General features: G+C 46.5%; 1 long non-coding RNA gene across 1 annotated transcript; it reads left to right on the forward strand.

Annotated features, from left to right (window-relative positions):
• Nucleotides 1-16,501: 16,501 nt before the first annotated feature.
• LOC142803807 (uncharacterized) lies at nt 16,502-41,449 on the forward strand. Its single transcript, XR_012894305.1, has 2 exons — nt 16,502-16,947; nt 34,560-41,449. It is a non-coding gene; the product is annotated as an uncharacterized LOC142803807 (long non-coding RNA).
• The last annotated feature ends 19,499 nt before the right edge of the window (nt 41,450-60,948 follow it).

Consider the following 60,948-nt stretch of genomic DNA (forward strand, 5'->3'; position numbering starts at 1 on the left):
ACAGCTAAACAAGGCAGCAGAGTTAGCTGAGGAGTATTATACTCGCCGAAAGTTGCATAGCAGGGCAGTGCGCGTTGAAAAGGATGAAAGGAAAGAGGGCTTTTCAAGGAAACCTGATCAACGGAAACCCGTTCAGCACCGTAATTTCAAAAAGGACCCGTCTCTTACGAAGGACAGTGTAGGGGAAGGGCCAACAGAAGCGGAGAAATCGAGTGAGGTTTCTACCACACAGGCATTTGAATCGGAAAACAAACGGAAGCCGCTAATCTGCTAAAACTGCAAAAAGGAAGGACACATCGCGAGAAACTGTCAGGAAAAGTTTGCCTTCGCAGCAATCCGAGAATCAGAAAAAAACATGCGGTTGTTGGAGCCGTATCTCCAAGAAATTAGGGTGAATGAGAAAACGTGCCGAGCACTTAGAGACTCAGCGGCAACCATGGACGTTGTCCATCCTTCATTGGTGTCTCCGGATGACTTTACAGGAGAATGCGCGTGGATCAGGCAAGTCGCCGAGGAGCAGAGTGTTCGCTTACCAATCGCCACGGTTGTCATTGAAGGCCCGTTCGGTAAGCTTCGCACCGAAGCGGCTGTGTCTGCCGCGCTGAATGATCGTTTTCCTTATCTTTTCTCCAACAACTCAGAGCAGCTTCTCAAAGAGCAGGGCAAATCGTTCTTCCCCAACTTAGCGTGCATGGCTCTCACGCGATCGCAAGCGCGGAAGCTATCGCGGCAGCTTGATCTGGTTCAATGCGGTGAACTCTCAAGTGACCTTGTAGGCGGGTCGACGGAACCCCAGAAAGGAAAGTTTCCGCATGAGTCATGTGAGCAGTCACGCGAGCGGCCCGTCGCCGAACCGACCGGCGCGGTTTCCGTAGAAAGGGGAGACGACATGGCGCCATTGAGTCAGAGCGAGAGGGTTGGAACGCTCTCGCCTGTAGCGGAAAGTTGGAGCGAGCTGCCGAGAGTTGATCGAGAGACGCTCATTCGAGAGCAGCGTGAGGATCTCTCGATTGAAGCGCTAGTGGAAAGCCAGAAAAACGCGGCAAAAGTGCTGTCGAAGGAGCACTACGAGGAATCGGTGAAGAAGCTCGCTTTTGAAGTTGATAATCAGGTAATGCTGCTGCAGCCGTCCAAAAGGAACAAGCTTGATGTTGATTGGGAAGGGCCCGCCAAAGTATTATCGAAGCCTTGCGATACAAATTATGAAGTGAAATTAGGAAGGCGGCCGGACAAAATTTACAACTTGAAAGCAGTCGTAAATTTACTTTTAAGTGCTTCAGAGGAAGAGGGAGCGGAAGTTTTGAGTACTAGTGAGGTAATCGAAGGGGGATCGAAAGTAATCTGGGAGCAGATAAACCTAGAGCCTAGGTTAAGTGAAGCCCGGAAGGAGGACCCGAGAAGGATTGTTTCCGAGTTTGGAGACGTGTTTTCGGACCACCCTGGAAACACGAGGGTGATCGAACACCATATCGAGCTAAGCGGTGAGGAGTCAATCCGTAGCAAGCCGTATCGTTGTTCCCCTGTGCAACGTCGCAAGTGTGAGCCGCTCTTGGTGCCGCATAGGTATCGTCGCCTAAAAGTGGCCGGTTACTGAGGTGGAGCGTGATACTCCGACAGCGCAACTTTGACGTTCGCTATCAAAAAAAAGGGAAAGCTAAACGCTAATGCAGGTGCATTGAGCAGTGCGTTCTAGCTAGTACCTTCTCAACCTTTCGGTTTCTCGCTGGCGATTCGGGGCAAAATTTTGACCTCATCACGACCTGGGCTGAGCGCTCTCGTTCAGAGTGATCTCAAGGGGCCAACTTTATGTGGTATTCTAATCCGTTACGTTGTTGTACGTGGGGAAAAAATTGAGTTGTCATTTTAAGGGTCTTTTGTCCCACATGTGCCTCTTGATGTAGAGGGAACAAAATTCCGATAGACACGTAGATAGGTATATGTTGTACTATACTTTGTCTGGTGTTCTGTTGGGTGACCGAGGGCACTTGCTTGTGTCGTGTGTTGTCTGTTGTCGATCCGTTCTTGGCAAGTTGCAGAACCATCGACAAGTGCTGAAACCGAAGATGGTCAGAAGAGACGAGTGAAGCTGGTCGACAAGTTGTGGCGACAAGCCAGTGGAGCTGGGATCCGTCGTCAAAAATGGGACGTGTTCCCGGAACAGTCTGGAGCTGTATTCTCCCCATGGCCCTGGAGGCGAACCTAGAGGGACCTGGCGAACGAGCGCACCTGACATCCGAGCCCCGTGGAAGCAGCTCGTCTTTCCGGTGCATTATCTGGCGGCGGGGGTGCTGTTATGCCAGCGAGTCCTCGTCAAACGTCCGTGCCTCTGAAAAAGGCAATCTTTGTCAAGGCCAGCCCGCAGTCCGCCTGACGCGAACATCTCAACGGCGTGAACACGCGCGGCGCCTCTCTGGCCCACGTGCATTGAGTCAGCGGCGCACGTGACAGCGAGCCGGCGTCCTCGTGTCTGGTGGTCTGACGCATGGCGCGGCGACCCCATTGGAGGAATCTGCCCTGACGACCAGCGGCGCTTCTGATTGGACATTTTGGTTGGACCCGGTGTAAATAAAAGAAGCCCTGCGGCGCGTCGCGATCGGCGGTCCTATGAGAGAGGGTCCCCATGTCGGAGAGCCGACATGTGTGTGAGTCGGCGGTCTTAGGCGAAAAGTTGACCTATGTATTAGAGAGGAGAGCTCGGCTCTTCGAGTCTCTGTCGGCCCCAGTGCCGAAATTGTAACGCCTCTGTATATATGCTGTACATAAACCTTGTTTAACTCACCGTCGTCTCGTCCGCTCGTCTCATCAGCTCTGCGCAGAAGCAGTCGCGAGCTGAGAAACATACGCTACCAAACGGCTGGTGACCTTCCCGGCGGAGTTGAAAGCAGTGGCGCCTTCGGGGCCGTGTTGGCGTCCCCGTCTTTCGTAACAGTGGTGGCTTCGGGATCGGTCCGTCTTTCGCAACAGTGGTGGCTTCGGCGGGATCGGTCCGTCTTTCGCAACAGTGGTGGCAGCGGTGGGATTCGGAGGTGGCTTCGCAACAGCGCATAGACTCAAGTTCTTCGAGGCGCTGACAGGTTGTCGCAACGTCAGCAACGGTAGCCGGATTCTGGATCGCAAGGGCATTGAATACGGCGGGTGCAATCCCCTTAAGAAGCTGGCGCACCTTGTCTGATTCTGTCATTGGTGTGTCAACCCGGCGGCAAAGTGAAAGAACATCCTCGATGTAGGATGTGTACGACTCCCCGATGTGCTGTTTCTGAGTCACAAGATCTTTCTTTGCGAGAGCCGAACGAACAGCCGGTGTACCAAAGACATGGCGAAGTTGATCTTTGAAGGCTGACCAGTCGGGGATGTCGATGAAGTGGTTGAGGAACCACGTCTTCGCGACACCCGTGAGGTAGAATGACACGTGAGCGAGTTTGTAGGCGTTATCCCACCGGTTAGCAGCGCCGACACGTTCGAAATCGTCCAGCCATTCTTCCACATCTTCCCCGCGCATACCAGCGAAGGGATGGGGCTCACGCTGGAGGCTGTTGATGACGTGAGAAGGCGCGGCACGCGGTGGTTGAGTGGGAACGGCTGCAGCACCGGCCTCATCTTGGTGCGACATATTTCCGGACACCTGGCCAAAGCGGCGACCTGAACGTAGCTCCAGGGGGTAGAGTGGTCGAGAGGATGGCGGGGGATCTAACAGCACTCTCCACCACGTATGAAGTCTTGGTTTGGATTACCTTTTATTAGGCCCGAGGAACCGGCAGCCGACAGCTACGATGAATGAGCCAAGATGATGATGCTACGCGACAACGATGAGGATGCATGAGCCACACATGATAATGATGATAATGTACCGGTGAAGAGGATGCGTATACTAAATGCCCACAATATATATATATATATATATATATATAAATATATATATATATATATATATATATATATATATATATATATATATATATATATATATATATATATATATATAAGGAGAGGTTGGTGTCAATGCGTGGCGCCGGCTACTCCTCTTCTCTTGCACATTCGACATCGCGTATTAGGTAAAAACGCAAGTAATCACGATTGAAATTTCCACACAAAACATGAAAGTTCACTAAAATATGAAATGTAATCATGTGTCTTCGGAGCAGTCTTTTAAATTCTGCACTATAGTGCCACAAAAATTTTCACAAAATTTCACCTTCAAAATGTAAACACAAGAATATTGTAGCGAAACATACCGATTAACAGTAACGCGAATGCATTTTCTTTTTAGGGTCAAAGCTCCTCAGGCTGTGGGTGATTTCCTCCTCTGTATTAGTAGTAGTGGTGGTAGTAGTAGTAGTAGTAGTAGAAGTAGTAGTAGTAGTAGTAGTAGTAGTTGTTGTTGTTGATGTTGTTGTTGTTGTTGTTGTGTTTGTTGTTGTTGTTGTTGTTGCTGCTGTATCCACTTCTAGTTTATGAATTGCTCAATAGATGGCATTGTGTGTGTCCTTAGAAATAATTTCACTAGATGGCGTTATAGTGGTTTTCGTATAGTTCACAGACAGACAGACAGACAGACAGACAGACAGACAGACAGACAGACAGACAGACAGACAGACAGACAGACAGACAGACAGACAGACAGATGGGTGGACGGATGGACAGGCGGGCAGACAGACAGACGGTCAGGCGGAAGCACGGACGACGAACGTATGAACGCACGGAAGCATGGACGAGCGGTTGAACTGACGCTCTATTTATTTTTATTTTTTTCTCTTGTCAATGCTCATTTCCTTTGCATGCTTGATGGGCCCTTTCTCTTAACCAACATCCCACAAAACGCCCCACCGTTGTGGTCTAGCGGCTAAGGTACTCGGCTGCTGACCCACCGGTCGCGGGTTCGAATTCCGGCTGCGGCGGCTGCATTTAAGATGGAGGCGAAAATGCTGTAGGCCCGTGTGCTCAGATTTGAGTGCACGTGGTCCAGGTGGTCGAAAGCACCGGAGGCCTCCACTACGGCTTCTCTCGTAATCATAATGCCACAGGAAATCTCCATTTCTCCGCACAACGCTAATGAAGAAAAACGCTAACGGCGCAACTACGAGCGATGAGGCCAGCCGCAATGCACGAGCTTTCCCTACATGCGCACGGGACTCCACCGAACAGCCAACGCGCGCGAATAAGAAGAAAACAAGGGTGCTCTAGGCAGAGAGAGAGAGAGAGAGAGAGAAAAAAAACTTTATTAAAAAGTCAGTCAATTGTTCAGGCATGGGCCGTCGACCCTAGCTGTCGGCCGGAATCCCTTGGGACGCGGCAGCAGCAAGGGCTTGAATGATGATGTCGCGCTGGACGTTGGGATCTGGGCTGCAGAGCAGGGCCTCCCAGGATTCTACAGTGTGAGAACCATCGTTTTGACTTCGACATCTACACACCATGTGGACCTAATTCGCTACCTCATCACAAAATTTACACTGGGACTGGAAAACTGCGGGGTGCCACTTGCTGGAAAGTGCGGGGTTTGGAAAAACCCCGGTCTGTAACTTGCGCCACAAAACCTCGTTTTTCTTACTTAGTGAGTTGTCCGCTTTCGGGTATACTTGCCGATTCAGCCTAGGCAAAGGCTCACGAGGACTACCGACCTCCGTATCTTCTTGATAGCAGTGCGTCGTTCACTTTCCGCACAAGTTCACCCCTTAATAAACAGTGTAAATAGAACATCCTTGTTGTGAGGTATACATTCGTTACATTTTCTAGTGGAGGTGCTGGGTAGATGATTCCAAACACCACGAGAGAGCGAAGTCCAAGCCCTGCCCATCCCAAGCCGTGGAGCTTACGCCGGTACACCAATGGACCAGTCGCCGTATTTGAGGGGATTCTCCAGAATTTGGACCACTTCACTCTGTGCCAAGTGCATCGGTGACGGAGACAAGGAACGCCACCACCATGACTAGCCAAGTTACCATCACAGCTCATTGTCAGCCAACCCATCATACCGAATGTGTTCCATGGTGACCCGTTCGAGGACGCCGAAGACTGGTTGGATCGTTTCGAGAGGGTGGGGAACGTAAACCAATGGAACGAAGCAGGCAAGTTGCGCAACGTCTACGTCTCTTTGGAAGACGCGGCGCGAGTGTGGTGCAGCGCGAGTGCAGGAACTTTTCACGGTTGGGCCTAAAGTTTCTCTTGTAGAAGATATTTCCTCGGAAGCAGAACGATGGGAGGCTTCGAGAAAATATACGAGGTACTTGTACGTCAACTCCTTCCAGGTGTTTGATGAGCGGGAGCAATTCTTCGTCCGCGTGTTGAAATTCGGCTATCTGAGAAGTCTCGACAACACCTACGAATAGAAAGTCCTCTTCTTCTGATAGTACTGTGTCTGCAGGTGCCCGTGACAAACAGTCGGCATCGGTATGGTTCCTCCCAGATCGGTATACCACCGTTACATCAAATTCTTGCAGTCTGAGGCTTCACCTACCTAGTCGTCCGGATGGGTTCTTTAGATTGGCGAGCCAGCAAAGGGCATGGTGATCGCTGACTGCCTTGAACGGTCTACCATACAAGTATGGCCGAAAATTACTGATGGCCCATACAACGGCAAGGCATTCTTTCTCTGTGGCCGAATAATTGGTCTCCGCTTTTGTTAGAGCCCGGCTGGCGTATGCTATCACCTTTTCTTCGTCATTCTTCCCCTATATTAGAATGCATCCAAGGCCGATGTTACTGGCGTCTGTGTGTATTTCCGTGTCAGCTGTTTCATCGAAATGAGAAAGGATTGGGGGCTCTTGCAACCGTTTTCTTAATTCGTTGAAGGCGCTTCATTGCTCGGTTTCCCATTCGAAAGGTACATCTTCTCTCGTAATGATAATAGTTATAGCGCGAGAACAGAACGCGGCCCAGAGACAATTAAGAAGGACACAAAGCACACGAGCGCTCGTGTCCCTCTTGTCTTCGTGTCCCTCTTGTCTCTGTGTCGTCGTTCTGTTCTCGCGCTCTAACTATCATCATGTCATACCAACTAGCCCAAGCTGCCACACTTCTCTCGTAAGTTTCGTCAAGGGTTCGGCGATATGCGCGAACTTTCCGAAAAATCGTCTATAGTAAGCACACAGCACACAGACCTATAAATCTCCGTACTGACTTTTTGTCAGCTGGCACCAGGAACCTTGCAGCGGCGGCCGTCTTTTCGGGATCAAGGCGAACACCGTTGGTGCTGACGACGTGCCCAAAGAATCGAAGTTCTTTGAAGCCGAATTGGCACTTCTCTGGCTTGATGGTTAAATCTGCCGAACGGATTGATTCTAACACTGTTCGCAGGCGCTTGATATGCTCCTCGAATGTAGCGGCGAAGATGACCACGTCGTCATGGTACACTAAGCAACACTGCCACTTATATCCGGAAAGTACAGTGTCCATCATGCGTGGGCTTGGCGAGTGCTGACGTAGAGGGGATGGTGACCACGGTTGATGACGACGATGCAGGTCGAAGCTCTGACGTGAGCACAGGTATTCCTCGATGTCTGACGGCCTTTCGCCGTTTCGCAGACACGGTGCGTTCATCGCGAATCCCCGAAGACCAGCTTGACGGTATCGGCAAAACCGGTACAGATGGCCAGCCTCTCTACAGTGTAAGCACAGGGGCCTACGTTCCGCATATCGCCATACATCGCTTTTCCGAGGTCTTGTATCTCTCGAAAGAGGTGCGCTGTGAGTTGCCTCTACGATATGGCGCGAGCTACGTGTTGTCGGTGCGTAAATACTTGGCGTCTCGATAGGCGCACAGTGGACAGCAGGCCGCCTGAGCGCCTGCTGTCCACCGCGCGTCGTTACTGTGCGTCGTGCGTCGTGTCGGTGGTGCATCACTCTGTGGCTCCCGTATGGCCTGCCGAATTTCATCTCGGACAACATCCGCAATAGACAGCTCCGGTGAAGCGGGTGGCTGCAGCTTGCGTAGTTCCTCCCTGACAACTGACCGAATGAGCTCCCGCAGAGTGTCAAGATTATCGACAACGTTTGCCAAGAAGACTCCTGCGGCTACGTCACGATTGTATTGCCGGGATTTCTGCTGCAGCGTCGTTTCTATTGTTGTTGCTTCCGACCGAAACTCGGCAACAGTGCGCAGCGGATTGCGAACGAGTCCCGCGAACAGCTCTTGTTTTACCCCAAGCGGGTAGCGCGGTTAAATACCCCTCAGGTGTGTGAGATTACTGAAATCGCAGTTGCCGATCGATCGATTTCAGAGAAGACCCAATAGAACAATCCCCAATAGAACCCGATTTTGGAATTCATGTTGGTTATTGAATTTGGTTTCAAGGTAAGATTTTAATTTTAATGTCAGTAAAAATCAAACAAACATTCATATAAACAAAACAGCTGTCATGGCGCGATGTGTGTACTTCATCATGATTTTCCCGGATTTACGCTGCTGGTGTGGAGCACTTCTTTTCGTCTCTCGGCGTTGTTATGATTTGGTAATAATGAGACCGGATCGGTCAAAATGGAACGCGATGCGCTCATCTCCCTCCCTGCGTTAGTAAGCCGGCTGTGACCGTGTTACATGAGAGACGTGCGCGTCTATTTCTTGAGTGCCCCTAACGGCCAGCGTCAGCGAACGTGGGACGGGGCAGTGCCGGCAGCAAACCTCCCCCAGGTCAGTGGACGGTGCCTAAAGCTACCAAGCACCAATAAACATCGTGCAGGCTCTCATGCATAAATGTACAATATCCAATCGACTACCGTAACAAACATGGTTCATTTTCGCGTTATACAGGTTCCTACGACGATGACATCAAACATGTTTTTTTTAACGACCCAATAAAAACTTCTTGACGTTGCAGTGCATCACCTTTATACGTATGTTCTTCTTTTTAGGTAAAAAGGGCTTTTCTTGAAAAAAAGAATGAAAAAAAAGATGAGGGCAGATGATATCGGATGACAGTAGATATCACTCTCCAGCAATCTGCGCTGATACCAGCAAGTGGGCAACAAAGAAAAACGCACACAAATGCCAGCTCTCTAGGGCGGCGAACTCGTCAGTCAAGCTGATACATATTTCCGCAGAACACGAATATGAAGCTATTCAAAATGCTCACTGTGACTACACTTATCAGCAAACGGGCATTCGCTTCGTTTCGAACAATTCATTCATCGTTCGGCCGTTATCGCGTAGGGTGATACGAAACCGGGACATGGCACCCAAGCAGAGATGCTGGGATACGGCACAGGTGGTTTTAGTGGCTCGTTTGTATATGCAGGAAATTCGTTAACGTTCCAAGGGCCCTAAAGCAAGATTATCTTGAAGTGAGCTCACGCGATAATTACGGAATGGAGGGACGAACCGAATGGGTGTCGTTTGTAAGAAAGAAAGAAAGAACGAAATAAAGAAAGAAAGAAAGAAAGAAAGAAAGAAAGAAAGAAAGAAAGAAAGAAAGAAAGAAAGAAAGAAAGAAAGAAAGAAAGAAAGAAAGAAAGAAAGAAAGAAAGAAAGAAAGAAAGAAATGACGAGTCTTGCAGCAGGCAGGGTGCGGGCCGGCCCCTTATCAACAAAGCCATTCACAAAACGAAACCCGAAAACGTGTGTTGAGTGGATCACGCGTGGCCCGTTCCACTCGGAGTGCCGAAATAAAAGCAGAACACTTTATTTTCTGTTCGGGCCACCACGCGCGCCGCAAAAGAATGCAGCCGCCGAGAAGAAGGGCGCCGACGAAGAAGAAGACCCGAAACTAGTCTACGCCTAGCCAGTTTGGGGAGATGAGCGCACGTACGTATGGAAGCCGGATGTCGAATAGGCGGTCGTCAGCCCCAGTGGTGGTGGTGGTGGTGCGACCGACTAATCGAGCACAGTGAGCAGGCGATACATGCGCAGATACTACCGCATGACAATGACCCCATCTGAATCGCATAACATTATAAAGTAACATGAAGCCTTGACCGTAAGCAAGTTGGTGCTTGTATTGATCATACATCCTTGCTTCTGGTTACAAATTTTCGGAGTCCTTCACCTCATAACCATGTTGTGTCACGTGAAATTTCAGGTATTAATATTACTATAACGTCTTTTTTTTTTCTGGGGTGGCCATATAATGCGAACGAGTAAAAGCAGACGGAAGGTCGCCCCGCCGCGATGGTCTAGTGGCTATGGTACTCGGCTGCTGACCCGAAGGTCGCGGGATCAAATCCCGGCTGCGGCGGCTGCATTTTCGACGGAGGCGAAAATGCTGTAGGCTCGTATTCTCAGATTTGGGTGCGCGTTGAAGAACCCCAGGTGGTCGAAATTTCCGGAGCCTTCCACTACGGCGGCTCTCATAATCATATGGTGGTTCAAGTTAGGGCGTTAAACCTCACAAATCTTTCTTTAACTCTGCCACGTTGTCGGCGTTGCCGCTTTGCCACTACTTCGCGAGCTCTCGGCTTCGGGGTAGCTTCTATGCCTTTTTGCGGACGACACCGTGTTCACGTTTCGTTTTTTTTTTTTTGTTGTTGTTCTTTAATTCACGACGGAAAGGGTATTTGTGGTCTGCAATACCCTTATTCTTCGTCTTCATGGCGTACAGTGGGTATCTTGCATCGTCCGTCATTAGCGTCGTCATCACCATGAGCACGGACAACGCACACGGACAAACCTAGACCCTATGGTACTATACGGCCTCAAAAGGACTGGTAACTGTATTTCTGCTTTACTGAGACTAGAAACCGCGCGTTCTGCAGGAGCACATAGTTGTTGTTAGCTTCGTGGCTATCTATAGACCCTTTCAAGGTTTACAAACACAGCCCCTTGATGACTTGCAGTTTTGTCCACCTATGTGCTCTAATAGCATTAAAGGACCACAAGAGCTTTAAAAATAGCTCGCTGATTTTCTAAAGTTTCTTTCTCTTATTTGGCGAAATATATTCAAATAAATGTTTTTGAGCTACGTAAAAATTATAAAACAGTAGTTTGTACTTCACGCACGTTTCTTTTATGTGAAAATCGAAAGAGAGACTTTTCTTACGCTTGAAAAGAAATTGAAAACGTGCTTTTAGTTTCAACGTTAGGAGCTGGTAAATTAGGTGACCTGAAGTGTTTTTTTTTTTTTTTGGTACAACGCTTGTGACCTTGAAACGGTCTAGCGCTTAATTCGCACCACGTGAAAGAAGTGAATGTTGTGGGGGTGCTGACACCTCCTGTAAAGTTGATTGCGCCACGTGGCGCAAGTGTTTTGCGCAAAAGCCATACTTCAGGATCACAACTATTGAGCGGTAGGCAGCGTTGTGTTCGCCAGCGTTGATGTTTGAGGCCAGGACGGGAGTATTGCGAACCAAGACATATCAGGCAAAATACGAGTGGGTAGACACAGTATGCAGTGCGTGTGGAAACGGAAGAGGAAACTGCCGAACACTTGATAATGTTCTGTAAGGGGATGATGACGCAGAGTTTTACACCCTATAGTTCAGGATGATGGCGCAGAGTTTTTCAAAGCACTGGGGTTTAGGGACAGGGAGGGCAAAATAGACTTTAAGCAGGTAGAATTAACTAGAAGGAGGCTATCTGATTGGTGGCTAAAGTCAAGGCACGAGTGAAAATTAAACCTTTCACTGCAAAGTACCAGTCCTCAACCTCACTATTTAAAGGGGAAAAAAATAAATCTAGTTTTCGGTTCACTAAGCATTACGGCTTGGTGGCGTTAGCCACCACCAGATCTAAAGGGTACAGCCATAACAATCCAATCCAATTGATCGCCACTATCATCATCATGGTTAGATCGGTAGCACCGGCGGTGACCCCTGGCGGCAAGCCTAGGCGGTGGCACGACAACCATGAGCGAGTCTCTTTCTTGCGCGTGGCGTTTGGCGCGAACGGCGAGTGGTTGTCTCTCGCGGTGTGTCCCCGGTGCATGGCACCGCGAGCCGTTTGCCGGAGGCCCTTGTGGAGAGTCAAGCGTATGCTATGTTGTTGATTGTATGGTAATATTGCGTAAAGTTGTTTAGAGTGATGAGCACAATTGATGTTACAATAATTCGGCTGACGATATCGTCGATCAAAAGCAGTTATATAAATGTGTGTTGCTTGGTTCGTTCCGACCGCGTCTGCTGTGTTCGTTCTTTCAAGAGCGTGGCGCTCGCCATTTCGAGACCCCACAATGCGTATAGCTGACTAAATTCAGTGTCATTGCAAGCTGAGTTCGCTCGTCGAATCTGAAGCGATATGTGGCGCCTCGCACTAACGTAATTCGCGCGTCAGGATCTGCGTACTGCAATTCGCAACGTGTTCCCGTTTACGAGTACGACTATCTTAGCTGTACTATCTATAACTCTTACGGCTTTATCCGTGGTCGTACCAAGCTTCTCAGGTGCGCGATCTAACGCAGAGAACGACCTCAAGAGATCGCAATTCACGCTGTATTGCTCCTTCTATAAAGTGCGAACGCGTGGGCGGCAAACAAAGCAGCGACCTTCTGTAAAAAGACTCGTTGTGTCCCATATAGCGGCCGGTACACAAGCAATTGGCACGGGCGCGAAAAGCCCCGTGTATAGGAGACTGGAACGCCTATAAAAGTAATCCAGCTGTTGAGTCTGCCTCCACTATCGCAGCAGCGCGATGACGCCATTGATAAAGCGCTTCGTCCAATAAAACGCTCACTTTCTATTATTGTAGTTTTCTTTTCAACTCACTACTGAAATGAAAAATATCTGCCACCCAAGCTGTTACTGTGAAGAAACTAAGAAAAAATAAAGAATAAAGCATCCCGCTAGCTTTGGGGACGATACATATTTACAGTTATCTATGGTCCGGCATACAGATAAAAGAGGTTGATGACACATTTTTCGTATGCTCCGCAGTGTGCCGACGGGAAGAGATGTGAAGATGGGCCTCGCCCCCACCTCCAGCTAACCTTCCCCACCTTCAGATGTGTTAATAAACTCGCACGCAGAGCAGCAAGACTTGGGAGAAGTGTTGAACAAATGTTCAGTCTTTACCAGCCTGCAAAGGTACCCCGCATGGCCTACGATCCCGCCGCAAGTGCTGTTCAATTTGAAGCGAACTAAACGTTTCTCTGTTTGAAAACGCAAGTCGCTGTATACATAATATTGAGAAGGCAAAACTAACTAATATACGCATAACGCATACAATTCACGTACAGTATAAAGCAGGGAGGGGTGAAATGTGGGGGAAAGGGGAATGGTGAGGGCAAATATATATATATATATATATATATATATATATATATATATATATATATATATATATATATATATATATATATATATATATATATATATATATATATATATATATATATATATATATATATATATATATATATATATATATATATATATATATATATATATATATATATATATATATATATATATATATATATATCTGTATGCGCTAATGTTATCTACGTTCATATTGTTACGAAACATCCATTTCGTTCCACGCGTTGGTTTCACAATTATTCCCACACTGCCTTCTTAATATTGATGACAACGTTATCTATTTGGTCACTCAGATTCAGCATATGGACATGCAGCTTCTTTGCCTCCGCATACAGGTTTGGTGTTGACGTTTCCCCGTCGTCCCGAATAAGCTCAGTGGTGTTTTCACAGCATTGCTATGCCGCTGAAAGAAAGAGCACAAAAATCATTTGCAGGACACGACGTATTTCTCTCCGCATTGCGCTCGGCGGGATATGTCTCGACAGCTACCTGAACTAGTGCACAGGTGATAAGTGATGCATTGCCCATTGCTTAGAAAGAGACCAACAAAAAAGGAAAGGAAGGGAATTTAACCAGGTTTGCTACCCTACAAGGGGCGAGGAGAATTGGGAGGAAAATAATAATAAGGAAAAGGAGGCAAAGTTATACGATAGCACGCTCAGCATCGCGTGCACCGCACATGCCCAGAATTTCATAAAACTGCGAACACTCACCAAGTGTAGGGATCTACTTTGACTGACTTTGACATTGCTGAGAGATTATTAAACGCTAATCGTGCATCTGTATATGCGTCCTACTTCAGTGATCTCGTGAGCATCTGCTCTGGAAGCTTTATTCGCTTCCAGAAAAAAAAAATCACGTTAAAATACGAGGCATAGTTGTGCGCACGCCGCACATGGTGATGTCTTGTTTGCTGGCATGTGCTTGAATTTTCGCGGGAGAAACAAGAAAAAAATAAAATGCGATTCTAAGATACTGAGTCTCTCCTTGGTATCAAACTTAAGCTCTTCGAAAATGACTCGTTTAGCTTAGATTCCAACATTTAACTTGAATATACATCATACCTTCCCAAATGCCAAAATACGTGATGGTTTTATAACAATATTTAGTATTATTTTTCTGGCTTGTACATGCGACTGACTAATGCATCTATACTTGTTTGATGATATCCTAAAACATAAAACGTTGATAGATCAGTTGCTACACAAACAATCAATCCTCATCCCATAGAATACGAAAATTGCGCTCAAGAAGCACAGCCCAAGAACTCCGTACATGTAGATGGCTAACCAACAATTGTGAAGCGTCTGGTCCTGGTGTTCCCCGTCTGGTGAACCACGGCGGTTCATTAAAGTATTTCTCAGTCATTGGTTACGTCTTTCTGGAAGGCTTAACTGATGCTTGATATCCGTGTTTTCCTTTACTCATTTTTGGTGGCCCGACGGAGGGCAGAGGAATCGGCTCAATTTCTATGGTCATACCCGTTCACGGCGACGACAGTTGCTTGCTTACATCATGTACCAACTGTACCTGTACCATGTACAGGTACAGTTGGTACATGTACCATGTACCAACTGTACTGAGGTACATCATGTACCTCAGTATCATGTACCAACTGGCTGGCCCTTCAGACACCTTTCTACATAATACCCCACATTTTCCCTTCGCTTAGTCATAGAAAGTCTTGCTTCAAAAATGCAACTCTACTCTTACTTCAGTCTAATATTGGAATCCAGGTAGAACCATATTACCATTGCATTCGGGGCTAAATAATGCTTGCTGTTGTGTTTCTTCTGCTTTGTTACCAGGGTGGCATGACCTAATCAGGCGACTATACTCAGCCTGTACTCATGTGCCCCAAGGCAATATGTAACAATTTTGCCTTGAATAAGTCAAATAAGCTAAATAAACGAATACACCTAAAGCAAGTTATCTTACTTGTACAATTGTACCGCCATGGTGGTCCAGTGCCTAAGGTACTCGGCTGCTGACTCACAGGTCGCGGGATCAAATCCCGGCTGCGGCGGCCGCATTTCTGATGGAGGCGGAAATGTTGTAGCCCCGTGTGCTCAGATTTGGGTGCACGTTAAAGAATCCCAGGTGGTCAAAATTTCCGGAGCCCTCCACTATGGCGTCTCTCATATTCATATGGTGGTTTTGGGACGTTAAGCCCCACATATCAATCAAATCAATCATCAATCTTACTTGTATAACTATCGGAGCTGGTGATAGTGACAACTTCGAAATTGCGCCACGTTGAATACTTCCAGCTTCAAAGTATAGTAATCGCTAAAAATAGAAACGGGGCTAAATTTTATAGTTTCAAGGGTGTGTAGCAGTGTATTCTTTACCACAGTTTTGTTTTGTGTGCCTGGCGCTTCAAGAACTCGCCGGATTATAAACAGACAACTCGATCACCATCCCCCCTTCTCAAGACCATAGCCAGAAATTTATTTTGGGGAGGGAAGGTCTGTAATCTATGTATGATTGTGAGTCTGCTCCTACGCGTGCGTCAGCATAGATATGCATACAAATACAAAAAGAAGTTTACCCCCCAAATTCCCATCTTGCCAAGCCAGAACGCCTCCTGCCAACCTGCTACCTCCCGGGTGATGGGAACACTGAAATTTACACGTTAGGACCGCTATTGACATGAGCCCGACTTTGTTCTCTATCGTCATATACATGCGCACATTCCTCGTGTTGTATCGGTTTGTTGCGCTACAAACGCAACGCATTTCCCGGCAGTAACTGTCTTTCATTCCCGGACCCGCATGACGTGCTTTCGCATATTTTTTTTTTTTTCAAAAACACCTCTAGCTGTCTTCCACGAACCACTGGGATTCCAGGACGCCAAGCGTTCGCAAATTGTTGTAGTGCTCTTTGGGAAAACATCTTTTCTTAGTGGCCCCACTCGATCGCTTAGAACGAGAGCGCGCCGGTGCATTGCACGCCTTCCTCCCAGACAACAACGCCACAAGCAACGGCAACAACGACAAAAAAAAAAAAAGTGCGCGAACAGAACCATGTTCTCCTCGATCAGCCCATAACCGGCGGCGCGGGTGCGGCGTATCTCTCCTGGCACACAGAGTCCAGCAGGACCGTTATACACGCGCCACACGCACGCACGTACGCACGGCTGCCGCCAGCAGCGTCTCCGACCAGGAGGGGGCAATGGCTCCTGGTATGCTACTAACCCAATTCGAAGGCGAAACCGGACGCCGTGGCGGCGGCTTCTTCTTGGTCGTCGACGTCGGAGGAGACGAGAGAAGAGGAGGCTGCCCCGCTAGTCCGCGTCGTCTTCTTCTCGGTCGGCCTTCTTTCTCAAGCCGAGCCGATCTGGGACGGATGTAGTAAGGGATCTAGAAAACCGGCGGCGGGCTCCCATTTCTTGCTCCTTTTCTTATGATATAACGGCGCTTCAAGGACGGTCAAGGCTGCAGAAGGAGCCGTCGCGCTCCGCCGGTCGGACGACAGTGGTCCGCTCCCAGAACGGCGCCACGCTGGCTGGAGGCCGCTGTTCTATGCCAACGCTCGGCGAGCTAGCCGCAGTAAGAGACGCGTCGCGTAACGGGACTTGCTCGGTGCATCGCTCGGTCTCTCGCCGTTTGCCTCGAGAAGAAGAGCCGCAGTCGACGACGACTACCACACCTCCTATACGGACGACTCGCTGCCGTTTGTTAAAGTGAGACGTCGTCGTCGCCCTAGGCTGCACTTCACTCCCCTGTGTGTGGATTGCCGGATCATCATATTGGGATACGCGCTCAGGAGGTAAGGCTCTCGCATTGCGGGAGTTCCTGAACATTGGGGACGTGGCGAAGGCTTTCTGGATATATTACGCTGCATATATTATTCTTGATAAGTCGTGGATCCCATCGGCTGTGAAGTGTTTGTTATCTGAAACTTTAACGAGTATCGAAATTAACATCGTGTTTACAAGAGGACCATACGAACCCCTACTAGTATCTGAGTTGTTTGGCTTGTAATCTTGAACAACAATGTCACTTTAGACTTCAGGTTGTTTCTCCGGACGTCATGGATGTTACGCTTTTTTGATTGGGTAACTCGTGAGTTGCTAATCGACTGTGCAGGTAAAAGCGACGTTTGAGAACTCGTAATCAGGGTCAAACTATAATACAGTACGATGCCCGTCTCACGCAGTTTGCGTCAACCGTCGTCTACGTCATCGTTGTAATCATTCTTCATGGTTTGATTGATTGATATGTAGGGTTTAACGTCCCAAAACTAATCATTCTTCATAATACCGGAAACCTATCACTCCGTTCCATCTTTCAGCAATAGCGGTCCGATTCCCATCAGTGAGGTGGCATACTGTGACCGATCTTCTGTGGCTATCTGGGATTGTGTAATGGCGGAATGTGCACCGAATATTAAAACGCGTAATACATGGTAGTCTAGGCGCCACAACAAGTAAAAAATGGCACTGGTTGCGTAAGCCAACAACCTTAGCGTAGGGAACTTTATTTGTCGAAGAAAAAAAATGGAGACCTTGACGTTATTCAGTGACGTCGGTGACCTGTATTTCTAGTTGAGCATACTCTGAGCTCGATTATTTTTCATCACTGGTGATAGACAGTAGCATGAAGGACTAAACTTTGACATAACCCATAATGTGGTCAATATCTTACGTTAAGAAAAAAAATATTCAACAATCACAGACCACCTTATCATCTTCTGTTGACAATTCACGCCACAACTTAGCGCCTTCTTTGTGATGCGAACCAACCTGAAGTCCAGTAGATTAAAGGCTTGTATCTTCGGCATCCAAGTTGCAAATCAAGATCGCGAGCTGCCTATGCGTTCCCGACGTAGCATACACAGTTCCATCATGCAGCATGCAGTCGAGCACACAAATGGTAATGCCCCCTCCCCCACATACAGCTTCCTTTTTGCGGCGAAGGCTGCTGTGAGACTGCAACGAGGGTCGGATGCGCTGTAGTTATCCGCCGCCGCCACCGCCGGTTTCCGTAACCGCTATCGCACGAAATAAGAAAAAACAAACTTAGTAGACAGAAACACCACTGGCAAAACGGGATTCCAACCCGAGTTCTCTGCGTTCCAGGTTAGTATTCTACCGCAGAGCCACGCCGGCGCTTCGAACTCAACTGCAAACTTGCCTTAGGCAGGCTTGATGTCGGGAAAAGAGTCGCGTTAGTATGAGTAATAAAGCGTTTTAGAACGGCAAAGAAACAACCAAGCGTCACACAATGCGAATCGCGTTACGAGTTGGTGGTCTAGTGCTTTAACCCCTCACATAATCTTCAGGCATAATTCTTCACCGCCGTCGGCCACTGCATAAATAATTTTCACCAAATTTCTTACAAGTGTGTAGCGAATACGACGCTTCTCCGAAGAATGACGAAGGATATTATAGTGAATAGCGGCCTACGACTTGATTGTGTCATTATTATTGTTTATGGCGCAGTGGGTACCCTGCAAGTGTGCTTGTAACAGTCACCGAAAGAGCTTTTAGAAAAGGCTTTAAAAGGCCACTCTTTTAGCTTTCGCTGTCACAGTGATGTGCGCTCCACGCAGGCCTGGCAGTTTTTTTTCCGACACGCCTGTTCCAAATGTGCATCTCAAGCACGGAATTATAAATGACTCAGCCATAACCACTGCCCTAAAGATGCGCATAGTAACTCGTCAAAGTAAAATAGCATCCGCAGATCATTCTTAATCAGGTAAGAGGTAAAGTGTCATCTATATCCACAAAACTGCGATGAAAGTACAATGGCCTCGCTAAGTGAAGAACTTTACGCCGTGCATGATTAAGAATGCTGTATGAGAGACTGTGAGCGCCTCGCTCAGAAAATTTTAAAACTTATCAGTGTAAGACATCGAAACTGTAAGGACTGAATTGCGAAATTCTCGAAGGTCACAATATTAGGTTCCGCGGCCCTTGACTTCGAAGTAACTGAAAAACAAGGCACATCTACCAGCAGTGCTATGCAACCTATATTTCGATTGATGCCTAGCCGTTTGGTTCGGCTTGTTTCTACATATGCCTTGTACAGACAGGTAATTGCCGATGTAGACGTCGAATAATTTGGAGCACTGCAACAACAGTGTTTGTGCATGGCATGGTTGCTGGGGATTGAAAAAACTCACGTTGACGCTGCGTTGAAATATTATAGACCTTTCAGAGCAATTATTGAACGTTTTTACAAAGACGGACAGAATGAATTGGGGCAGGGAGGGCGGGGGCGCATGTTCTTGTCGATTATATAATAGCTGCTGCGAACGAGGCAGATGGATTGGGTCAAACGTCATTGTTTTCTAATAACAGAATGGAATCACCCGATTGTCCCGTAGCGTTCATACGATGCTACGTTGCTTTTGTATAGCAGATCCATCACCGAACGATGAAAAATTTTCCCGGTAATTCGAATTTAATTAGCCATCGTTTCCCAAACCAACGCCGTTTTTTTTTTCGTTTCCATTCATGTGCTCCTAAACGTGAAAGCGGCGGCTTAATTGTAAATGAAGCTTGTTTAAGTGAAATAATCTGCTAGTTCTTGCGGAGCGGTAGTAGTTGACGACGAAAACACTTAAATTCACAGCGTGCTCCATACTCTAACTACATAGCTAGCTATCCTATGACGTTTGCCTATTAAACTGTCGCCCTATGATCGCATATGCCATGCTGTCATATGCCAACGACGTTTTGTGACGCCATGACGAACCATGTCCAAAGGTTATACAGCGCTGGACGTTCGTGCTCCAACCTCTGCACGACACTGTCTGGCAACAGTGCGAACAGCGCAGACAACGAGACTAGAGCGTATACGAACAGGGCAACGGTGTGTCTGACCTGTTTGTACATTTCTCATTCCTTCTTCGACGCTGTCCCCCACGTTGAACGAGAAAGAACTGGACCAGTTCCGCGTGATTTATAGCGAGGGTTAGCGACCCCTTGGTGGCACAGCCTGATTATAGAAGAACAGCCGCTGGGGAGAGGACTGGTAAAGGTTAGCGGGTGGTTGATGGAGTGATATGGGGCACGGTATTAGCGAAGTACTTTTTTCTTTAGTTCTGGAGCTTTACGAGCCAAAAACACAATCTTACATGCCGTGGTTGGTGACATTGAATTCATTTTAACCTTCTGAAGTTCTTTGACGGGTACTTAACTGAAACTACGCAGATGTTTTTTTTTTTCATTCCGGCTTTCATGGATGTGTGGCAATTTGACAAAACTTTGTGGAGGAATTTGCTATCATACCTATAAACACGTATGCATACAAAGTGGCCGTTCCACTTAATGTTACTTGGTAGGACAATGCGGTGCCACCTGTTAAAGCTGTCTTCCTCGCGTAGTAATGGGTGATCCACAGACCGGGTGGTATCCGGTCCGTGGATCACCTATTGCTCGCTCAAAGCTGCAATCTATAGAATAGCCAACAGGCATGGACGGTCTACTTGCTCTAAGCCAGCCCCGTATAAACATCTCTAATTGCTATAGCGGAGAAGCTTCAGCTTTAGCTTTATAGCGAACAGCGAGGGCAACGCAGCGAGCACAAACGAAACGAAAAAGTGCGTTACGGCCTGTCCTGTTTCTTGTAGTACGTACAGGTGGCATTCGTAACGTCATCTACGTGGTTAATCTTGACACTCTAGAAATCGACAAAATTTTCATGCTGGTTCCTTTGAAATGCACGAAGTGTAAAGCAACTACGTAAAAAGTATCGGACAACGAAACGTCAAAAATAAAAACGCAAGCCTCTTTTTTTTTTCTTCTGTAGTCTTATTAAGAGCTTCTCAGGCAGAGCGGGAGCAGCATGCATACTCCCGTCTTACGCACGAGAGAACCGCTTTCGACACTTGCTAAATGGTCGAATCTGTAACCTGCGAAGTAAGGTGACAAGTTGGGATGACGCTCGTGTAACCTTCGAAAGTTCGAGTGCTCGAAATAGCACTTTAAGATAAAATAGATGCATATGAGAGCGAGTTTCTTTTTTGTGTTTTCTGTCCGAACGAATTGCGTCAAAGCCGTTGTTCACCCTACGCCCTTCCATCAGCCGTACAGATAAGTTTTTAGCTGCGATGCGCGCCGGGAAAGATGCAAATGGGCACAGATGCCGAACGCGATCAAATTGAATAGAAATTCACCTAACTTTTGTTCGACGTCTGAGAAACCACGAGAAGTCATGTTCTGGTGAGCTATCATTGTTACACCCTCCATGGTAGGGAAAAAATGTGGGCTAGGTGAAGGCGCTGTTTTAAAGGCCACGCATATTAAAGGCGATAGTCTTTCTTCGGCTACTTGAACGCATAATTTTTTGTCTGTCTTTCTGTTTGCCCGTCGGTCAAACGATCCAGCCACGCGGGCAAAGTTTAAACACTTGAACATCCAGCCATCTCAAACTGGCAGCTGCGTTCATACTTGCGAACGTTGTCGATCAAAAAGAAAATATTATGCATATCTGAGGCCCAACACTGTTGATACGTAAGTATGAGGTTGTGTGTTTAGGCGGTGTGCTTCTTTATACCAGAAAATGCCTACATACGTGATTCTACAGACCCTAGTGCGTCGACCTCGGTGAAACCGTGGCTACGGTGCACCGCTGCTGATCCGAAGGTCACGGGTTCGATTCCGGTCACTGCGGTCCCATTTCGATAGAGGTAAAATGGTAGAGGCTCGTGTACTGTGCCGTGTCAGAGCGCGTTAAAGAACACCATATGGTCAAACATTCCGAAACCCTCCCCTACGGCGTCTCTCATAAGTATATCTTGGTTTCAGGCCGTAAAACCCCGTATATTATTATTAAGCGTCCTTTTACACTGAGTCTTTATGTGTCCCCTAACAGTTAATAAGTCCTGAGTTAAAGCGAGTTCTTGGCTAAAACAGAAACCGAAGAAAGGCATATCAAATCGGAGAAACGCGTTCATAACATTTTAGAACGAAATACTCTCCCAGCAAGTTGATCGATTCACGACGAAAAACGAGGCAAATGCGACAACAAAAGGTTGTGTAGCATGCGAGAAAGCGCAAGCACTAACGGATACCTATACAACACGTAGAAGAGTATTAATGCACCCAAGCTACCGTTCCCCAAAAATCGTTCGACTACTAGAGAAGTCGCGCAATGTGCTTATAGCTAACACCTGTTGGACCAAGAAACCCTCTAGAGCTTCGGGAGCTCATTTCACCTTAACGGGTCGCGATCAACAGCGGTTTAGATTCGTTTACGGATTCAGTTATAGCTAAGTAAGGTTTTCTGTAGCTAATGTTATCTACCTTATATTTCGTAGCTGTAGGTTTCCAGCGAACTGGCCTTCCGAAATTTCATACTCTTCTCGAATCTCATAACAACTATAGCATTCGCCATTACCTAACTTAGAGGATCAGCAAGGACACACCTACTCTTTAAAACGAAATAAACTCAGAACGGAAATGAGCAATAATAAAATGCGAAGAAACCCGAATGACGGCGTTCCAGCACGCGGAAATGGGCGAAGACACATTCCTAGCGGTGCTCGACAACGACGACGCCGTATGCGATAAATAGCCTTCCGCCTCCTCTCATAAACTCGCTAGGCGCGCCCGAAAAAGAGAGGGGTGGAGGGGATGGCAGAGCTTCATGGCAGAGTGGCCACCGTCTCCAACCGGACTGAGTCGTGACTCTATGCGGCTAGATGAACGAGACGCACACGACACAGCCCACTCGCCTGGCCTTGCTCCGAAGACCTGCATCGCTCCTTTTCTCCCTGCTTCACCTGCGTTGTCTATGCATCGCTGCCTTCTCACTGAATGTGCGCCCTCTCCTCACCCTTACGGGGCGATGGTAAATGCCAGTTTATGGATCATCCTGTCCGCCTTTTGAAGCCGCCATCGGTTATGAGGTGTATAAGCGAAAGAGTAATGAGAGAACCGTCTTTCTTTCTTCTTCTTCTGCGACCTTCATTCATCGCTTCCCTCCTTCAATCTTCTCTTTGCTCCCTCCTGTCCCCCCCTCTTCTTCCTATGGTGCCGTAGCCATAATGTGGGTTATGATGGGCGTCTGGGCGGATTAGGTTTAGACCACCAGGGGTTTTTTCTAGCGTTCCTGTTAAACTAAGAAAGATGCAATGGCATTCGAGTATACGAGGAATTCATTATCGACTGAGAGACGCGAGACGTACAAATACATAGACATTATGTGGAACGAGCATTATGACATTAACTAGAACTGAGCTGACGCCACTGTATTTTTGAGTAATTTCTTTTTTTTTTCTCATTCAACTTGCGTTTCGGCTTCAAAAACGGTTCTGTTTTTATTACACGCTTAAATATAGCGGCTGGTAAAGCTAACAAAACGTCCATCGTACGACGCGCTTCGAAATCAAATCACACAGTTTGGAACATCGTACAAAAGTTGTCGGTGCCGACAATCTTGCCAACTTAGCTAGCGCGAGCTCAACCAATAAATTGCGATTGCAGCTTTAATCAAGTAGTGGGACTGCTACAAAATCAAGCAGCCGTCCATGCCTGTATATCAGCATACGCACTGGTTCCGCGTTAATCTCGTTAACGCATGTTTACGACTTGATATATGGCACACATGGAGTCAGTGGAAAAAGCCTCGAGTAACCTCAACGAGGTGGCGCACAGGGAGCTAGGCACGATGATTACGTTAGGGTTTCTGCAGGCACTGACGTGCCCTAACCCGGTCGCTATGAATAAAATTAATCCGAACTGCAGGGTATCACTTTATTGTAGCAAGTGTACTTATCAAAAAAGAAGGTAGTACTACTTACTAACTTTAAATGTCGTAAAGTGCTGCCACAACATTCACTACCAAAGTAATAACTGCAGATAGTAGACCACAGTCATTTAACTACTACTCTGAGGTAGTAAACGTCTGTAGCTTACTACCTGCAGTAAATACTTAGATGGTGAATGTTGTAACAGCACTTTACTACCTCAAAAGTTAGTACGTAGCACTTCTTTTTTTTAACTGTAGAGGTAACGGCTTTCATTGAGAACAGTGGTGGGGACAGATGCTGCACAGCGAGGGCCTCTGTGGCCTCTGTGGAGGCATGATGGACTTGGCTTTTCTGTCCTGACGTGGGAGCGGCCCGCGCCAGTCCCGGAATGAGTCCACAATACCTCGGTAAAGTTATCCATACCATACGAAAAACCCTGTTACTTCAACATTCCACGGTTAAGGACTTTTCAATGTATCTTAAATAAGTCCGAGACGACATTATCAAAGTTAATAATATTGCACAGGACATATGACCTCGTATTAGAAAAAGGTCGTTACAAGGGAACTATATGTAAGTATAAAACGTATTGTCAAGCCTTACAATGCTGAGCAAATGATTAGCGAAGGCGACTGGACAACAACAAGCGGGCAACACTTGCGAAGACAAAACGTATAGTAAAATAGGAGCCAGGCGCGAGAAATTCAATGTTAGTATCACAATGCGTCTTTTTTTATGCTTGCTTTCAGGATGACTCACCAAAAGTTCTGCTCTTTAACTTTACCTTCTCAACCACATGACACAACATCATCATCAAATTACAATTCATGAAGTGAAAATGCTTCTCAAATGGGATCCACGTGCTCCATCCTTAATCTTCTAGTTATTTCACTCTCATGGTTCGGCTGCGCGGTTACTACCTGTCCTAATCCATCATATTTCATTATAACTTCCAGCGCCTCTCCACCTATGGCAAAGCGTTGTTTTCTGCCAAGATTGTTGCAATTTACTTCAGTTTTGTGCATATTAATTTTCAGACCTAAACTGCTTTGCGTGTCCAGTTGAGTAATCATGATGTGCAATTCGTCCTCTGAGTTACTAATCAAGGCAATGTGATCAGAGAACTGCGCCCCGCCGCGGTGGTCTAGTGGCTAAGGTACTCGGCTGCTGACCCGCAGGTCGCGGGATCAAATCCCGGCTGCGGCGGCTGCATTTCCGATGGAGGCGAAAATGTCGAGGCCCGTGTGCTCAGATTTGGGTGCACGTTAAAGAACCCCAGGTGGTCGAAATTTCCGGAGACGTCCACTACGGCGTCTCTCAAAATCATATGGTGGTTTTGGGACGTTAAACCCCACAAATCAATCAATCAATCAATGATCAGAGAACTGCATGTTACCGAGATACTCACCATAAACTCTTATTCCTACCTTTTCCCAATCTAGGGCTCTGAAAACCTCCTGTAAACACGCGGTGAATAGCATTGGAGTCTGGAGAGATCGTGTCTTCCTGCCTTACACCCTTCTTTATTGAGATTCTGTCACTTTCTTTATGGAGAACTGTGGTGGTTGTGGATTCGCAGTAAATTTATTCCAGTATGTTTAGGTAGGCTTCGTCGATGCTCTGATTCTGTAGTGCCTGCATCACTGCTGATGTCTCGACTGAGTCAAATGCCTTTTCGTAATCTATAAAAGGTATGTATAGGGGTTGGTTGTATTCAGCGAATTACTCCATTACATGGTCGATAGTATCAATATGGTCAATTGTGGAGTGGTCTGGACAAAATCCTACTTGGTCCTTCAGTTTATCGAACTCTAATGTCACATTATTATTATTAGCTATTATTTTTGTAAATAGTTTGTAGAGAACGCACAGTAAGCTGATCGGCCTGTAATTTTTCAAGTTCTTGATGTCTCCTTTCTTGTTGATTAAGGTGATGCCGGCGTTCTTCCAATATCCTGGTACCCTTCCAGTCAAGAGACACTTCGTACATAAGGTTGCCACTTTTTCCAACGCAATTTCTCCGACATCTTTCAGTATGTCTGTTGTTACCTCATCCTGACCAGCGGCTTTGCCTCTTTTCATTCTTTCCAACGCTTTTCTTACTTCCACTGTCGTTGCGGGTAGGATGTCGAATTCCTGAGGGATATTGTTGCTTTTTACGGAATCATTCTGTTTGTTTCGGCTTTCGTACAGCTCTCTGTAGAATTCCTCCGGCACCTCAACTATCCTATTCATATTAGTTGTGAGCCATGACATTGCCATCCTTGTTTTTTTTTTTTTGTGCGTACATCCGATTTTTACCTATGCACAAGTATGCCTTCACAGCTTTTAGGCTTCTGTCACTTTTTGCAACACGCTCGATTTTCTCCATGTTATACATTCTGATTTCGGCTACTTCGAAACTCCACTTCGAAAACTCCACAAGCTAAATCTTGTCGCTTTCATTAGAGGCTTTCGTGGTTTGTCGTCTCATAATGAGATTTTTTGTCTCCTCTGATAATTTTCCAGTGTCCTGTCTAATGACTGTGCTTCCAATTTGCATTTCGCATTCTTTGATGATACTGCTAATATTATCGTTCATTGTGTCAACGATAACGTCGGTTACCTCGTTTAGAGCGGCGAGTCTATTTTGAAGCGAATCTATTCTGAAGCGAAACTCTCAATTGTTGTACTTTTCCTCTCACCACTAGCGCATTAATTGGCTTCTTGCGTGTAAGTTTATGTCTTCGCTTTTTAAATGTAGGTGAACACGACCTTTTACCATTCTATGGTCATTGCATCAGATCTTGCCAACTACTTCTACATCCTGTACCATGTCTGGTTGTGCACACAGAATGAAGTCTTTTTTATTTTTAGTTTCACCATTAGGAGTTCACCATGACCGCTTACGGTTAGCCCGTTTTCTGAAGAAGATATTCAAGATCCGTAAATTATTACATTCTGCGAACACTACTAACAACTCCCCTCTGGCATTTCTAGAGCCGATGCCACACTCCCCTACTGCATTGTCTCCGGCCTGTTACGTCCCTATTTTGGCATTAAATTCACCGATCAGTATAGTGTACTGTGTCTCCTATCAGAGTATACCCATAGTGTACCTCCCAGCACCCATAGTGTTCCCATAGTGTGCCTTCACCACATGACACAAAAGGACCCATAAAGATGAAGCCAATTGGTAAAATGTACTATAAGAAAACGCAACGAGCAATGGAAAGAAAAATGGTAGGTGTAACCTTAAGAGACAAGAAGACAGCAGAGTGGATTAGGTGACAAACTGGGGTTAAGGATATCATAGCTGAAATCTAGAAGAAGAAATGGACATGGGCCAGGCATGTAGCACGTAGACAGGATAACCGCTGGTCGTTAAAGGTAACTAACTGGATTCCCAGAGAAGGCAAGCGGGTTAGGGGAGACAGAAGGTTAGGGGGGGAGATGAGATTAAGAAGTTTGCGGGTATACATTGGCAGCAGCAAGCACAAGACCGGGTTAACTGGCGGAACATGGGAGAGGCCTTTGTCCTGCAGTGGACGTAGTCAGGCTGATGATGATGATGATGCTGATGCTGATGCTGATGATGATGATGATGATGATGGTGATAAGAAAAAATCAAGCATTTGATGATCTTCCTTGCCCCGCAACTATAACCGTTATCTGGCTTGCTCGCGTTAACCGTCTTAAAAAAATGGGAACCCATGCCACGCTGATAGCTCGGACGCCGTCCGTGACCTGTAAATGTCTGGATCATGATTATAACGCAAGGAAAGCTCGTATGGTATATTGTCATAGTTAGGAGGCTAATATACTCCCCAAATACTAGATTTGTTCTTAGAGTGATTGCCCGTCAGGAAATTAGAGGGGAAGAAAGGTGATTATTATAACTTCAGTCGTGAGAGTAAGCACTGTCCTGTCAGCCTCTTCAGTCCGTGTCTTTTCGGTGCGCTTCAATCAAATTTTGAAACATGAACGTAATGCAACTGGCTCAACTTGCAATTTTTTTGCAGGAAAGGAAAGGGGGGGGGGGGGCTGTACGAGACCAATATATGGACGCTTAGAGATTAGTTCCCATGTTGTGTTATTCGCACTCATCGAGCTTGCGCTCCACATTGTTTCTCTTTTTTGTTTGTTTGTTTTCGAACAAGGCGCCTTTTCATCTTTCGGCACTTCCTTTGACCCTCCCTTTGACGTGGTGGCAAATCTGCTTTTAAAGTGATTATCTGAATTTTCTTTTCCATTTTTTTATCAGAAGCCCTTCCGTATGCGCTTCAACTTTGCCAACGAACTGAGATAGCCTCACAAATTTGCGCCACATCAGTTGTTGGTTCAGCACGCTAATGCGACAGTTATTCCTCCAGAGTGTTACCTCGTGATTCTTCGTGGTGTTTTTTGTGTTCCTGCAACGACCAGCCACGGTGGCCTAGTGCTTATGCAGCTTGACCGTTGACCTGTAGGTCGCAGAATCCAATTCCGGCAGCGGCGGCCACATTTTTGATGTAGGCGAGAATTCCAGAGGCAAGCCTTAGGCGCACGTTAAGAAAACCCAGTTGTTCGAAGTTTGTGGAGCCCTCCATTGCGGCGTATCTCATAATCATAAAGCTGTTTCGGAACGTAAAACACCCACAATCATGTTCCCGCAACAAGCGCATGGTGAGCTCTTCGGCGCCATTAACCTCGGCGAGACGGCTACATATTCTGGCGAAACGCCTGGCCAACTCTTTTTTTACATTTCAAATTCAACTATTATGGACCAATTTCACATTAACCGAAGGTACACACAGATAACTTACCATAAAGACGCATGACGCAAGCGCACTATATACATGCAGGAAATATGTAAGCGACCCACAGTGTCTCAAAGAGATCCCATGTGGCCTCCCACGGCGAATACGAACTTCCCTGGACCAACACATGAAATAACACCTTCGTCTAGGATACTAAAAGCTTCTGAGGCGTCCAATCTTGACAGCGTATTGACGGAATGTCGTGGCAAGTTTAAGCTCATCCGACGTGCGCGCATGCGTCGTTTGACCTTTCACGTGACGATGCGAAGGGGGAGTGCGAGACTAGCTTTTTTCAATGAACGGCGTTCGACTTATGCGCATTATTTGCCAGCTTTTCGCTCTTGGACAGACGACTCGGCCGGCGCTGATATCACGATCTAGGTGGATTGCTTGCGACGTGGTGGCGAGCGTACCTTTCTTGGCCTAAGGCTATTTGCTCGCTTATGCATTCCGGCTAGTGGCTCCCAATGCCACGTGCATGTCTGCTGGTTCATCGTTTACCTGCGCAGTTGGTTAGTGTACGTGTCCCAGCGTTCGTCTCGTTCGGCTGGACACGCTGGTTGTGCGAGTAGGGGCAGCATGCGGTAAAACTGTTTTTTTCCCCTGTTACGACACGTGGTGCTCCACAACACGACTCTCGTGAGGCGGTGATAAACATCACATTTCAAATTATTCCATAACGAAAACGTGTCTTTCGGAAAAGTACAGATTTTTTCGAGCGATTGGTCATCTTCCAACACGGCAAAGAAAATTCGCCGTATCATGTTGAGTATGAACTCGCTACGAAGCGTAGAATTGTGGTGGAGCATCGACACGTCCGAGGAATTCCCAAGCTGATTGATTGATTTGTGGGGTTTAACGTCCCAAAACCACCGTATGATTATGAGAGACGCCGTAGTGAAGGGCTCCGGAAATTTTGACCACCTGGGGTTCTGTAACGTGCACCCAAATCTGAGTACACGGGACTACAACATTTCCGCCTTCATCGGAAAGAATTCCCAAGCTGTGAGTGATCGTCTTCCTCGTCCAACTATTACATCAGTGGATGGCATTGATGTGCATGATTGTAAGATCATTGCTTTAAAACAATGTTACTGTAGCTGAATGTAACATTCACGAGAATTGCTCAATGGGCTAGTTGGTGTGGCATACTTAGGAAGGTTAAAAAGCATATTGACGGGGACAGTGTGAAGAAGGAGCAAGGCGGGGTGTTGTTTTTTTTTTTTCTTTACGCTGCCTGCGTTTGTGTGCGCTGCAACGTTTATAGGAACAAGTAGCCCGTTTATTTGGCGGAAACAAAATAAAAGAAGGACGAATTTGAAGAAGGGCCTTTCGAATGAAACGTCACGTATTTTCATATGGTTCACGTTTTCTTAAGAGTTTATGAAACATTCTACCGGGGCATTGTAGGCATCGTATAATACTGCCACCACGGGTACCGTCAATTTGTATAATTACAACGTGAGCACTTTCTTGACTCTTCGTCTTTGATGACGTGATGCCTATGTAAATGTGGTCATCACTGAATGGTTAACATTGTGCAGTGGGGGTATCTCTTTCCTTCGTACGAACTCGGAGCAGCCTTTGGCTGATAAATTTGCAGACACGAGCTTCAGAACTTCCCTGCAGTGAAAGGAATGGTTCATGCACTGTGTTCACTATAGCGGATGCTAAGATGGTATATCAAAAACAAGATCGCTGGTGAAAACGTTAATGTTTATAACATGTCTCATGACACTTATCAGTGGACTTTTGCGGAAATATTAAAATATAAGTATACACGTAGTGAAATAACATGCCTCGTTGGTTTGAGATGCACTATGACACCCTCTTTTCAATAGGCTGCGTAAGAAATTAGTTGGTATTACCTTACCTCTAACCTTCCTGTAGAAATAACTGTCGCTTGGAATCCGTATGATGAAAACTCTATAAAACTGACTGACGAATACAAAACACTTCTTCCGTTCTGCAGACGCGTCCACTTGGCGTCACGGGAAGTTTTGCAGAGGTAATAAAAAATGGTACCGTGAATGGTACCCATACCGAAGCTACCAATTCATTCGGCATTTCACGTCGTTGTTACTTTGACGTCGCGACGTATGAAGCAGATACATCCTTCGCACAAAAAGCGAGAGATGGCCGGAGCCACGGATCTATAAAGTATTCTAAGGTTCTTCTTAGGCAAGCCAGGTACAACGATATTTCTATACCAGAAGAAGTAAGTTCAAGAAGTGAGGCACATCGCGCGAATCAGATGGGTAGTGCCCTTTTACACGAACCTATATATACGGCAGACTGAGAGAAAGAGGACTCACCTGAAAAGATTTGATCTGTTTTTGTGCCATGCGAGAGCGGTAGAAAGTTTCACTGGACGTGATCTCTCAGAAAGTCTCAGTATTGGTCCAAAGCGGCATGATCCCTTCATTAGACTGTATGAAGGATTGGCTTTTGGATACAGCGAGGCAACGGTGAATTCGTTCAACAGTAAACTGAAGCTCCGTATAGAGATGGGCGACGTAATGCAATATTAATCCGGGGAGAAGCTTTCATATCTTAAGCATGGAGAAAAAAACTTACTAAAATACTCAACTTCCCATTTTATTTTTTCGTAAAACGACATGAAAAAAATGTAAAAAGACGCCGTAGGCGGATGAATGTGAACACGGTTTGTGCAGTGTGTCATCATTCCAGTATTTAGAAAATTGTTCACGAGATCTATTTATCAACTGAACAATATTATATGGGGCCCGTATATAACTGCATCGTGGAAGCAGCCAAACTGAACTGAGCAGTTCTGGCAGTCCTTCGCTTCGATCACTTGATAGATAAATTATACCTTCGTGTCCAATATATCATCATAAATGGCGCATCATTGATGCGCCCCATTGAAGTGCATCAGAATGGGTTGATTGATTTGTGGGGTTTAACGTCCCAAAACCACTATATGATTATGAGAGACGCCGTAGTGGAGGGCTCCGGAAATTTTGACCACCTGGGGTTCTTTAACGTGCGCCCAAATCTGAGCACACGGGCCTACAACATTTCCGCCTCCATCGGAAATGCAGCCGCCGCAGCCGGGAAAGTGCATCAGAATGGGATAGACCTTTACAACTTAATGCGAAAGCATATTGCTCTTATTCGGGAAGCATCATAATAATATGGGAATCAACAGTTCCTTGGTTCGCGAAGGAAACTCAGAACCACGTTGGTTGTAGAAAAACTTTCAGGAAGAGGGGGGAAATGGCAGGGGATACTTGAATACAGCGTCTTAGAAGAAGAAGAAGAAAAATATGTCTTTCTCATTCGAGTCGAATGAGGCAGGTGCATGGGGGACACTGGTGAGGTTATTGCATTGTTCCGCAATCTACCCCCGGTACAATCCCCAATACCTCATGCGTCCTAATACCTAGGCAGGTCCAACTGTGCCTTCTATTTAACTGTCCGTCAAGCGTCCAGCTACTTCCGGGCTAGCGCTCGTGGTACGGATGCGTATTCTGAACAAAAAAATGTTGTTGCTGAGCGAGATGGCTCACGACATTGACGAATAAAAATGCGATATAGACGAAGGCGAGGAGGCAGCACCATGTTATCACCTCGTCTTTGTCTATAACTCATTTGTATTCTTGAATGCGTGTACTGCCTTTTCTATGGCGTGAGTCTCGTAATTTTGCACTGTCATTTGTAAATACATGCTGCATCACACAAAAGTAATGCCCTCGCACTGACCTGGCCCAGTATATTCAAGACTTGCAACTTGTGGCACAGTTTTGCTGCAAATTCCTGCATTTTCACGCCCACTTCTATGTTATAGCTGCGCAGGGAAAATGGATTGCACTCCGAGCTTTCGTACGTTTTGTACGCGTGGCTGCGTACATAATTAACATTCACCATCTCGTGTCCGCGCACACTTGTTGCTGCTCGAACTGATATTGCGCGGTGCACCTTTCATTCCATCTTCTGTGTCAAATACTCTCCAGTTTTTTTGTTATCTTTTTCTTCACTAGAGTAAACCACGATGTAATTACACATTATTCATTATTTGTGTCGCTTTTTTTTTACCGGCCTAGAGCTCGAACACGTGATATAGGTGGCGAACGCAAGAAACAATGAAGGCGCATAAAGGGCAGCGGGTGATTAGTTATCGCTTTTCATCTTCTTTCTCCTCGCACTGTTACCATGACAACGCCTAATGAGAAAAAATCGCTGACTGCTGTTCTAGATCATAAGAAGTCATCGTGTGGTGCAAGCGCAGCATTGTACGTGGGAAGAAAACAAAACGCTTCTCTTTTTAAATTCAGACAAGACATAAGCTAAGGGGAAGTGTACCGACACTAGCCAGCCAGGCTATGAGACCAACTTTTCTTTCTGATTCTTTTTGGGTGTGAGCGTGGAAAAACAAAGACGAAGGGCAGACAGTGTTTTTTTTTCAAGTTTTTATATAATAAGTGAAAGTGTTCAAATATGTACTGATGAGACGTCGTCGAACGAACAATGCTGCTAGAGCCAAGTTTCCTTAACTTCGATTGAAAAATATTAATTGCCTGCGTATCCGCGTGCATCGTTGCAAATTTCGTCAAAAGGCGGTGGTCATCTGCCGGCCAAGCGGTCATTTGTATTTTGCCTTGCCACAGACAGCACCTCCTCTAGGTTGAATCGGCCGCATCTGGCTGGCATCAGTAAAATAGAGGAGGCGCTGCGTGAGATATTGACGCCATCTGGCAGTGCTATCGGGAAACGTGAGATTGTGCAGAGCCCCGGACCACTGCCAGGTGGCAGCACCGTATCGTCGGCAAAGCGCCTATTTCACGCATACCATCGCGTTTTCAGTGCAGCGTACAAAACACTAGGTTCTTTAGATTTACGTATCAATGCATTTTCTATAGTAAAGGCACACACCACCTAATACTTCCGTATTGATGTTGCACCTCAGATACGCGTAATATTTGTTTTTTTTTATTGACAACGTGCTGAATCGTGTGACAGACAGACCTCTCGACCTTATTTATTGAGTGTGCTTGCCATTGTCAAGGTAGCTGCTGCTCGAAGCATTTCGGTGTACCCTGACAATGACAAGTCCTGAACATATCCCCCTGCCACCTATTAAAGGACAATTCACTTGATAATGGGCTGGCCGCGAAATGAAATGACCGCGTAGTGCATAGAACAACTCTCAGGTGAACAGTAAAAGCGGGAAACTGGCTACCAAGAGATAGGAAACGCAGTCGTTGAAAGCATAAAGTTATATGAAGGGAGGAACTTAGGAAGTTCGCAGGGATAAAATGGAATCAGCTTGCACAGGAGGCGAACTGGAGATGATTATGATGGGCCTTCATCTTGATTGAACATAAATTGGCTGCAATTATTATTATTATTATTATTATTATTATTATTATTATTATTATTATTATTATTATTATTATTATTATTATTATTCCTGAAGACGTTGTACAAATGAGGGTGATGATGTGGAGTGGTTGGAACAATACTGCATGACCGAAGCTTCAACATATAGAGACACGTTCCAAAAGCCCTACAAGGATGGGAGCAGACAGCTCTCGCTGGCACAACTTTCTTAAACACACAACTGATGCAAATAACTTCAACAATTTTTCTGCTACGTAGATTTTGTTTCGTTTCTTCTTTGTTGGGCTCTTTGTGCGTTTCCAGTTTTTGTTAAGCACATTTCTACGACTGCCCAGACGACGTCGTATCTTAGTTGGAACAACTTAAGTTATACCATCTCATGCGTACTTGTCCTTACTTTGTCGTGCATGTTCCTTTCATCTACTTGCACGGGTCCTTGTTGATTTTTCTGTGCAAATGCCCCAATTGCCTGAGTTCATACTGGTGTTGCAGTACCCTGCGAGTAAATAAGCAACCTGTGCCGCTGTGTTCTTGCAGAAGGAAGACAACGTGGACCAATAACAGTGGCACCGGCCATCAGTGGCAGGAGACAACAGCGACACCTGCAATATCGTCGTCCTTACATAAGCCTTTGACGTGTCCGGACGAATTTTCCACACGGCTGTAGCACGTTTCGTCCAGATGGGTCGGTGGGATTTTCGTCCGTCTACGTCAGGCTGCCTGCAGCAGCCGACCAACAGAAGCACTCCGGACGCCATGCGAGAGAGCAGCGTAAAGTGCTGACGTCATAACTAAAGGCTTAGAACATAAAACTTGTTGAATTTACAACCAAACGCCGAGAACCCTTGCAACATCACTAGTTTATGCGTAGAACACGCAGGTGTGTTGATAGTTGGGCGAGCTAGTAATCACACATAATTCAAAACAAAACCCTAGGCAGTGACGTAGAGGAGACCGAAACAGAGGAACACAATGACGACAAATTACCATAAAATTAACGGAGGCGTTTCAATAGGAAACATAGGTAATATCAGGTAGGCCCTTATCTCTTTATAAAACACAGAATATGTTTTCCTGCACAGCATGTGTACTTAACTTGCTTTTTGGTGCTCATATAATTCTATACTTGATAACAGATCCCAGAGTCTTTACTGAGTGAGTGAAATGACTTGCCATGTGTTTAGATGCCGCCACGCGTGCTTGAAACGATGATGCACTTAGGTGCTTTTCTTCTTTCTGATAAACCAGCAGTGCTCGTGTCGTTTCGGTCTACAAGTGTTGAAGATTGGGCGACTTGTTTCGTCGTACTTGAATAGGCATTCAAGGTGGACGATTGGACCAGTTGGTGAATATGTATACACGAGAACACAGCGAGTGCATACCGCCATACACATGTAGCACGTCGCGCCATCTCTCGCAAGCGCGGCGTAGCAACACCCCGAACTGCGAAGCTAGCAGGCGCTCCGAAAATCAAACGCGAAACTTCCCTACACGAGTCCAGCTAAAAGCATGTTTCGCGCAATTCCCGTCGTAGAAATTTGTGCCGTTTTACTGGGAAACGTCGCGCCTTCACTGTCGGTAGGTGAATCTGCAGTGCTTTCAGCCGGCGTCACCGTAACACTACAGAATCGTGCACTGGCTGGCACGACAGCCCAGAAGCCCAGGACAGAGCGATCAAACCATTAAGCATCCGGGCAAAACTGCAGCGGCCACATAAACCGGATAAAACATTTTTGATCATAAATTACCATACAGTTTCGCAACTGTACATACAGCAAGTCAGAAACATCACTTTTACATAATCAACTAGCAAACGTAAACACAATAAGTCAGAAACATCGCTTATACATAATCAAATGTTTTCATGCAAACACAAATAAAAAAGAAAAAGAATAAAGTCAAGGAGCAGAGAGAGAGATCAATAGAAAAGAAAGGCAGGGGGTTAACCAAGCTTGGCTCGGTTGGCTGCCCTACGTCAAGGAGCAAGTTTCCGAAATATTTTACGGAGCTGCCTTACTTTATTAAATTTCATTCTTCTAATCATTTATCTTCGTTAATTGTTGTATTTTTGTACGGGTCATCTCGGCTAGTGGCGGAACTCGCCGATAGCGGTTATGTGGCTCCGTGTGACTAAATCACTATAAAAAAAGTTAAGAAGAGAAAACGCATATATTCATCACAAAGCATGCCCCGCCACGGTGGTCTAGAGGATGAGGTACTCGGCTGCTGACCCACAGGTCGTGGGATCAAATCCCGGCTGTAGCGACTGCATTTCAGATGGAGGCGGAAATGTTGTAGGCCCGTGTACTCAGATTTGAGTGCACGTTAAAGAACCCCAGGTGGTCGAAGTTTCCGGAGCTCTCCACTACGGCGTCTCTCATAATCATATGATGGTGTTGGGACGTTAAACCCCACAAATCAAATCATCACAAAGCATTCAGTGATACTATAAGGACAGCTGACAGAAGTTCAGCTATAGCGATGGCGTGGTCCGCGAACTTTCTGTTCGAGCTGTTTGTTTCCTGGTTCGCAGGCTAACGTATCCATCTGAACGAGCTTGCGTGCTCCCCGCATAAATAAAGTTGTAAAGAGATATAGAAAACAACGTAAAGAGAAAGAGAGAGAAAAAAAGGAGAAAGTAGCACGGATGAACGCGGTTCAACCAACCCTGTCGAGCGATAGCCCCAACAATCGCGGAAAGCGGCATGCCGCGGCTGTTTCCCAGAGCATCGAAGCGCCACGCAACTATATGAGCTGGCGCACGGGGTGTTCCTACAATATAAGGTCCTTCGTTTCACCTGCACTTCGTGAACCGGTTCACGGAGGCACTGCACTTCGGCATTCGTTTCACGAGTTCAACGTGGCGGCAGTGGCACCGCAGTAATCGTTTCGAAAAAGTGCAGCTGTCGTGCGTGCAAGGCTAGTCCACGGATTCCCTGCACCTGCTCGTGAGACAGTGCCGAGTCCGTGCAGCGCAAGATGGCTCCAGCTGCAGCAGACGACACAGTCGATTGCATTCGTGTCTGTCTTAGCGACGTGCAACAAGTAGGACCGTGAAAATTTTCTGGTATAGACATGCCAAGCAACGTAAGCGGCACCGTCTTTTACGAATCACAACCTCCACAACCTTCGAGACAGCCGACGAGAAGCATATATAGGGCTTGCACGACATCTGCACTCGCGTATTCGTTTCCGAGTCTCGTCGCTGCTGCACTTGCTGAAACGTCACTTCCATGAACACAACACCCAGACGGCGCCACTAGTTCTGGAAGTGCAGGGTGAATCGAATGGACTTATAATGGCACCCTCGAATTCCCTCCAGCGCAAGCATGGACAGAGCGTTCGGTGTAAAAGCTGACTTCTTAACGAAGAAACGGGAAAGACTCAGTGACAACTATATAAAAAAAAACTCTAATTCAAAGTTAGCAATGTACGTGTAACATATCACTGCTGCCACAGTAAACCTTGCAGCCTTCACGCGAGCGTCCATGCGAGTCACAGTAGTTGTAGAAACACAGTTCATTGCAGTTTGAGCAAACTTGTGTTACCGTGATACGGCAACGACATTTTGAAGTGAAGTAACCCGAAAACAACCGATAACATTTCGGTAATTACTCAGCTACTTGTCTGTGGCAGTAATGCATCACTTTAATCAATTACATTTTAAATGAAGTAACGCTAATTGAAATCGGTTGATTAATTTCTGTGGCGTGGCGGTCAAGTGGTAATAGTTGAGGTCTCGCGGCGCGCCTGGCTGCCGGCTCGTGGCTCTCGCCGACCGGCAAAGAGGACTGCCCGGAAGAGGAGAACAAATCGACATGGCGTATGCGCATGTCCGTTGTCATGACGACGCACGAGGCAGGAGTGAATTGACATATGCGAGCACATTCTCTCAACTTTCCTCTAAAAGAGTGGATCAGAACGGAATGGGTCAAATACCAACAGCTACGTGCGCTCACAGATCTCGTTTCAAAACAAAACTGAGCCAGATCCATGCGCTGTATGGATCGAAATGAGTCAAACTCTGTATGCCAATAGCAGAGCGCTTCAGCGATCCCGTGATTCGGCAAACGTGGAAGCCTCCGTGTGATTTCCCGGGAAAGCCTGATTGCTCTGCCTGTTTTCTCGGGGCTTTTGCAAGTTTTTTTTTTCCTTTTCGGAGCTGGATTATCATGGATCCCGATGGAAGTGAAGATATCGGCGAGAGATCTGTCCCCAAACGTCGACGACAACGTGAACAGAAGCAATGTCGACGCCGGCGAAGCAAGAATGTGCCGCTACCGAAATGTAAACACGCAAAAAAGACTCTCAAGTGCACGCTCGTGACAGAGGCATCTGTGAAACCTTTCAAGGAGAAGTTCAATGAATGGTACAGGGTGGAACAAAAGGCGTTCGTTTTGATGCACTGTACATCATCGGCAGTAAAACGCAGGAGAGGAAAGGAAGCGGATCCTCGTCGATGCCTAGCTGTTGTTTACAAGGTACGCCTTGAAAACGGGAAAGAGATTCGTGTTTGTCGCGATATGTTTTGCGCGGTCCTTGCTGTGAGTCACAGCACAGTTGTTCGCTATATTAGGCACAAGCATGAAAGGGGCGAATCGAAGCCTGACAGGCGGGGCGGTGATCAGAAGTTCAAGCGCTACTGTGGAAAGCGATCAGCTGTTGTGCGGTTTATTCAGCGACTTCGCGCAAGAGAGTCCCATTACAATCGGAAGAAGACAAAAAGGTTATACCTTCCAGTTGAGCTGAAAAGCATCCGAAACTTGTGGAAGATTTATAACCAACAAGCACCCGATGATGCGCGGGTTAAGTATGGCTTCTTTCACCACATTTTTCGAACGAAGTTCAACCTTTCGTTCAGAACACCAAGAACGGACGTTTGCTCTGTATGTCTGAAAAATGCGTATGAAATGAAAACTTGTCAAGATGCTCCGCATTGATTGATTTGTGGGGTGTAACGTCCCAAAACCACCATATGATTATGAGAGACGCCGTAGTGGAGGGCTCCGGAAATTTCGACCACCTGGGGTTCTTTAACGTGCACCCAAATCTGAGCACACGGGCCTACAACATTTCCGCCTCCATCGGAAATGCAGCCGCCACAGCCGGGATTCGATCCCGCAACCTGCGGGTCAGCAGCCGAGTACCTTAGCCACTAGACCACCGCGGCGGGGCTCAAGATGCTCCGCAGAAACAGCGTATCATTACCGAGCAACGTATGCACAGGTTGACGTACAGGGCTTTTTACTCAATGCTACGTGAGAAGAGGGAAGACTTGAAAACTGTCTCCTTTAATTGCCAACAGAATCAAGTCCTCCCCAAAGTTCCGGACAAGGAAGGCTACTACAGCCGCCAGCTGTATCAATACCACCTATGCGTGGTGGAACACCAGGTGGATGGATCAATGCCCAAGGAAGCCGTACATTCGTACACATGGAGCGAAGATGAAAGCTCGAAAGGCAGCAACCAAGTTGCCAGTGCCGTGCATAATACACTTCGAAGCGCGAAATTTGAAGGAATAAGGGAAGTGCGGTTAGTAGCGGATGGCTGTGCTGGACAGAATAAGAACAGTACTGTGCTTTTCATGCTTCTTTGGTGGCTTCAGAATGAGGCTCCCTCAGGGATCTCAGTAGTCTCTGTTGTGTTTCCTGTCACAGGGTACAGCTTTTTACCCCCAGACAGGGTGTTTAACCGGATAGAAAAGGATGTAAGAAAACTCGAAGAAATCCTGAATCCGCAGAGCTACCAAATGATTTTTTAGGGGCGAAGCTCCTTAGGGCGTGGGCTGTGCGTCCCCTGTATGTAGCCACCTCTCATTTAGTTCTTGCAGTGTTCACTAGATGGCGGTAGCGTCCCTTGTATGTAGCCACCTCTTGTTTAGTTCTTGCAGTGTTCACTAGATGGCGGTAGCGTCCCTTGTATGTAGCCACCTCTCGTTTAGTTCTTGCAGTGTTCACTAGATGGCGGTACTTGTATTTGATGATAAAAAGATGCAAGATGTTGTAAACTAGACGGCGGCACTTGTAGTTGATGATGAAAGATGCGAGATGTTATAAAATAGGAATTATGTCACATATGGCAGGTGTCATTGGTGGAAGGCAATCGTTCGATTTAGTGCAGCGACGTACGCTAGGGGGGAGCATTGTAATAAAATCGAGTGGGCAAAATGTACGGAAGATTCATGGTTTACCAAGTTTTCCTCCAGAGCTTCGCCCACTCATCATCATTCACTTCGTGGATATGGCGGCACTTTTTTCAAATCACGGCACTGTTTTAGAGCTTGGAAAAGATTGGGACGTGTGCGACTGGAAAACCTACTGTTTTGCAGTGATGAAGTCGACGTCCAGCTTGCCATTCAAAATAACTGAAACCAAGGTCTTCTACACTCAAAGAAATGCAGCTTGCAGAAGTCCTAAAATTAGAGCAGAACCCCACTACAAGGTTTCCGTATCGAATTTTGTGCCCGTCCAAAATAGGGGAAGGTCCTTTGCACAAGCACCCGTACAATGCGCACTCTACACCCACAATGTGAACAAGATGAAACTGAAAGATGTGACAAGCCTTCTTGTGAAGCATTTTGGCAATTCATGGCAAGAAAATGAAGACCTTAGTTATTACGTAAATGTCCTCACGTGTGCCCAAGGAAATAATGATCATTCAGAAGACTGCTGCTTGTGCTGTGAGGATGACTCACCTACTCTTCATGTATAGTAATCTTGAAGCCCTGCTGCCTATGGCTTTTCTGTCAAAGCTCCATCCTACCACTCTTGAAGGTCAATTTCAATAAACTTTTTTCAAGAATGCCGCGTTGAATTCAATGTCTCAATTATATATGAGCCAAATCCAAAGTTATCAAGCTAATAATGGTGAAATCCGCTGCATATTTTTTAGTTGATTGCGGCCTGAAACTTCCCCTAGCCGTCATGTATAACATATTATAAAATAGCTTTTACAGCACTGTTTAGTTTACATAGCAAATTTTTGCCGTTTTCTCAAATTTTGTTTAGGTGGATTTGACTCGTTTCGGAAAAAAAAAAAACGCCTCACATGCACAGAGTCGTTTTCTGGGTTCGTGCATGGAACGAGTGAAGCTATAAAATTTCACGCGACACTATTGGCATGTTTTACATGTTGCACACCATAGCAATGCAGCCTTTATCACCACTAAAAAAAAGGAAGAGCAGGTCTAGAGGAGAGGATAGCATTATTATCGTAGTACTTCTAGCACATTATTCGTTGTACGGTGGGCACAACGAATTTCTTTCTTTTAGAGTGAAGATCGTACATCTGGCGAGACATTTTACAGCGCTCAGAATGAAAGGCAAATAAAGTGCATGAAAGTTATTGTTAGGCGCGATATCGGCTTTTTACTTGTTTCAGTGTAACGTTCTGCACGTTGAAATAAATTTGTTTGTTTGACACGTTTACTGACCATTCACATATCGGATTGAAACGGTTGGACACTGCCTCGTCTTCCCTACATTGAATTTTTCTCAAGTGTTTACGCTCTCAGCGCTGAATCATTTTTCTTTATTTTGTCCTTACTCTCACACATGCACCGGGTAGTCTACCACGTTTCCCCCTATGATGTACCTTTGTTTACGTCAAAACTCCCTGCTTGTCTGCAAATTACTCATACGTCGTCCACTGTTCGTACAAATGTGAACGGGACGAGTAATTGCTGGCGTTCTAGTAGCGTGTATCTTTTTTTGTTGTTGTTCATATCAATGACTTTGGCGTAGCCGGCACAAGTTATAGCCGAACTTCTTTTTTCAGACGTGACGAAAGAGATGAAGAATACCGTCTCCTCCTTTAAGGCCCACAAAACAATGACCGAACTTTTTGTGTTTTGGGAAGGATGGACTCGTGGGAGCGCCCTTGTCTTCGCGATGCTGTCCAGCACCCTCTAGACTAGTCTAGAGGTTGTTGTGCTATCCCTGCACATTACAGTTCACTGTCTTCATCTCCTCCTCTTTTTGTTCTCTTGTTCTCTTTCACGAGTGAGGGTAGCAAACCAGACGTTTTTCCCTGTTAACATGTGTCTCGCTCTGCAGCATTGCAGTCTCATCTACTCTTGCACACCCGAAACACGTAAGGATTCTCGCACCATTCATTTAGTCGCGGATCTGGCGCAACTATTCACTCCGCCGAAGCGTGCGTGCGTTTCTGCGGGCCAGCTCCTCCTCGGACGGACGAAGCCGAGCGCACAGTGATCGTGCTTCGTGGCTTCTTCCTGGTTTACCGCACCCTCGCTGCTCTCATTCCGTACGCTCTCGTCTCCACTACTTTTCTCTGGCTTTTGTTATTTCTTTCTTCTTGGTGCTCACCCGTGGAATGTGCGTGACCTTGGGAGGAGAAGAACCGCCCTTGAGACGCAGACAAAAATTAATAATAGCCAAAAAGAACAAGCAGTAAAAGATACGAAACCTCACCGCGCCGACGAAAAAAAAAAAAAAAAAAAGGTCTGACCGGTTGCGTTTCTTGCAGTGTATGAAGTGAGCAACCTCCCTCCCCTACCTACTCCATGGAGGCCGTCCGATGGCCCGATAGAGCGAAAGAGGGACGCATAGACTGATCGGGCGAATGCGCTAACGGTTTCTGGGCGTGTTTGATATGCTTCTTGTTTGCGTGAGTCGTGTTATAGTTCTTGGAACACGAACTTAGTTTATTGCATCGCGTCTCCACCCCTTCGCGCACACGTCTCGAAGCAGCTACAGCAACGTCTGTTATGCGGCCCTTTTTATGCGTGTGCTTGCACTGTAACTAAGAGTTTGTGATGTTATTTGTGCCGTTTTACGAGATTGACCTGTGTGGGGGGTGAGGAGGGGGCAGCACGCGCGACCTCCCTGCGAGCGATTGCGTGCAGACCTCTCCTGGCGGCGGCCATTCACTCCGCGGTCCTTGGGTTAGATAGATAGCAGCCGAAAGATGAGGGATAATTTGTGTTTCCTCGCTCTTTCACGTCTGGCACGTGGATGCGGAGAGTTTGCCCTGTGCTAGACATATGGTTTGTCCATCCTCGCGTCGCATTTTTCAGATGACATGTAACCATGGTACAGGATCAGTTGGCTACGTTTGCTGTTGAAAGAAAAGGCTCACCGGAGCTTGTGTTTTTTTTCGGGGCCTGGGCCATCATGTCGTGTCATCTCGTGTTATATATCTCACGTCATCACTCAGCTTCATGCAGGCGAAACCATCTGTTGCATAGCCTTGTACAGCATAGTCATGTACACTACAGCAAGGGGGCTGGAAAGGGGAATGAACGCGGGGAAGAGTATATATAGGGGATGGCAAAGAGAAGTGCGGGTGGGACGGAGAGAAAAGAAGAGGTTAGGCTAAGGCACGTCATAGCCTAATATAATACAGTATAGTGTAGTATAGCATAGCAAGAGGGCTAAGAAATAGAAGTGAGAGTAAAGAGAAGAGGAGGGAGTACCACGGCATCGTGAACGAAGGCTCTCTTTCTCACCATGAGCGCCAAGAAGGCTGCACGTTTTGAAGTCCAGCGGGTCCGTGCCCATAACGCCCGCGACGCCCAACGGCAACCGTATCATTGTTCCACAAGTTCTCAGAGTTTTCACGCCGTGTGCAACTGCACAATTATTTAAACGAAGCTCCTTATGTCATGTGTTGTGCGTACGCAATGTATATAGTAATAGTAGTTGTCGTCGTAGTAGTAGGAGGTAGCCACCTCCACCGCCGTACTAGAGGAGCGTCACGCGTGCACTCTTTTGAATTAAAGAGGAAACCCGCGCACGTTAATCATAAACAAAAAGATAGTTGTTTTTGATGAACTAGGCTACAGAGACGAGTATCGACAACCTAATCTCCAATAAAAGTTCTCTTCAATTTGAAGCTTACTGAAAAAAAAACTAGAATGAGGAAGGCGTCCTATGAGCACTATCTGACCAGAAAATATTGCACGTTGAACTCACTGGGCATAACTTCCTTAGTTTTTTAGTAACTTTTGGTGTGTCTGTTGATGTTGTGTTCTGTCACGATGTTCTGTTGGATTGTAAGCGATGTTCACTGTCTGAGAGAATAAATTTCTCTAAACACAGGTTAACGGCTCAGTGCACTCCAATAGTTGAGCACGAAGTACTCGTAATCGTGAAACATTTTTTTTACAAAACACAGGTTTAGCGAGGTTGGGCCGTAGTGCCATGAACTAGCGGCGGTGAAAGGTCGGAACTAGACACGAAGCGCAGACCGTAAGAAGGTGCGCGCGTGTCGCTCCTCTAGTCCGGCCTTGTCACCTCTCGTTTAGATCTTGGAATGTCCGCTGGATGGCGGTACTTCTATATGATGAATATATGATGAAAAGATGCCAGATGGCGGTACTTGGAGTGTTCACTAGATAGATGGACGGACGGGCAGATGCACTGACGCACAGGCGGACGGACAAACGCAGAGGCGGACACACGGATGGACGGATGCACGGACGGACTGACGGACGCTTCACCCCACTCATCATCATGCATTCCGTGGATATGCTGAGATTTTTTTTTCTTCACATGCCCTCCATTTGTTGAAGTGGTACATAAACATATTAATTGATTGATTGATTTTGTAATCAAAATGCAATAAAGGTTAGGAAACTTTCTTTTGTGTATTAGTATCATTGCGTTGTCGGCTATAGTAATGATGCTAGATGATCAGCACCTACCCATTCAGGAAAATCAACTGAGAGAATTTAAAATTGTTCTTCTTTGTTATGCTTCTTTCTCCATATTCACCTTCTTTACAATTAGACAGCAGCCATGGCGAATTCTAAGCTGCATTAGTGACACTCTTGCCTTTGCCACTTTTTAGTACCGAGGGTTCTATCTATCTATCTATCTATCTATCTATCTATCTATCTATCTATCTATCTATCTATCTATCTATCTATCTATCTATCTATCTATCTATCTATCTATCTGTCTGTCTGTCTGTCTGTCTGTCTGTCTGTCTGTCTGTCTGTCTGTCTGTCTGTCTGTCTGTCTGTCTGCGCCTTCGTCGGGTACTTCCTCTGCATGCTGATTCGGGGCTGCAAATTAGGCCAACATTTAGATATGGTTAAACATTTTAAATAAAACACAGCGCTAACGCGAAAGACGAAGAGCTAGCTCATTACGTTAGCACAGAGTTTCATTTACAACCGTGTTGGGCCTTTTCGCTTTTCAGCCTTCACGTAACGCCGCCGGGCTCCGAAGGGAAGGATTCGGGCTATTTGTCTCGTTACCTTCTCCATATCCTGACGATATTTCAAAGCAACTGCACGGAGGTTGTCTGGAAGGCACGGCGAAGCAGTCACTCGAGCCGCACGGACCTTACACCTATAGGCGTGCGCAAGTGGAGCGAAGTCTTGTCACAGCACCCCGGCAATAAAAGAGAAAATATGAAATAAAAAAGTCACAATGAGTGAATGAAGAAAAGAGAAATTGTAGCATTGAGAAAAAAGAGATAATTTTTGGTACCGTCATTGTAATTTCTTTTTTTAATGTAAAGACTATGCTGTCCTATCTGAATGGTAAAAAGAAAAAAAAAACAGTTATACTGTGTTCTTTATACTCCTCAGTACATTTTCTTTTCGTGTTCTTTTTGTTATAAATATTCATCACTGAAAATAACAAAAAAATCATACACTCAATTATTGGCCAATCCCCATGTGCGGGTACGAACCATGGTAGAAGCATCATTATCATCATCTTCTTCTCACTGCGGACTGCGCTTGTTCCACGGCTTTCCACAATTGACATTGTGTGACACCTGGTTGTAGCTTTACTGTTCTAAAACGCTTTATTGCCCATGTTGACGCAATTCCTTACTATATATTACCAGACATGAAGCCTGCATAGGGTCAGTTTGGAGCGGAATACAAAGCGCCGCGCAGCTTAGTGGTAAAACACTGGGTTGCCACGAAGAAGACCGAGATTCGAACCCCGGTACATCCGGGGTAATTTTTTTTTTCTTAATTCGCGCAACAGCAGTAACGGGCACCGGCTGCGGTGGACAACTACAGCACCATTTTTGTGATCTCAGAACAGCTGTCGCTGAAAAACAAGTGGGAAATAGTTGGCGTCATCCCCAAATGACCTAGGAGGGTAGGGTGGTAGCGCCCCCTGTCCATTTCGCTTCTCATGTGCCCTTCCCCGCCATGTCCCTTATCCTTAAACTGGAGTCCGCATTCTTCTCGTTCGGCTCGAGTTCACGTTTGCTAAGATGTCGAGGAATATCAAGACGTTTCTAAAGCACTCCCATAAGAGGAAATTCGGCGCCACACAGGGCTCGTCCATTTGGCTTTCGACTCACGCAGTAATGAGACGGTCGACATGCCGTTTTGATAGACATCGTTAAAGGTGGATTACGCACTACCTGGCGTCTTCCTAATGAAATTCGTCATTTGTATCGGAAGATGCTGGCTTTATAGCAATTCGGTGCAGTGCGAAAGCTATTATGTTATAAAATTTCGCGAAGGTTTTCCGCCGGTACCACGAGGTCGCTGGGAATCATGGAAACTGCCTATTCGGCGTAAATCAGTTCACTAATGTTCAGCACAGAGCAGAGAATAACCATGCATAGTATGGTATTGGTGGAAAATGGAAGTGATCGAGGTTAAGGAAGGAGGGACGCACGGCATAGCCTTGTATAGCATACTTTAGTGAGGGTGAGGAGAGCTGATGTCAGGGTGCGAAGCGGGAACAATATTACATTCAACCATCCGCGCTTCGTTGACATCGATGAAGCAGCGAGCCTGATAGTGCTCGCTTAGTCAGTCCAACGCCTCCTTCATTTCATTCAACTCCAGTGCAAACGCGAGCTCTTGAACGCGAGCCATCGGTCCACCTTAGTTCAGAGAGTGGCCGTGATTCGACACCCCACCAGGGATAGGGCTGCTTGCGTCACACGTACGTTTTGCCTCGGAGATGCGATAGACGTGTTTCTCTCTCCGAAATCGTATGCGTCTGTCAGATTTCTTCCTTTGTGCTGCTTCTTTGTGGCTCGAAGAAATGACGCTGTTAAAGACCATGTACATGCCCACCTGTTTTATGGTGAAGACATCTTAAGAGCTGCCCTAAAAAAACTCAGCCGAAATCAGCGGGCAATCAGACGCGCTGTTGCCAGCTTCCGGCTTGCCACTAGATGGCGCAAACGACTGATGCGTACTGACTGCAATGGTTCGTGTACTTTTGCTCGCGGACGTACAGTGTCAATTTTCACGAAAGGGAACAAGGCGGTGCATGGCCTGCTCGCTCCGGCGGCTGCTGGCAGCGCGTTGAAGCGGGAGCGACAGCAACCTGAGTCTCTTTTCGCGTCAAAACTCAGCCAAAATCAGCGGGCAATCAGACACGTTGTTGCCAGTTTCCGCCAAATTTACATTAATTTTTTGTGTGCCGCCATTTTGGGGCCATCCGTACAATATCCCCCACCCCTCCCAGCTTTTCGTAATATGCAAGATTATCAGCGACTTGCAGTGCATCTTCTAAGACCCTTTTTCGGGCTAAAACCTTATTAAGGCAAAAGCCTTCGATACATCAGGCGTGAAAAGTCGGTGACGTTCAGCGTCGGCGTCAACACGAAGTATTAGATGCATCAAGCTCGAAACGTAACCGTCGGTGGCGTCGTCCAGCGTCGACGTCAACACTAATTTTTAAATGCATCAAGCGCGAAATGTAATTGTCGGTGGCGTCGTCCAGCGTCGGCGTCAACACGTTACATGCATCAAGCTCGAAACGTAACCGTCCGTCCGTCCGTCTGTTTCGCCCCACTCGTCCGCATTCACCTCGTGGATATGCTGTGATTTCTTGCGCTACCTGGGACTTCGATGTATATAATGCTCCATGTTGACGTCGACGTTGAACGACACCAACGTTTTCATTTCACGCTTGACGCATCTACTGCTTCGTGTTGACGCCGACGCTGGACAACACCAATGGATACATTTCACGCTTGACGCAACTACTGTTTTGTGTGGACGCCGACACCACCAACGGACACATTTCACGCTTAATGCATCTACTGTTTCATGTTGACGCCGACGATGGACTCCACGGACAGTTACATTTCACGCTTGATGCATCTACTGTTTCGTGTTGACGCCGATGCTGGACGTCACCGACAGACACATTTCACGCTTGATGCATCTACTGTTTCGCGCTGACGCTGACGCCGGGCCGTATTCTCGAGGATGCGATGGACCCGGTGTACACGTAGTGTGGGCCACAACATGGCGCGATATCGTGGCATTTTCGTCTGGCAACATTGCGTTTTAGCAGGCGGAGGAGCATTGGCGGCATGTAGTGGGTCAAAAGCTGGCACCACCCTAAAACAGGCGGTCGTGTAGGCTCCATAGCCGCACCACCTCACAGCGCTCTCGATGCAGCAGCGTCGCAGAGACGAGTACCCACTGATTGCCTGCATAGCGCCACGAACGGGGACGCGCTATCTCAAAATACCGTCTCTTGCAGAGCCAGCGCGACCACACACGAGGATTGCAAGGCGCCGCCCCGCGGATCTGTACACAACTGAACAAAGAATCACTTCATCCTGTCACGGGGCCGTGACGTGACGAATGGAGCACACTGCGCGTCGAATAAAATACTGTTCATTTGGGCGAGCCTGCGCGCAGTAAACGGAAGGTTGGACTACAGTAGCAGTCTTGCACTGATAGCGGCGAACGGAGCATCGGCCGTCGATCAACTGACAAGCGGCGAAGCGTCCCTTGCCATCAAATATTCTAGCGTTATCGCTAGCGGCGACGTAGGTTCCTGAATAATCTGTGACGTCCCCGAAAAGGGCGTAATCTTAACAAAACAATTTACAGAAGCTTCGAAGCTTCTCGAACATCGTAGGCACGGGTTGCGCTGAACGTAGTGTAACGGAGTGACAACAAAACTTGAGGAAAGTAACATGGCGATACAATTTCCATCGTGAGTCACTACATAATGCTTTCTCTCCCCCATGACCACAAAGCACACGCGAAGGCTAGGCGATGAACGACATCAGGAAAGGGCTAAAGGAGAGGGTGGTAAACAGCTAGATCGGGCACATCTGGCTTGCATTCAAGAAATAGAGGAGGCGCTGGTCAGACTAGCGCAGTTTTATGCTTTGTAAGTCTTTCAGGTATGTTGTATGGTAGCCCCTCGGGCACTCCGCATTCTCCAAAGCGTCATGAGTATCACGCCCCATTCTCTCACTTGGTTTCCCGCTCACCTGGGGTCGATTGAGGGCTCTACCTCTAAACATAACAAGGGTGCACACGAGGCCGCGCGAGGACTCCCTGACCGCACCGCCTCCGCAGTACCTCTGCCTCGCTGGGAACCCTCACTTACGTTCAACGAAATAACTAAACACTTCTATCTGTCAAGAAGGGTATCCTCTCTCTCACACCCTGCCTTGTGCAGGGCGCAGGCAGTTACCCTTAGACTATCGCAAGCCAGTGCGTATCCTAACCCCGCGGTTCTTGATGTCATGTACCCTGATCGGTATCCAAGTGCCGATTGCCCCACCTGTGGACTGTTAGCAACATTCAACCATGTGTTGTGGGAATGTGAAGTCATCGGCAGGACAGGTGGGTTGCGCTCTTTCGCAGCCCCGAACTTAAACCCTGGCCGTCCAGAGTGCCCGTGAACGGGCTGCCAAGCCCGGTTACGCGGGATTAGCCGGGTGGCGCGGAGTCTCCCCTGCGTCCTCACAGGACCTAAATAAAGTTTTAATCAATCAATCGATCAGATATGTTGTATCACTGCTCATTATTCAACGCTCTTTGTTAAGCTATAGTTTTATTGCATCCTGACCATGTGCACTCTTATTAAGACACAGATTTACAAAGACGCCTTCACTAAAGATGCTCCGATATGTTGTATCGATGCTGTTCATTAAACATTCTTAAGCTTTGCGGTGGTAGTATAAACACGACCTTTCGTACCGACAAAGTATTACATGACAGGCGTGTGACTAGAATAACGCGCACACCATTGGTTGGGCTAACGGTTGCTTCCTTCCTCTTTACTGGATGTTGGGTGTAATGGGATTCACCCAATTTCTGTAGCAGATACGCGTTTATAATGACCATAGTTTTCTTATAGGAACTTATGGACGCAGCAATAAAGTTATCACTCACTAACTCACTCACTGATAGGCCACACATTGTTGAGGCAATTACTATGTTTTCATAACTGTTGCCTTCATTTTTAGTGACCAGCAATCTACCTTATGTTTTTGGTGCCTATACCCATTTACGGTGCTCACAAGCATTGCCACGGATCCCGGACACGAAGGGCTCTACAGAGAACAGCGTCGCCGTTAGAAATCAGGATGCCAGCAGAAATCGAACCCAATCGTTTGGTGTAGCTGTCGGGTATTCTACCACAGAGCCACGCCAGCTGGGTCCTGAAAGCCCTTTCGAAAAAGATCATATTCGGGCATAACGTCAGTGCGACGTCAATTGTGGTTCCAGTGCTGCTCCGCTTTTATAGCAGTTTAATAAACATTCATTTATATTTCTACGATTCACCCGGCATCGCTCCATGCCCGAGGTAAACGCTCACAAAAGTTGCCTTCACATAGTTTCACCGTAAAGTGCATTTCGTTTTAATGGTACAATGACGTCTTGGGTGCTGACATTACGTCAGACAACATCCTCGAAACGGCTGTGTAGTCGACCATACCGGTAAGCCAACGGCGTGCACGCAGCTACTACACTACACTAGAACACGTCGATCCTGCTCGTAACGCTTGGCTCAAAGCAAAAAATCCACGCATCTTCGTGAAGTGAACCATGACGAGTGGGCGAAGCTCTGGGTATTCCATGGGTGAGTAACCGTAAGTTACCTAAGCGTTGCTCCATTTAATGTAGAGTGAGTGCCTTAAAGTGACACAATGTGGCATAAATAGGTAACGACAAAGCTAGACCCTAAACTCCTTAATGTCTATGTTGAAAACGCCGACTAGTATAAAGGGTTCATGTTTGTAAATGTTTTATATGGTTCTGTCCCGACTATGATTGAAGTTCGTCTCTTGTACACCATTTTTTTATTAACATACGCACGCATGTTTCGACCGTAGCAACGGTTTCCTATTAGCTTGACAGCAGACACTGGAAGTCGATGACAAAGCTAAGTTCTAAGATCCATATTATGTGTACATTAAAGTCGCCGACTAAAATAAAAGGTAGACACTCGAAAGAGTAGACAGAGATTAGCTCACGCTAGTCTATCTTCTCTGTCGTCTTCATTTCTATGCCACTGCTACGTATGACCCCGGCGACGGAGGCACCGTCGTGGTGCTTTAAATGTCGCTATATGACGCACTCTTGTGGGGCTTGATCCGTGAGACGTGGACAATATCATTGGACCGCACGGCAGATGATGATAGATAGATGGGGCTGATCTCATAGGTGACAGGTGTTGTTTGACGCATTACACGGTAAGGCCCCGTGTAATAAGACGATAGTTTTTTGATAGGCCCTCCCGACGATGAGGAGACCAGAGTAAAACGAGGGTGTCCGAAGCAAAATGTGCGTCTCGATGTTCCACATCATACCGGCGTCGTCATTTGGTCAGCGACGCCATCAGCCGAGCACGGGCGAGTTGACGGGCATGATCGGCTCGCGCAATCGCGTCGCGGGCATACTCGCTGGTGGACGAGATATTAGCTGCGGTGACTGTGTCCAGTGGAAAAGATCGGCTTTCTTCTGTACAAGAGGTAGAACGGCGAAAAGCCCGCTGTGTCGTGACAGTATGAATTACACCCGAAAGTTGCGTATGGTAAGGCAAGATCCCAGTATCGGTGGTCGGGCGACACGTACATAGCGAGCACAATTGTGAATAATGTTAAAGCATTCCGTGAGGCCGTTTTTTTTTTTTTTTTTGAGGATGGTAAGTGGTGGTCAGTGTGTGTTGCGTGGAACAAGAACGCAGCATGTTGGCGATGACTTGTATAAATGAACGGGCACGGTCTGAGAGGGGTTGTTTTGGGGCACCGTGTACCATGTAAAGTCCCGTAACAAGAAGTCAGCGACGTCGGTTGCACAGCTTGTCGGTATAGCTCGCGTAATAACGAGTAGCATAACCTGTAATCACGGCTTTCCACTTGGTTCCCCAATGTTGATGCGAGAAAAAAATGGCAGCATATCCACGGAGTGAATAATGGAGAGTGGGGCGAAGCATTCGTCCGTCCATTCGTTTTCGCTTCCGTCCGTCCATGCGTCCGTCTGTGTGACCGTTCATGCGTCCATCCGTGCGTCCGTGCCTGCGTTCGTCCATGCATCCGCCCCTGCGTCCGTTAATGCGTCCATCCATGCATGTCTGTGTGTCCGTTCGCCCATCTATTCAAACCTCCAAGTACCACCATCTCGCATCTTTTGATCATATATTCCCCATATAGAAGCACCGCCATCCAGCGGACATTCCAAGGACTAAACTAGAGGCCGGCTCACGCACACTTTCTTACGGCTTGCGCTTCGGGTCTACTTCCCACCTTTAACCACCTCGAGTTCATGGTATATACTAGTTCACTGTATTCATGGCACCGCGGCCCAACGCTCGCTAAACCTTTCTAAAACCAAGGAGGTTACGCCCAGCGAGTATAACGTAGCAACCTTTTCCTTTCAGATAGTGCTCAATGTACACGCAAATGGCTGCTAATGGGAAATGAGAGACAGGAGAATTCGGCTTTTACTTTCTTACGGCTTGCGCTTCCTATCTACTTCCCACCTTCAACCACCTCGAGCTCATGGTATATACTAGTTCATTGTATTCATGGTACTGCAGCTTAACGCTCGCTAAACCTTTCTAAAACTAAGGAGGTTACAACCAGCGAGTAACGTAGCAACCCTTTCTTGTCAGATAGTGCTCAATGTACATGCCAATGGCTGCTAATGGGGATCGCAGCGTGAGCGTTAACTAAAAGCCGAATGCTCCTGTCTCTCATTCCCCCTTAGCAGACATTGAGCACTATATTTTATTGTTCAACAACGCACAGAAGAAATCTCTCACCGGCACCACCTTGGAGGTCAAAATGTTATACTCGTTACACACTACAACGGCTACGAGAGACGAACGGGTGCCGCTATAAGGAGCTTCGCCCCTAAAAAGACCAAGCAGGTCTAACCCAACACGGTAAAATGGTTCCTCGGGTATGTCAATTGGTTGAAGATGGCCAACGGGTATACAAGTGACGGTGGTTTACGACGTTGGCATAATTCACACGTGGCAACGCATCGGCGTACCGAATGAGTAAGGCCTAGCTGACCAGAGAAACAGCGCGATACGCGCTCGTACGTGCGAGGTGTCCAGCTGTGGGAGCGTCGTGAAGTTCGGTAAGGACACAGCACCGCAAGTGCTTGCACAACAATGAGGTCAGGACCGTCAGGTCGGAAATTGCGGCGGTATTGTACCCCCTTTTAAAAGACAGAGTGGCGGTTGAAAGTCTCATTTGGCGAAGATTCCGTACGGCTGATGATATCAAACAGCAGTGTATCCCGCTTCTGTCTTTCCCGAATGGTAAGGGAAGTCAGACTCTGAAAAGATAGGAGTGCTCCGTGGGCACGTCGGTGTCCTCAGCATTGTCGACAGGGTACCGGGAGACGCAATCAGCATCATTGTGCAGGCGGCCAGATTTGCAGACCACCGAATAGGGAGAGAGAGAGAAACAACATTTATTTACGCATCCGGCGTGCGGGAAGTCACCGGCCATGCAGGGCGCGGGTAACCCTTTCTGAAGACTAAGGCTAATAGAGTCCTATAGTTTCAGGGCCTAGATCTTGAGGACGTTGTGCTCCGGCTAGGCGTTGGATACTCGAACTCCTCCGCACCCGTTGTCCGTGGCGTCGGCTCCCTTTCTCCTCTGAATAAGGAAATGAACAGGGAAAACTTTTGCAGGCGCAAAGCCCAGCAACCAAGGCGCCCTGATGGATCTTTCAGAGTTCAGCCAGCAGAACGCTCAAGCCACATGGTTCCATGGGGGAAGAAATCGACGTAAGCACAAGGCCCGAGCTAAATCAGACATAGGCTATATCAACATGCAGGGTGGCAGAAATAGGTTAAAGTGGGAAGAAATAGAAGAGCAGTTAAGGCAAGAATAGCTATAGCTGGTGATGTATAAGGTTGTGGAGACACATCTTCGGGACATGGAGCAACCACCTTGCGATCCGGACTACGTACGAGAATATTGCAATATAACACAAGGCAGGAAGAAATGAGGGTGGAATTGGGGCAGTTATACATAAAAGTATGGGTTGGCAAAGAGTAAAACCGGGATGCACAGAACATTTATGGTTAAAAGGGAAAGTAGCTGGGCAGATGACAGTCCATGGTTTAGTGTACTTGTGGACGGAAGCAAAGGGCAGAGAGGAAAACCAGGTAATGATGGAGCATATAAGAAATTACATTGAGGAATTAAGAGGAGAGTGCCAGATAATTATACTAGGAGATATGAATGCACACATAGAAGATATAGATGGGTATACCGACCCAACAGGCAAAATGATCATGGACATGTGTGAAAGACATGATTTGATCATTTGCAACAGTACTGAGAAGTGTGAAGGGCAAACAACATGGGAGGTAGGAAGGCTGCAGTCGATGATAGATTACGCACTGATGTCACATATAATGTATGATAGGCTCAGGGGAATGCACATAGATGAATGTGGCTTCAGAAGTCTGTGTAGTGATCACAAACGTATCAAGCTAAGTTTTGGAAGAGCAATGAAAGTAGGAAGGAAACAAGATGAGCAGCTACAGGGGAACTTTTATTCAGAAAGGCAAATAGAAATAGCTACTAAGCAAATTGAGAAAGTAATCACTGAGGATAATAAAACAGCGTAGGCGTACACGAATCTAATTGGACTGTTTGAGCTAGAGCTTGCTAAGCCACGTGACAAGTCACCCCTGAAAAGAAGGCACAAACCCAAGAGTTGGTTGGATGAGGAAGTTAAGAGAGCCATAGCAAAACGTCAGGAAGCCTCCAGGAACACAGACATGCTAAGCAGCGGGGTGAATCGACAGATGATGTTGAAAGAAAATGAGAAATCATCCTAAGCTGTAGAAATGAAGCATCCCTTCCGATCAATGAAAAGATTAGAAGAATGGGGGCTAAGTGGCAGGCAGAAGTACATAAAAAAGATAGAAAGGCAGCTCCAAAATTTTGGAACCATCTAAACTTCCTAAGAAATGAGACACGCCTAGAGCAGAGGTCTATAACTACAACTCAAAGTGTTTGGCTAGAAGGGGACAAAGCTATTGATTATATAAGAACAAGGATGACAGAAAAATTTCAACAAGGAAGTTCCTTTTGCACCTCAATAGACAAAGATAGATCAAGTGGCACAGTGGCTCCATTTTCACAACGAGAATGGCAAAGGGCTGAGAAGAGGGTTCCTAGTAGTACATCAACAGGCCCTTATGGCATCCCAATTATGCTGATAAAGCCATTAGGTCCCGAGTCTAAGCATACTTTGAAAGAGGCAGCGAGCAAAACAATAATCGATGGTGAAGTCCTTGATGGATGGAAACTTAGCAGGATGAGCATGATCTATAAAGAAAAGGGGACGAAGCTGACATAAACAACTACCGGCTTATAACAGTGACATTAGTGGTCTACAAGCTGGCGATGCAGATTATAAAGGAAATACTGCAGGCATGGATAGAAGATAATGGGGTGCTGGGGTAACTGCAGAAAGGGTTTCGGAAGCACGGGAAGTTGAAAGACAATCTTTTTTTCCTGCAGTGCATCGTAACAGCAGAAAAGGAACACAGGCCCCTGTGGCTAGAATTTTTGGATATCAAGGGAGCGTACGATAGCGTGGTTCAAGAGGATTTGTGGGGAATACTGGACACACAAGGTGTGGAAGATGGAGTCACTAATCTTTTAAAGGATATCTATAAAAGTAACAATGTAGTTAGTTATAAAGTGGGAAAAACAGGTATACAAGCCCACAGAGGTGAAACGGGAACTTAGGCAGGGGTGCCCCCTGTCACCCTTATTATTCATGTAGTACCTACATTGATTAGAGGCAAAATTAGAGGGAAGTGGACTGGGCTTCAACCTCTCTTTAGTCAAACAAGGAAAACTTATTGATCAGGCACTACCAGCATTAATGTACGCAGATGATATAGTGCTAATGGCCAACAACAAGGAAGATTCGCAGAGATTGATGGACATCTGCGGTAATGAGGGAGATAGGTTAGATTTTAGATTCAGTAAGGAAAAATCAGCAGTCATGATTTTCAATGACAACGAATGTAGTGAGCTTAGAATACAGGAGGTCACGCTCGAGATAACAGATAAATACAAATATCTGGGCGTATGGATAAGCAATGGGACCGAGTATCTGAGGGAACACGAAATATACGTGACGACTAAAGGTAACAGGAATGCAGCAGTCATGAAAAATAGGGCACTGTGGAATTACAATAGGTATGATGTTGTGAGAGGAATATGGAAAGAGGTCATGGTTCCTGGGCTGACGCTCGGCAATGCGGCCTTGTGCATGAGATCAGAAGTTCAAGCAAGATTGGAAATTAAGCAACGTGGAATAGGTAGGCTTGCTTTAGGAGCTCACGGGAATACACCAAATCAGGGAGTACAAGGTGATATGGGATGGACATCATTCGAGGGCAGGGAAGCTAGCAGCAAGATAAAATTTGAGAAGAGATTGAGAGAAATGAGGAAGGAGCGTTGGGCTAGGAAGGTGTTCAGCTACTTGTACATGAGGAATGTCGATACAAAATGGAGGAAGAAAACCAGAAAATTGACGGGTAAATACTTCGAAAAGAGCAGGGGGCGAAACCAAAAAAAGCTATCTGTTAAGTAGAAGGTGAAGGAAGCGGAGACCAACATGTGGAGAATTGTTATGATTAGGAAGTCCGCACTAGAGATCTATCAAACTTTTAAGCAGGAAATCGCCAAGAAAAGGATCTATCATAATTCTCTTGGTAGTTCTTCACTGTTTGAGGCCAGGATGGGAGTATTGCGAACCAAGACTTATCGGGCCAAGTACGAAGGGGTAGACACGATTTGCAGTGTGTGTGGAGAGGAGGAGGAAACTGCCGAACACTTGATAATGTTCTGTAAAGGGCTTCATTCTATAGGTTAGGATGATGGCGCAGAGTTTTTCAAAGCTCTGGGGTTTAGGAACAGGAAGGACAAAATAGACATCAAGTGGGTAGAAATAACTAGAAGGAGGTTATCTGATTGGTGGCTAAAATCAAAGCACGATTGAAAATTAAACCCTTCACTGCAAAGTACCAGTCCTCAACTTAGCTATTTAAAGTAAAAAAAAAGATAAATCTAGTTTTTGGTTCACTAAGTATTACGGCTGGGTGGCGTTAGCCACCACCCGATCTAAAGAGTACAGCCATATCAATCCATCTATCCAACTGAAAATTGGCGTCTGTATAGGTAAGGCCGAAATTTCGCCACCACCCAAACGAGAGCCAAGCACTCACGCTCTGTGATGGAATAATGATGTTTAGGGGCGAATAAAAAGCCACTGGCGTATGCAATAACGTAATCATGGCCACATTGTTGCTGAGCGAGCACTGCATCAATGCCATGTCCACTTGCATCTGTACGTATTTCCGCAGGGGCAGCAGGGTTGAAATGTGCCAGAATTAGAGGAGTAGTGAGAAGACCGACGAGAGTTGAGAACGCAGAAGCCTCTTCGGAACCCCACGATAACTGGTCATTTTGCTTGAGGAGCTACATAAGAGGCCTCGCTATGTGCGCAAAATTTTCCACGAAGCGTCAGAAGTAGGAACATAGTCCGGTAAAGCTGCGTACGTACATCCGCCGGAAATCGTGAGACAAAGTTTTTCATGGTGCTGATTTTCGCCGGGTCTGGGTGTACACCGTTGGTGTTTACTAAATGGCCAAGTAACAGGATTTGGTGGTATCCAAAGTGACATATGGATGAGAGCTGCAGGCCAGCGTGACGGAAGGTGCCCAAGATGGCTGAGAGGCGCTCTATATGAATTTCAAATATTGCTGAAAAAAGAAAAACGACAACATCCAAGTAGCACAAACAGGGGGACCATTTGACTACTCTGAGCAGGGAGTCCATCATACGTTCGAAGGTGGCTGAAGCGTTACAAAGGCCAAAGGGCATGGCCTTGAACTGATATAGGCCATCTGGGGTGATGAATGTCGTCTTTTCACGTTCCATTTCATCTACTTCAATCTGCCAGTAGCCCGAACGAAAATCTATGGAGAAGAAATAGTGGGAAACATTGAGGCAATTAATAACATCATCTATTTGTGACAGAGGGTACACGTTTTTTTTTGGTAATTTTGTTTAGGTGTCGATAATCGACACAGAGACGCCATGCACCGTCTTTCTTGCAAACTAGCACGACAGGAGAAGCTCAAGGACTGCAGTATGGTTCAATGATGTCCCTGGCGAGCTTTTCGTCAACCTCACTTTGATAACGTGGCGCTCGGCCGCCGACACCCGATATGGACGCCTATGAAAAGGATGCTCATCACCAGTGTTTATGCAGTGTGTCATACCAGTAGCTTTCCTCAATGGACGGCCACTGAGGTCAAAAACGTCGATGTAGCACAACGGAACCTGATGGAGCTTGTCAGTGTGCTGCAGCGTTAAGTTAAAAGCAATCATCGACCTAATAGCGCTGTCGCAACAAGTGTCAGATTGATGTTGAGCATGGGGGTCAGAAGGATCGGCCATCATGAAAAAATCTACTGTGGTCTTCTAATGCATTGAACGATCCACTCGTTACGCGATTAGGATTGTGTAACGCCTGGTTGTTCCTTTGATGTTTTAAAACACTGTATTACTCATAATACCGCGATTCCTTTTCTGACATCAAACCTGTAAGGCCAGTTTAGAAATGAGTCCCAAGCACCCACTTTGCCCAGTGATATAATGCTGGGCTGGGGAACAGTTAGGTATAAGAATTCATGGAGAATACCTTAGTAACCTGCGCTTCGCCGATGACATTGCATTGCTTAGTAACTCAGGGGACGAGTTGCAACTCATGATTGCGGAGTTAGACAAGGAGAGCAGAAAAGTGGGTCTTGAAATTAATCTGCAGAAAACGAAAGTAATGTACAACAACCACGGAAGAGAGCAGCGCTTCGAGATAGGTAATAGTGCACTTCAAGTTGTAAAAAACTATGTCTACTAAAGGCAGGTAATAACCGCGGAGCCGAACCACGAGATTGAAGTAACTAGAAGAATAAGAATGGGGTGGAGCACATTTGGCAAGCACTCTCAAATTATGACAGGTAGATTGCCACTATCCCTCAAGAGGAAGGTATATAACAACTGTATCTTGCCGGTACTTAGCTACGAAGCAGAAACCTGGAAACTTACAAAGAGGGTTCAGCTTAAATTGAGGACGACACAGCGAGCAATGGAAAGAAAAATGGTAGGTGTAACCTTAAGAGACAAGAAGAGAGCAGAGTGGATTAGGGAACAAACGGGGGTTAAAGATATCATAGTTGAAATCAAGAAGAGGAAATGGACATGGGCCGGCCATGTAGCGCGTAGACAGGATAACCGCTGGTCATTGAGGGTAACTAACTGGATTCCCAGAGAAGGCAAGCAGGTTAGGGGGAGACAGAAGGTTAGGTGGGCAGATGAGATTAAGAAGTCTGCGGGTATAAATTGGCAGCAGCAAGCACAGGACAGGGATAACTCGCGGAACATGGGAGAGGCCTTTGTCCTGCAGTGGACGTAGACAGGCTGATGATGATGATAATGCTGGGCTGGCACGCAGTGGACTTGGGTTCAAATCCCATTGTCTCATTGGTGTTTATTTACTGAGCTTTTTCTTTCAATACTCGTTACGGACACCGGCGGTGGCTGAGAACTATGGCGCCGCGCGTGACCAGTGTTCTGATCTCATAAGAGCTTTCGCTGTAAAAAAGAAAAAAGGAAGCTCCTTGAAAACCAGATACGTTTTGCTTCTTTTTTTTCAAAGAATTAAAGGGGCCCCTTCAAGTACTGCAGCATCATCCTTTGCTGTCACGCCAATTCTGTAGCAAGCAGCATTCAAGTTGATCGTACAGTAAAATACCTCAACTTGTTGCCACTTAAAATGCTTACGACAGACTGTCCGTCAATGTTAGCCTCTGTCAAGGTTGCCTAAATGTGGCCAAACGGTGAAATCCCAAGGCAACCCCCATCCAGACTCGGTACATTGACATCAACAGACATTCATTCAATTATTTTTATTTCCTTAAGGACCCCACTGCATAGTATTACATAAGGGGTGGATACATAGGAAAAGGGAACATTTGAACATGTAAATTTTCGCAGCACATTGTAACATTTGTCGCGAAGGATGATGGGCAGGTGGTTAAAGCAATGGAGCAGGGAAGGTCGTTCCAATCCTTGACGGCGCGGGGAAAAAAAGAAGCGGAAAAAGTGGCAGCTCTGTTGCGATAATGGGACACTTGAAATAGATGGCTTGTGCGGTGTAAAATGTATGTCGGGGGGAGGATGTAAGGAGCTGCATTGAGAGAAGAATGAAAAAATTTATGAGTAGCGATACGGCGGCGAACAGAGAGGGGTGATAAACCGGATTGTGCTTTCAAGAATGAAATGCTGATGTCGTACGAGTACTGGGAGTGAATGAATCGAACGGCGCGATTTTGGACAGATTCGAGGTCGTTATTGAGGTATGTTTGGGGCGGGTTCCATATGGGGGAGGTATATTCGAGTTTCGATCTGATGAGGAATTGATATGCCAGCAACTTCACATGTTTTGGTGCATGACGTAGGTGACGCTTCAAGAAGCCCAGAGTTTTATTTGCCAATAAAATGACGTTAGTAATATGCGCATTCCAAGTGAGATCGCGATACAATGCGACACCTAGATACTTGTAGGATGGTTGTGATTGTACAGGGATGTTGGCGATATATGAAAAAATGAGAGGATTCTTACAGCGGGTAAACGTAACAAGTTTGCATTTG

Source organism: Rhipicephalus microplus, chromosome 3, assembly GCF_043290135.1.
Source record: "Rhipicephalus microplus isolate Deutch F79 chromosome 3, USDA_Rmic, whole genome shotgun sequence".
In the NCBI taxonomy this organism is placed as follows: domain Eukaryota; kingdom Metazoa; phylum Arthropoda; class Arachnida; order Ixodida; family Ixodidae; genus Rhipicephalus; species Rhipicephalus microplus.